Here is a 72,089-nt window from a genome sequence, read left to right as displayed (position 1 = left end):
ATGAATCAAAACTTTCCTAACCTGGTGAAGGAAATAGACATACAAGTCCAGGAAGCACAGAAAGTCCCAAACAAGATGAACCCAAACAGAACCATACCAAAACACATTATAATTAGAATGGCAAAGGTTAAAGACAAAGAGAGAATCCTAAAATCAGCAAGAGAAAGGCAACCAGTATCTTATAAGGGAGCTCCCATGAGATTGTCAGCTGATTTCTCAACAAAAACTTTGCAGTCCAGAAGGGATTGGAAGAAAATATTCAAAGTGATGAAAACCAAGGACCTAAAACCAAGATCACTCTTCCCAACAAAGCTGTCATTTAGAATCGAAGGACAGATAAAGAGCTTCCCAGACAAGAAAAAGCTAAAGCAGTTCATCACCATCAAACCAATATTACAAGAAATGTTAGAGGGACTTATTTAAGAAAAAGAAGAAAAAGACTAAAAATATGAATAATAAAATGGCAATAACTTCATATCTATCAACAATTAATATAAATGTAAATGGATTAAATATTCCAAGGTGACTGAATGGATAAGAAACAAAAACCCTTATATTACCGATGAAAGAATCACTTCAGATTGAAAGACACACACACAGACAGAAAGGGATGAAAAAAGATATTTCATGAAAACGGAAATGAAAAAAAAAAAAAACAAAAAAATCTGGGGTAGCAATACTTGTACCAGACAAAATAGACTTTAAAACAAAGGCAAAGCGACAAAGAAAGACCTAATAATGCCACTTCTGAGTATTTATCTGAAGAAACTCAAAACGCTACTTGAGGAGACATATGCATCCATATGTTCATTGCAGCATTATTTATAATGGCCAAGATATGAAGGCAGCTTAGGTGTCTTCCAAGGGAAGAATGGATAAGTAGAACGTGGTTTATATGTGTATATACAATGGAATATTGCTCGGCCATGAAAAGGAATGGGTTCTTGCCATGTGTGGCAGCATGGATGGACCTGGAGGGTATTGTGCTGAGTGGAGTATAAGACAGAGATAGACAGATGTAATGTGATTTAACTCATATGTGGAATCTAAAGAACAAAAGAAACAAACAAAACAGAAACAAACTCTTCTGTGCAGGTGAGGTGTTGCAGCCCCAGTAAGTTTGGGTCCTGGCTCTCCCTAACTGTTTTACTCTCTAAAGCAAGCACGCAGCCTACGTGAGTGAATCCATTGCTATTGTACCATATTTTCTTCAAGACCTGAGAAACAACTATTTGTGAGCAAGTGAGCCATGAATTAGCTGCCACGGTTTGAGGATGGGAGCCGTGGATGGAGCTGTTGAAAGGCAGTAACAGAGAAAGGCGGTAACAAGAGAATGGAGGGCTATTTCTCTCAGAATGACTCCTGAAACATTTCTACTCCAACTAGCTTCAGAGGCTCTTTATCACCTCTGGTCACCTGGTGTCATGATTGGAAGGACTAACAGGAAAAACAATTGTGAGAGAGGGGAGAGCCAGTAGTACTCTGATTAGGGAATTTATACTAAGTGCAAAAAAATCGGATCTTTCTAGGGTTATTTTCTTTTTAAAGAAAATATTTATGCATAAATGGATGTCTAATTGGGAGCCTATGTGAGGGATCGGTTTCTGAACAGGGGCTCCACTCCCTTGAGTATTTCTTGCTCAGAGTGTAGTTCTTCATCATAGTCACTATTTGACATGTCAAAACCTTGTAGGTGGGGAGACTTTTTTTTTTAAGAAGATACGAAAAGGGGCTTAAAAATTCAAAATGTGCAAAGAATGGGAAATGTAATTGTCATTAAGTATTTAAATGTAGTAGAATGTAGTGATTAAATGTTCATATTAATACAGAAATAGTACAAAAACAAATTGACATAAAAAGAAATTGACATAAAATAGAAAAGTAAACCTTTCTAATGTCAGGGCAAGGATTTCCAAAATTTTGAAACAATGTAGATTGATTGTCTTCACCGAACTGTTTTGATTCATAAACTACCTTCTCTGTAACCCTTCATTAGTGTGTGAATGACATACATGGTGACTGATAATAAGAGCATGTGATGTAATGTAGTTTCCAACTATGTACTTTATTAATTACATTCTTATGAGCAGAATCGATAGCAAATGGAACAGATCTGCTTTACCCCAGAATATTTTAAACACACATGCTCAGAATTACACGTTTATATCCAATCTAAGCCCCTTTTTTCTTGTTCCTGTTTTGCCTCAACAGGTTTCCACACCCAGACTGGGTCCCCAGTGCTGCTCTTCTGTACCTATCTCAGCCTTGCACATCTGGAAACGTGTCTTACCCATCATTTTGATATGGGGAGGTTGATCATATCTTAGGCTACCTTTTTCCGTCTCTATTCAGTTCTTTATTGCAGATAATTCTACAATAAATGCTTGCTGGTTTTCTTTCAAACGTGTAAAAATTGTATTATGCTTTGTGATAAAAATATCCAAATAGCCTGACTTTAATTTCCATGTATTTTATAGACCGCTGCTGCTATTTTACTATTCCTTTATATTTAGTTTTATGTTTTCTTTTTTTATGAAAGCCTGTTTTATGTCACTTGGTCTATTTATTTCAAAGGTATGTTTCGATCTGTTTTTATATTTTATTCTAGTCTCTATCAGATGCTATTACATAACTGATCACTTTTTGTAGGGAAGTACGTGTGCCAAAATATTACATTAAATAACTGTCCTTGTCAAAGTCAATGCCTGAATATCAAGAGACTATGAGGCTTATGAAAACTGCTTTGAAAAACTGCAAACACATGGTGTATCTCATGTTGTCAGGTAGGTCAAAGGCCAGAGAGTGTGGAATGGGAAACAGGAGAGATTAATACTACTTCTTTGTGCTTTGTGTCTCATAGTGTTTCCCCAAAAATAAGACCTAGCCAGATCATTAGCTCTAATGCGTCTTTTGGAGCAAAAATCAATATAAGACCCGGTATTATATCACATTATGTTATGTTATGTTATGTTATGTTATGTTACGTTACGTTACGTTACGTTACGTTATGTTATGTTATGTAAGACCCGGTCTTATGTTATAGTAAAATAAGTAAAATGTAGTAAAATAAGACTGGGTCTTATATTAATTTTTGCTCCAAAAGATGCATTAGAGCTTATGGTCCTACGAAGTCTTATTTTCAGGGAAACAAGGTAGAAGGCACAGTTAGATTCAACAGCAATCACAACTGGCAAACGTTCAGGTTCTCACTGAATCATTATTGAAGTAAGTGGGGACATCAAGCTTTAACAAGCATAGACTTTGAGAGTATAGACACACTACAAAAAGTCATCTGCAATTGTAAAATACAGAGGGGAGCTGGAGGATTTTAAAATACACTCAGGAAACAAATGTACAGTTGGTACCACTCAGAAATAATGCAAGAGAAGAATGAGGTTGATGTGAATGAGCATGAACATTATGAAAGCCCTTGAACAAAAATAAGAAAGCGTGTGTCAAATAGAGCATCACACTAGAAATTGCTGCCAAAACAAAAAGAGTTAAGAGCAAGGATAAACTTTAGAAAAACTATCATTATGATGGAGGACTCACTTATAAAGGACGCAAGCAAATACAGATGTAAGTATGTACAAGGGAAATAAACCACATTAAACAAGAATAGACTGTTTTCAGTTCCACTATATTAAAAGAACGTAGTACATAATATACCCTGAAGAAAATAATGTGCTTTGTTCCTGAATCCTGGTAGACTTTTTAAGTACCTTCACTTACCTTGTGAAAGTAGCTATTCTTCCTCATGCACAGTAACCACTGATGTCAAGAAGAGGTGTGGATCCTTTAGTTTAAGTTGAACTGAATTCAGTAGTGATGGTTGGGTTTTGTGACCTCTTGGTGAAATATTATGATACTTCTTCAAGGACAATATAATGTAGTTGAAAGATCATTAAATTAGAATCCAGGTTCAAGTTCAGTTTTGATCTATTCCAGCATCTGTGACTTTGACAACTAACCTAAACTCTCGTAACATCAGCTGCTTCATCTACAAAATACATGTACTAATTATGCATCCTGACAGATAACTTAAGAATGAAATATCAAGCACTTAAGACTGTTCCCAGGATTGATAAATACTATCTCTTTTTCCTCCAAATCCTGAAGGCTCTGGCAAACATGGAACTCAGCAATGTCATCACCAAGCTCCATAATGAAGAAAATTGTACCTATTAAGAGGCATGTTGAGTAAATCCATTCATGACGAAAAAACTTAGCTAAAGAGTGGTGGCGTCATGTTTTCATCAGATTCCTTCAGGAAACATCCACAGTGGAAAGCTTTCACTTTGGGTAGCTGACAACAGTGACCAGTATTGCTTGTAATCAGTGATAAGCTCAGTGGGAACAAAACATGTAACAATTCAGAAGTAGAAATAAGACAGTAAACATTATACACAGTACATGTTCCTGTGGGCACTCAAAACTATAGTCCGTCATGATTATGACAATGACAAACAGGACAAGACCCCGCAATCAGTGTCTAGAGCCATTAGCAAAAAGCCATGCACTTAGGAAGAAAGGCTGCTGCCTTGGTGACATTGACTGAGTCCATTTCCACACATTGGGTTATGGGGCAGTGATTTAAGACGTGTAGGGCTTTGAGACAGGAAATGGCCTGTTTTGTGACCCAAATAAAATGCTGACAATCTGTCATGAAACCATTTTCAATTCTTCCCTGAAACCTCATTTACATTTTTGTTGTTGTTGTTGTTGTTGTTAAAGGTTCTATCTTAGGTATACTAAGTTCACTCCAGAAAAAAAAAACCAAAAACAAAAACAATTTTCTACAAGTTATTTGTATCAGAAAGCTCCCAACTGAAGGACATAGGTTGGAAGTTTTAACTATCTGAGGTAAGGCCAAGAAAGTCTCTGTTTTCAAATAAGGTATTGATCAGGAGAAAGGGGGAGAAAAGCTAAACAAATGAAAAAATAACTGCAACAAAAACAATTGAGAAATGTTTCTCTGTTTTTTCTAATTTTTCTACCGTGCACATGTGACAGAAACTCCAAGCCACTATCTATTCTCCCCTTCTTTCTTGCTAAAAAAAAATCCAATTTTGTTGGAGATGATTATCAATATTCCTAGTTTATTATGTAAATATATCCACTTCCCCAAATAACTTTGCAGCTAGGGAAAGCTTTGTGACCCAGTTCCGGCCAGTAAGACATAGGCAGATGTATCTGGGGAAAGCATCCTTTCTCAAAACAGAAGTCTTATGGGAAAGGTTTCTGGACCTTTCCCCTTTTTTCCTGCCTGGAATAGGAATGTGATACGTGGAGGGGCAGTAGTCATCTTGCAAACATGAGTGTGAAGACCACACACTGAAGAAGGCAAAGTAGGGAACCAGGAGTTGGAATCCTTGAGGATCTTGCAGAACTTCAGCTACAGCAGCCCTGGACTACCCACCTCCATACCATCCTGTTCCTCAGAAAAATAATCTCCTTGTGAGTTTAAGTTACTGTTTTTCTGGATTTCTGTAGCTCAAAGCTAAACATGATGTTACGTATAGCATATGTTACTGGTGGAAATGTTTTTAAGTTTAAAACATACGCGCCTTGACTGGATTGAATAAGCTCTAATGCGAGTTTTTACTTTGTCAAGATTCTAGTAAAAGGACCCTGTCCATGAGGAAAAAGACAAGAGAAGCTCGTGGGCCCCAGGAATCAGCCCTTACCCATCCAACAGGTGACTCTATTTGGGTCTAAGATCCTCGTAAAGGATATAGTGTTGCCCTCTCTTGCAGATTGCTTCAAAAACCCTTGCTTTTTTTTTTTTAATTAAAGTTTATTGGGGTGACAAATTGTTAGTAAACTTACATAGATTTCAGGTGTACAATTCTGTAACACATCATCTGTATATCACATTGTGTGTTCCCCACCCAGAGTCAGTTCTCTTTCCATCACCATATCTTTGATTCCCTTTACCCTCTTCTACCGAAAACCCTTGTTTTTTAAAGCCAAAAAGAGTCTGCCTGATTTAACCGGAGAGAACCAATCTGAGACACCATGAGGAGCCATTTGTTTCAGATGCCAAGCAATGATAGAACTCAGTTCCTCCCTAAGGTGGGGGTACTGAAACCCAAGTGCTCCAAGAGACTATGTTATCTGCAGCTCCAATCCTATTTGATCAAGCTTCAATCCTGCCTTATCTACTCATCTTGCCTTGACTTTGTTCCTTGGAAAAGTCCACATAGACTGCTGCGATTCATCACTAGCCTCGATTTTCCTTGGCCTTTCTAAATATCTGCCTTCTTCACCACTTCAGCTTGGTTATGCCAACATGGCTTGTTCTTCTGTTCAAGCCCCCATTAAGTAGGTCCGCTGTTCTCTTACCCATTCCTTCATTTCTCTCTATCTTATTTAGGTGAATGACAAGAAAGCACAGAGGGACAAGGCAACACAAACCTCTTAGCTGATAAATATGGGAAAAGGGCAAATTAAGAGTTTTGTTTTGTTTTGTTTTGCTTTGTTTTTTAATTAGGCAGACTTTCTGCAAATTCTGTAAAATAATCACAATGCTTCATCCTGAAGAACCCAAAATAGAATTCCCAAAGTGTATTTCTGGGAGCTCTTTCAGATGGTCAAATAGATTTGGGAAACAGTGTTTTATATTTTCCCCTTGCAGGTCCACAATGAGCACTTAAGACCTTTAGAAATCCACACAAAAGAAATCACCTTTATCTTTATTTAACCCAATGTTTCCCAAAACTTCATTTTACTTGGAGTACTTTTTTTTTTCTTCAAATAACAGCCCATGGAACAGAATTTGGAAAATTCTAACCTAAAGACTGAAGTCAAATTTTAAAATCAGTGAGAAGGAGAATGCCTGTTGATTTCAGGCAAGAGTAGTCAGGATGACTTAACTCTATAGTATATTCAATAAATAATGTTTTAACTACTGGATCAAAGAAGTTCAAAACTAGTAAGGAAGATCCTGAATTAGATAATAGGCATTTGATTCCTTAAACTTTACTTAAAACTTAAAGTTTCAACACAGAGTATATATTTGATGCCATGTTATTCTAGGTAGTTAAACATCACCTTTTATTTTCAAAGTTTAGGAAATCCCATGGTTAAAAATCTGAATTTTAGAGGAAACACATACAGTGACTAGAAGTTTGGAGCATATGAGCAATGTTCTTTTGTAAAATGATGATACTATTCTAAAAGTAGCAAAAGTAGAAAATGGTAGCTTTTTAAGGACTATAGATACACCTGATGGTTATAAAAAATGTCACATTATTGTACTAGTATTATTGATCAACATGTACACATATCTATCTATCTATATACATACACATATATGTATATATATACACATACACACACATATATGTATATAATTATGTATTCATATATCTAGGTGTTTGATAGGCATTTGTGTGTGTGTGTATATATATATATATACACACCTATGTATATTTATTTGATTTGTTCTCACCACCAAGAGATATTTTTAAATGCAGGTGAAAAGAATACTATATTATGAGCAGTGTAAATCTAAAACCTTAAATAGAAATGTCAGGAAGTTGTAAACCCCTGGGTGATGTATGAATCATAGGGGGTGGGGACTGATATTTTTACAGGCCAAAACTTGACCAAAGGAGTTCATCAGGTCTTTAATTTCATGCTCTGAATTCCATTACATAAAATAATTTAAGTCTACATTTTTCAAACCTCTTTAATTCATAGACATAGACACTTAAAAACTATAGTGTTGGAAGGGACCTGAGACATCACCTGTCCTAATCCTCTGATTTTATGGACCATGAAGCTGAGATTCCAAAACACGAGTGATTCGTCCTGTGCTGGGACTATGTCCATAGCTGGGGTAAAACCAAAAATCATTTTTCCTGATTTTCAGTCAGGGCTCTATGTCACCAGACAGACATAAGTCAGTGGATTCTCCAGACTCAGACTCCCTCTTTTGTATCCAGTTCATTGTACATGTAGCATCCATTTGGGGGCCCTTTATGTCACTTTTCTGGGACTCAAGAATAAGGGGAACAGACACAATCAAGATGGTGTTAACGTTGCTTGCTGTCTGTCAGTAATAAAGTCATTTGTCTCTGATTCAAGAGTCTCATGTCTTCAGCCAGAATCTATGAAAAAGCAAGCAATAGGCTATCATATCAGCTTAAAAATGGGGTAAAATCAAAGGTGGGGCCTGATATAAGCCTCATAGAAAAAGTTGGCAATTATTACCTCCTCTTCTATTATGAGTGAAAATTTTTCAAGCATTTGCATTGTTTTTTTGGTAAACGTTTAATAGAATTCACCAATAAAGCCATTTGAGACTCAAGTTTTACTTGTAGGAAGATTTTGATGATAAATTCAACTCTATTATTATGGGACTACTCAGATTTTCTATCATGTCAATTTTGTGTTTTTCAAGGAATTTATCCATTTCCTCTAAATTGTCATTACATTGAAATAAAGTTGTTCATAATATTCCCTTATTATCCTTTTAATATATAATATATATATTTAATATATAATTTAAAAACCCCAAACTTTTCATTTTATTCATAAAAGTGGTAGTTTGGGTTTTTACTTTAATTTCAATCTAGTTTTAGTTTGATCAATATTAATATTGATCAATATTAATCTTTTCAGGGAACTTACTTTTGTTGACTTTCTCCATTGTTTGCTTTATATTTCTTGATTTCCACTCTTATGTTTATTATTTTTGTCCTTTTATATATTTGGCTTTCAATTCTTTGTATTTTTCTAGTTTTTTAAGGTAGAAATTTAGAGTGATCTTAATTTTTTCCTAATTTAAGAGCTTTCCTTTAAGTACTGCTTTAGCAACATACCATAAATTTTCATAGGCTATATTTTCATTATAATTTTGTTCAAATTAAGTTTTTGCTTTCTTTGTGATTTTGTTTTTCTTTGATCTCTTTGATATGCAGCAGGGAGTTTTTAAATTTTCAAGTGTTTGGGCTTGTCTAGATTTATCATTGATTTCTTATTTAAGCTATGCTTGAAAACATCAAGCTTTTTCAATTTATTAAATATGATTCATTTCCTAACATATGGTGTATCTTGGAAATTTTAGTACACACACTTGATAAAGAATATTAAAATCTCCACTGGATTTGTCTATTTCTCCTATTTGTTCTACCAGTGTTGGCTTTGGGCTTTTGGGTATTAGCATAGTTTATCTTTTAGGGCCACCATATGAAGAGTGATGCCAGAGTTGCTTTTGATTTTGTATCCAGTGTTGCCAACCTAAGATGCCTAAGCTTTCTGCATGCATGCATAGTTGGGTTGTGGTGGTTGTCATTGTTGTTTTGGAGCACTGTGCAGGAACGACCTCTTGAGCAATAAGTTCTCAGGATGTCATTATTCCATGAGAACATCATCTCTGTGCACCAAAGCTAGGTTGAACAAATCTATGTCTAATCAAGCAAAAGAAGGAGGACAAGAAGTCGTGATGTGCCAAATAAGGATCAGAATGTTATGGCACTGCCAAATCAGAATGGGACACTGGTAAGTACCTTGAAGTGATTTCTGGTGGAACATGCTTCTTGCCTACCCAATATCCATTCTCTGCTTTGATTTTACTAAAAGAACCCTCATTTAATTTTTACTGACAATGAACGAAAAAACAAAATACAACAAAAAAAACCCACCATTTCTCAGACTAGTGTCTATGACCAGGTGACATGGTTGGGTCAATGAGATTCTCTGAAAATTACCATGAATTCCTACATAGTTTTGCTTTCCTGACATAGATGCCAGCCGTTCCTCCTTGCTTTCTCATTCTTCCTGCCTGGAATACAAAAGAGCAGTTAAGAATACCATCTTATAACCACGAAATAACCCTGAGAATGAAGGAACAAAAAGACAAAAGAAGTCCAAGATGTTGATTACATCATGAGGCCACTATACCAACTTTGCCTACCTAGGTCCAAACTTAATATATGAGAAAAAGAAACCCCTATTTGATTAAGCCACCAATTATTGTGTTTCTGTTATATGTAGCTGAACGTAATCCCTACTTAATACCAAAAGAGACAGTCTTAAGAAATTCACAACTCTATCAAAAGCCAAATCCAAATTCTGCCTGAGAGTTACACTTTCACATTTTCTACACTTCTAGCATAGTTTCTATAAAGAATAAGCTTTAAAATGTTCTATGTTATCATGTAAAAAACTCAGTGTGGACTTTCCCCCATTATGCACCATTTTGGTAATCAGAAGTCCTCCAAGTAGTGTTTTTCTCTCTGAAATATCACTACTTTTACTAAAATGAAGCACTCAGCCCAGGCTTTACTGAGGAAAATTGTTGACTGCCTTTTTGTAAAACAATTCAACTTCCTACACAGTTTAAAAAACATTACAAGGAGGAATTTGTACAAAATTATTTTGTATGTAGCATCTCTGCCAATGTGTTTCTGTAACTGCCTTGGCTTTTTCTGTGTTGAAGTCATGCTTACCCCTTTTTTTGGGGGGGTGGTTTACATTCCCAATGTGCACTGCTAATCCCCTTCACATTAGCACTCCAACTCAGAAGCAAGTTCTAACATACATGTGCTGAAATCTTAATCAAAACCAATTATAATCAGGCTGTCACAGAAACATCTACTGAAGCAAACTTCCACATCTAAAATCGACAGCAATTCCAGTCGGCACCTAGGACATGGCTCTGGATGCCCTAGCTGAGTCAACATTTGAATAGGATACAGTGTTTCTCAGCTTCGCTAATCTAAATTAGAATCTTTTATAAAGGTGAGTGCTTGTCCCTGAAAGACTATCGAATGTGTCCATGTGCATATACATGTGAGTGTATGAGAGCATGGGTGTGCGCGCGCGCGTGCACGCACGCACACACACACACCTCCTCTTCGCATTTTCCAATTGCTTCACAAGTGGAAAAGAACAAAAAACAAAAAACAACCCAGGTTTCACTACTTAGCAAGTGAGCAAAAAGTCCAAAAATTTAAACTTTTAATAGCTTTGGGTCTGATAAACCTTTCAAGTCCAAGAGATTAATAACGGAAAATAGAGCGTATTGTGGCTTAATCACCAGTTCAAACTGAGTCTAAGCCAATAATAATTAGATCAGAAATACCAAAGAATCCTTCTTGTAACTTAAAAGATAAACTCTGAACCCTGTCCGCATAAAATGAACAATATCAAAATATTGTTCTTGTTTTTATTAATAGGTTTCAAGACATCTAAAAATTATGTAAGACTGAGATTTTCTGTTGACTTCAATAGCTGGTAAAATGTGCTAAAAGTTTACGCAAGAAATATCTTGTGTTTGGCTACTGAAACGGATCCTTCTGTTCTGTTAGTAAATCTGTTTTAGTGTATTATAACCATTGTGTTCTCTAAGACATTACATACAATAAATTGGACTCAATTATCTACCACATTTCTACTTGGTCTATTACATAGAGATGGATACACATAGAGATGACAAGTTATTTCCCAAGGATGTAAATGTGATTGAGAAGGCCAGAACGTGCCCAACTGTCTTAAACAAGCTCACTATATTTATTTCTGACTTTTAGTTAATGATATAACCTGCTCCTATATGGTCTGTCAAGCTCAGGATTGAGTATTTTTGCTTAAACTTTGTACACCTTTCATTGCTTCATGCTACCAAGATCCATCTGAGCTGTCATTTCACAGCTATCAATTTCAGTGTTTCCTTACTTCAAATCATGCCTGGACACAACCAAGCTGAGCTTGGAAATGTCCACAAAGTAGATAATATGGTATAATGACATAAGTCATATATTCTGTTTTAAACTCCAGGTCCATTCTCAGGCTCAAGGCCTGTCCTGGGAGCTCTTTTTCTCCTTTGTAGTGACCAGAAGGAATTGGCTTAGTCTCTGCTCTTCTTGTCACCTGCCACCTATCACTCTGTACCAGCTTCCTTTTCTCCAAATGCCTTGCTGCCCCTAAAAACAAGCATATAGCCTGTGAATGTCATAAGAATTTTCCAGTTACTCAATATGTGAAACTGGCAACCATTAAAAATAACAACAATGACACTGCCAGTAAAAAAATTTCAAACCTCTTATAGCCTTGGTCCTTGCTTGAAATTTACTAAGTCCCTGCCTGAGCTGATAGCTGACAGCTATTAAGATTTCTGTTCTTAGCTTTTATTTCTTAAAGGGGAGCTCCTCATGAAACCCTCCCCCCACATTTGGATCCAATCAAGGCAGTTAATAACTGCCTCAAGAGGGAATTCTGCATTTTTGAAGAATGATTACCTTGATGTATCTTCTCACTGGAAAAATAATGTGGTCCCTATCAGAAATTAATGTTTATAGTAATTGCCTTCTGAGACCTGATTCCTTTTTGTCTTTCAATTTGCCCAATAAAATATAGTTAATGTTGACATAGCTATTTTTTATTCATTGCATTAATCATCTGGCAGGAATTATGGGGGAAAGTGTCTTCAAAACCAGTTGGCAACCAAAATGACAACACCGTATGAAGTAAATATACAAAAATGCTAGTGTTCTTAATCCTTTCCAAAATTGCCAAATTTCAAAGTTCTGCTCTGAAGCTTTAAAGCTCACTTATCTTATGATTAATTACTGAAAAGATTTAACTGATTAATTCAGCTTCCTCTAGAAAATGCCACAACATAGCTTTGGTATCCCTCCTGTTCTTCCTCGCTAAATACTTCAGTTAGTCAAAATAGAAATTGATAAATGAAACTTTTAAAGGCAAATAATTTTACCTTTTAAAATCTTTTACAGAAAAAACAAAGACTGCACAAGTTATTTTATGAGCTTAATATCTTGACATTAAAATTGGATAAGGGCAATATAAAAGAAAAAAGGAATATAAATAGCCTTAGGCTACTTCTGAACACAGGTAAGAAAATACTATTAATAAATAAAATATTAGCCAAACAAATTCAAAATCTACTAAGAAAACAGTGTGAATTGGTAAAGATTATCTCAGGAATTCTACAATGGTTTACTGATCAAAATTTTATCAATGCAATTCATCATAATTCTGGACTAAAAAAAATAAATCTTAATAGATAGAGAAAAACATTTAATTCGTTTTATACTTATTTAAGGATAAAACAAAAGAAACACTAAGAAAACTGGGAACGAATATGGTGTCTTTAACTTAATAAAAAGTATTTACTTAAAAGAGACTGCTAGATAGTGCTTACTAAAGAAATTTTGGCTTCTTTGCCACAGGTTTGCCGCCAGCACACAAGTGTAGTGAAAAACACCACTAAATCTAAACCAAAATGGAAAAGGAAAAAACTCACATCAACATCGCCATCACTGGACATGTAGATCCCAGCAAGTCTACCACTGCTGGTCATCCGATTTACAAATGTGGGATTGACAAAAAACCCATCGAAAAATTTGAGGAGGAGGCTGCTGAGATGAGAAAGGGCTCCCTCAAGTCTGCCTGGGTCTTGGATAAACTGAAAGCTGAATGTGAGCGTGGGCTCACCGTTGATATCTCCCTGTGGAAATTCGAGACCAGTAAGTATTATGAGACCATCGTTGATGCCCCAGGACATAGAATTTATCAAAAACACGATTACAGGCATCACTCAGGCTGACTGTGCTGTCCTGATTGTTGCTGCTGGTGCTGGTGAATTTGAAGCAGGTGTCTCTAGGAATGGGCAGACCTGTGAGCATGCCCTTCTGGCTTGCACACTGGGTGTGAAACAACTGATTGCTGAGTTAACAAAATGGATCCACTGAGCTGCCTTACATCCAGAAGAGATACGAAGAAATTGTTAAGGAAATCAGCACATACACTAAAAATATTGGCTACAACCCTGACACAGTAACATTTGTGCCAAATTCTGGTTGGCATGGCGACAACATGCTGGAGCCAGGAGCTAACGTGCCTTGGTTCAAGGGATGGAAAGTCACCATAAAGATGGCAATGCTAGTGGAATCATATTCTGGATTGTACCCTGCCATTAGCTCATCCAACTGGCAAGCATAAAGATGGCAATGCTAGTGGAATCATATTCTGGATTGTACCCTGCCATTAGCTCATCCAACTGGCAAGCCTTTGCGTTCTCCCCTCCAGGATGTGTACAAAATAAGTGGTATTGGTTCTGTCCCTGTGGGCCCAGTGAAGACTGGTGTTCTCAAACCAAACAAGGTGGTCACCTTTGCTCCAGTCAATGTTACAACTGAAGTAAAGTCTGTTGAAATGCACCATGAATGTGGGGGCAGAGCCAGGAGTGCAGTTTCCAGGCTTTTGGGCTCACATGGAAAGGTGCTAGCTCAGGTAGTAAATGGCCATCAACTGTGATTTGATGGCCATCAGCTGTAACCAGTGAGCCATTGGCCACTAATATAACTGCGTGGCTACGCTAGCAGAAAAATGGGGGCTAGCAAGAAGATGGTAACTGAACTAGCAAGTGCAGATTGCAGTTAGCACGGTGGATTGCAGCTAGCAAATGAGGTTGGTTGGCAGAGAGAAGTGGACAGCAAGTTGCAGAGTGTGGATTGTGGATTCTGTGGCTCCTGCTTCTTGTGTCTCCAACCCAGCCGCCAGCAAGACTATAGTGGTCTGAGTCCCCTATCTATGGCTCTATTTATGGCTCCGTGGGTGTTCCTTTTTGGCCTCACCATATCCTGCGTTCTTATGTGGTGAGCGGGCGCTGAGACCCCGCCTGACGCCCTGCACAACAGTGAAGCTTTGAGTGAAGCTCTTCCTGGGGACAGTGTGGGGTTCAATGTCAAGAATGTGTGTGTCAGAGATGTTCGTCATGGCAGTGTGGCTGGTGACAGCAAAAGTGACCCACCAATGGAAGCATTTGACTTCACAGCTCAGGTGCTTATCTTGAATCATCCAGGCCAAAGCAGTGCCAGATAGGCACCTGTACTGGATGTCACACAGCTCACATGGCTTGCAAATTTGCTGAGCTGAAGAAGATTGATTGTCATTCTGGGAAAAAGCTAGAAGATGGCCCAAAGTTTTTGAAATCTGGTGATGCTGTCATTGTTAATATGGTTCCTGGCAAGCCCGTGTGTGTTGAGAGCTTCTCTATCCTCCTCTGGGCTGGTTTGCTTTGTGACATGAGACAGAGAGTTGCTGGGGATGTCATCAAAGCAGAGGACAAGAAGGCAGCTGGAGCTGGCAAGGTCACCAAGTCTGCCCAGAAAGCTCAGGAGGCTAAATAAATCCCCAAATACCTGCCATCCCAGTTTTAATCAGTGGTGGAAGAATGGTCTCAGAACTCTTTGTCTCAATTGGCCATGTAAGTTTAATAGTAAAAGACTGGTTAATGATTACAGTGCATCATAAAACCTTCAGAAGGAAAAGAGAATGTTTTGTGGACCATTTGGTTTTTTTGTGTGGCAGTTTTTAAGTTATTAGTTTTCAAAATCAGTACTTTTTAATGGAAACAACTTGACCAAAAATCTGTCACAGAATTTTGAGACTCATTGAAATGAAATTTAATGAGAAACCTGTGTGTTCTTTTGGTCAACACTGGAACTTCCCATAGTACCACTTAGAAGAGACTTCAATTGTTGCCCATAACCTATTTCTGGTGTTACATCTGTTGAAACTAGAATTTCATAATTTGCGGTTAACACTTTTTTCTGGGTAGGAACTTTGGTTTTTTTCACCTTGTCTTTAGGGGAGGAATTACCCATTTACATAGTAAAAAGCTATGGAAGGAAGTCTATTGGTGCAACACTTCCTAAGGTTAGGACAGATCAGCAGAGTAACTTTGTTGATGTGCAAGCTAGTTTACAAAGGCCAAATTCTGTAACAGTAAAGTCCACATGTTGCATATAAAATTTTGTATAGTTAGTTACATCAATATTGAGTAAATTTGTTTGTATGTCAAATTTTAGTTTTTCAGTTATTGGAATGTGAATTTTCACATTTACAAATAGTGAGGTAGCTCAAAGAACCTAAAATGAGGCTTAAATAGTACTGAGCACTGTCTTGCTACAGTTAATTGTATCCAGATTCTAGGAAAAATAAATGATCCTGGAAGTTGAAAACAAATTTTTTTTTAACTCAAGAAGACAAGGATATCTTTTTTTTTAAATTACCATTACTATTCAATACAGTACTGACTGCCCTAATGAACACAGTAAGAAAAGGAAAATAATTAGCAATGATAAGAATCGGGAAAGAAGAGATAAAACTATCATTATTTGTAAATGATAAGATTATCTACATAGAAAACCCAAGAGAATGAACAAATTAGTATAAATCAGTGTACCTAATAAAACCGTTACGTGAAATTGCCAGATACAAGATAAACTTTGAAGATTAATAGCATTTTTCTACACTACTAGTCTTAAAATATTGGTTCCTCTGAAAGTTGATACATAAAACTTTAAAACACATATAATCCCTATCATGAAAAAGCAGCCAGCTCATTTAACGAGCCTAGTATTACCTCAGTATTTATTTAAAAACTGCAATTATGTATGTTGCATGCAACATAGTGAAAGATTACCTGGGGTCCAAATCTTGGTTCTGTTACAGGCTCGTTACATAACCACTTTCTGCCTCATTGTTCTTATCTGTAAAATGAGGATGATGATGATGATACTTATCACTTAGGATATTGTGAGGTTTAAGTCAATTAATACTTGGACAGCACAAATTTGGTGTCTCATAAAAATTAGCTATTCGTCTTATTACAGAACTACTGAATTAATACACTAGATGCTATGTACTTAAAAATAAAAATGTTGAAATAAAATAAAAAGCATATGTGGAAGTGCTAATGTTTTCTTCTCTTCCCAAATCAGGTGTACACATTTCACATTGGAGCCAGCGTCTTACACAGTAAACAACTAAAAATATAATAGAAAATAAGATGCCACTCAAAATCTCAACCCAAACTAATAAAGTTAATAGACAAAAAATGTAGAGAGATATTTTTATGACATAGAGATGAACTTGGATTGGGGGGGTATAAATCATAATGTAAAATACTGATAAATTTGAATAAATCAAAAGTAAAACTTCTATTCAAGAGAAAAAGTTAGCGGACACTTATCTCATTAGGGAGACCACCTCAGGGATGATGTAGATGCCTGATCACTGCACTGTACACCTGAAGCTGAACAATAATCAATGTCAACTACAATTTGATATATATATATATATATATATATATATATACACACACATATATATATATATATATATATATATATAGTTACAAGAAGTGGAGTACAGCATTAGGAATAGAGACAGTGGAAATGTAATGTCTCTGTGCGATGTCAGAGGGGTAGTGGATGGGAGAGGGGGTTGTCACTGTGTGAGGGATATAAATGATAAATGTCTATTAAAAAATAAATAAATCATTAAAAAAGAGAAAAAGTTAGCTGAGGTATGATGGACTGGGAAAGGAAATTAGCATTATACACATAGGATTATGTTCTGGAACATAACAAGAACTCATACTAATCACTAGGTTATAAATTTCAAGAGAACAGGATTTTTTTATTTTTTTTTTCCTGTCTTGATCATTGTTGTATCTCCAACGATCAGATAAGTGCCTGGGAATACTGACAACCTTTACTGTTTATTTTGCCTCAAGATTTGCTTCCCATCTATCCCATCCTCCAAAACAGACATGTTAGTTTCCTATTGCTGCTGTAACAAATTACCACACATTTAGTGGCTTAAAATGACACAAATTTGTTCTCTAATCTTCTGGAGGTCAAAGTCCAAAATCAGGCTTACTGGCTCAAATCAAGGTGTGCGCAGGGCTGGCTCCTGAGAGCAGGAGCTCTAAGGGGTCAATCTGTTTCCTCATTCCCACTAGTTTCTGGGGGCCGCCGCCATTCCTTGGCTCATGGCCCCTTCTTCAGTCTTCCAAAGCATCAGCTTAGCTTCATTACACCTCTTTCCCTGACTCTGCTTCTGTCCTTGTACCACCCTCTCTGTTTCTAGCCCTCCTGCCTCTCTCTTTTCAGGACCTTTGTGACTACATTGGGCCCACCCAGATAGTCCAGGATAAAAATCCTTATCTAGCAATCCTCGACTTAATCACATCTGCAATGTCCCTTTTGCCATGTAAGGTAACATATTCACAAATTCCAGGGATAAGAGTGTGTGGGGACAGAGCCCCAGAGAGCAGTTTCCGGGCTCTCGGCCTCACGTGGAAAGGTGCTGGCCCAGGTAGTAAATGGCCATCGACTGATTGGATGGCCATCAGCTGTGGCTACTTGGCCGTCAGCTGTAACCAGTGAGCCATTGGCCACTAATATAACTGCTGTGGCTACGCTAGCAGAAATGGGGGCTGGCAAGAAGATGGTGGCTGGCAAGCATGGATTGCAGTTAGCATGACAGAGTGCAGTTAGCAAGGGGTCGGTTAGTTGGCAGAAAAAGTGGACAGCAGGTCGCACGTCATGTGAATCCAGCCTCCAGTGAGATTATAGTGGTATGACTCCCCTACCTATGGCTCCGTGGGTGATCCTTTTTGGCCTCACCATAGCCTGTGTTCTTGTGTGGGGAGCGGGAGCAGAGACCCCGCAGGCCACCCCGCACGACAGAATGTGATGGTGTTTTTTGGGGGAAGGGGTGCATTATTCAGCTGGGTTTTTCAACATTAGCACTATTGACACTTTCATCTGGACAGTTTTGTTGTGGTTGCATGTCCTGTACATGGTAAGATATTTAGTGGCCCATTAGATGCCAGGTACACCCACTTTCACCTACTTGTGTCAAAAATCACCCTGGTTGACAACAACTGCTTCACACTGTTTTGATGATCATCTAATAAAGCAATTTTAATCATGTGACTCTCCTGCACACAATTCTTTGTTCCCCCACTACTGTCAATATAATATCCACATTTCTTAGCATATCATCTTAGATTTTACATGACCTGGCTGTGCCTACTTCTCTTGGCCCCATCTGTCCTTACTTTCTAGCCTCTTGTTCTCCGGATATTCTTGTAGTTCCCCAGAATATGGAGTTCTCTCACACCTCCTCGCTTTGTAAGTATTTTTTTGGTCTGCCAGAAAGTCTCCTATTCTTTATGGGATGAACTTTTACTTACTTCTCAAAATTTAGCTGAGATGTCTGGTAACCCAGGTCCTCTCCCTAGGTCTGCTCAGAGCACAGTGAGACTTACCTCTATCAGAGTGCTGGTTTTATCTCCCCTTTTCACTGCACTAACCTGTGAGCTATTTTATTTCTTTTATCTGTATCGATGGATCTAGCACTCTTTCTGCAACTTATCAGTTACTTAAATTGTTTTTTGAATAGATGAATGAATGTCGGATTTTATGCCTAAACTTGAATGAGACTGATGAAAGAAATGTTGCTCCAAGATATTAACAAAAAATAACTTGCTAGAAAATAAACTAATTCTCCCGTGCTCTCATAGAGAGAACCCCTCACAAGGAGATTATTTTGGGTCATTTGTGAATGCCTAATAACTATTTAGTTCATTATTTTCCCCTGAATTAAGTTCATACTCAAAAGCTACCTTTACTTACTTAATATGCTTACATTAAAAATAAATTAGAAAACTTCCTTCCACAGAGGATTTGGCAACACACAGCTAAAATTAAAGCATCACAATCCTAGGTTTTACAGCACTCCGAAAAGGCTAGAAATGACAGAGCGATTGTGTATCACCTAGGAGGTTATGGTTTATGCTGCAATTTAAGATTTTGACATTGCAGGCAGAAAACTGTCACCTGGCACTTCCAGCCTTCACAATGGAACAAATTACACTGCTTTGCAAAGTCCCAACATTTGGTATATGCTTCAAACAATAAAAATGTCAAAACGGTTTCTGTTGCGGTGCATTTTATTATTCTTCTGGTAGTCTAGTGTTAAAAGTTTCTCTTAATGGGCAGAAATTGGAGACTCTTTAGTAAACACCACCGAAAACACCTGCACTTAACGTTCTCTAATGACTGTTTCCTCTACCCAGAGCTCAAATTAAGAGGACGTTCAGAGAGAATGGATGTTCTCTCTCTACTTGTTAAATATATTCAGGTAATTTATGTAAAACACAGAAATTGAAGAAATTCCCCCATGCTACATTTTTATCATTCCAGCTAAAAATCTGTCCACAGATCTTATAGGAAGGATAAAAACAAACTTTCATTATCCAAAATATGTCAAAACTTAATATGCTAAAATAAGGTTTTTAGATTAATTCCCACATATGTCTGACTGAAAGGTTGCTTTTCCTCTAAACCAACATTTCTTAAATCGTTGCTCAAAATATTTGGTTGAGGGCCAGTATAATTGATGTTGCTGAAAATATTTGGCTAAGACCATAGCATGCCTGATTAAATCCCAACTCTGTGACCTTGAGCAAATTACCTAACCTCTCTGTGCCCCAGTTCTTCCCTCATTTGTAAACTGAAGCTAAGAATAGTACTAATGTCAGAGAATTATTGTGAGGATTGAAGAGATTGTATTTGCAAACCTTTGAACACTGGCTGGCACACAGAAACACTAAATTAACACTAGAAAAAGCAGAGAAATTTTGAACTAGAGACTCTTCAAAGTGTAAGTTTTAAATTTTTTTAACATCTTTTATTAGTTCCAGGTGTACAAAACAATGTAAGACATTTATCATTTATATCCCTCACACAGTGATAACCCCCTTCCCCTCATCTGCTACCCCTGACATCGCACACAGCCGTTACATTTCCAGTCTCTATTCCTAATGCTGTACTCCGCTTCTTGTAAATATATATATATATATATGTGTGTATATATATATATATATAATTGTAGTTGACATTCATTATTGTTCCGCTTCACGTGCACAGTGCAGTGATCAGGCATCTACATCATCCCTGAGGTGGTCTCCCTAATGAGACGTGTCCATCGGATTCCCTACAAAATCTTTACAACATTATTGATTACGTTCCCCAAACTGTCTTTCATATCCCCGTGGCAATCCTGTGGTTACCGATTGTGTTTTTTAATCCTCTCACCTTCCCCCTTATCCTCACCCCCCACCCCATTTAGCAACCCTCAGCTTTTCCTCTGTCTCTGAGACTGTTTCTGATTATTTCATTCATTTATCCTTTTCTTTAGATTCCAAAACTCTAATTCGAAAAAATTTATGCACCCCTATGTTTCTTCAAAGTGTTATGAACTCAGCCTTGTGTAAGAAACTCTACCTACCTACTATGAGCAACTGTGATACATCTATTTCTGCAGGGATCCAAACTACAGAGGGAGACTCCTCTCCGTAGTTTTGAATGAAGTTCTGCATTTCAGTTTTAGTAAATAAGTATCATGAATTGTGGGAATTGAGGTCCCTACACCTGCTCAAAAGTTTCACTGGCTGCCTATTGTCCCAGGAAAATGAAATCTACTCTTCCTTAGGAATTCCCCAAGGAATCTTTTCAATGTTATCCACCACTACTCCCCTGCCTGACACTTCTGCTTAAATCACCGTGCTCAAATACATCACATATTTTCCTGTATTTCTCTTGCTTAGTATTCCCTTAATTGACCTTTCTACTTGTCTAGGGCCTTCATTTAGAGGATCTGCTCAGATCCCACGTTTTCTCTGAGCATGTCCCAGACTACATGGCTTCTGAGTGAGGTGTGCCTTCAACCAATTCTTATAGTATCTATATCTTTTTTGTGTGTGCACAGCATGAGATCTCTTTTCCTTTCATTACATTTTTAAGTGTCAGTATCTCTAACAATGTTGGGATTTTGTATGTGCAAAGGCTCCTCTCTGTCCCTTTGTACCCCAGAGCTTGGCTGTGTGCCTCACACAGAGCAAAAATTAAGTATGTTTTTATTAATGAAAACCTTTGGTAGTAAAATTAATGTTTAGTTTCAGCTCCTACCCATCTCCTTTTGGCAATTTCTTACTCCTTTCAACACTTTTCCCACTAGTGTTATATACCTATATGCTATATATATTGGCTAGTTGAGGGCCTGAAGATAGCCATCTTTTCCAATGATTTAGACATTTTTATTTCATCTACAGTCACCTGTGTTGTCAGTGAAAAGAATATTGATCTAGAAGTCAGAAAATTTCAATTGCAAATTCTGTGTGTCTTTGTTGATCCCTACATGTAATCATGGAAAATAACTAGTCTGAATTTCAATGTCTTCATCTGTAAAATACTAATGATATTATCTATTCTGACTACAGGGTTATTGTAAAGACAAATACATATAGATTAATATACACAAATGACTGCACATATAGTTGCTCTGATGTCCTCAGGAATACATCAAAATTACTGGCTTATTGATCTAATACAGAAAGTATGGCACAGGGTAATTTAATGTATTACCTATTTTTGTTAACATTTATTTTTATTTTAGAAGGGACTTCTGAAAACATAAGATCTCAATTCATAAAAATTATAATAAAGATATGAGAAGTGACAGAAAGGTCCAATTTTTTAAATCTTAAGTTAATAATCATAATTCAACAAATATTTGTTGAATATCTATTATGTGCAAAGCCATGGAAGTATAAAGATAAGCAGAACACTCACTTTTCTGTCTTCAAAAAATGAGAGTCTAGTCTAGTAGGAGACCAGGATGAATCAATTAATTCTAATGCAAGATAGGTTTGGTAAGTTCTATGAAAGAACCAACTTCAGAAGATAAGATTATGATTGTATCTGGAAGGTTTCCTAGAGGATTCAATTAGGACATAAAGGTTGGGAGCATTTCAGGGAACTGGAATGAAGAGGAGGTTAAAAAAAAAGTGCAATTTTTGTTTTTTGGTCTAAGCATAGTTCAAAAGTACCAAGAGTCTGCCTGCCCCAAAGTAGGTTTGTTGCTTTGTATGTGAGGCAACTCTTTTAATAGATACTGCAGAGACAATACATGTGATTTTGCTCTTAGTTGGATGCAAGGAAGGATAACAAAGAAAAGTATCAAAAGTCTCAGAGGCTAGTACCATATAAACAAAATCTGGCTTGGCCTGGCAGGCACATCAGTGAAGTCTCTTAATGTCTTTGGTGTCACTCTTCAACTCTTACTCAGATCTCTGGGGAATGATAAACCTTATTCTACTTAAAGATTATACAGAGGGTGCCAAAAAAATGTATACACATTTAAGAATGGAAAACTATATTAAAATTGTGATACTCAATATATACCGCTAACAAAAGATGACTACAAGTCATGTTTGACTTCTGCAATCACAAGAGATGCTCAAAGTCGTGACCACCAGCGTCCAGATACTTCTGATTACGGCGCACTACTGCTTGGAATGAAATGAGAAGTCCATGATAAGTCAATCAGACTAATGGAAGATTGTGATAGTTTTAAAATACGTTCACAAATTATATGACATTCCTCCCTTCAAGAGATAAAGCTTAATTTCCCACCCCTACCCCTTTTTGGGTTATACTGAATGACTGAATTCTAGTGAATGGAAATAGTGAAGATGAGGGTATGGCACTACAGAAACCAAGTAATAAAGGGTATTACAGCTTTCTCCTTGTCTTCTCTCTTGGATCACACGTTGTGGAAAAAGTCAGCAGCCATGTCGTGACAACGGCCAAGCAACTTATGGAGAGACTCACCGAGGAGAAACCCAGGTCTCCTGCCAACAGCTATGCAAGTGAACCATCTCAGAAGTGGATCTTCTTGCTACAATCAAGCCTTTAGATGACTGCATCCCTGGCCAACATCTTGACTACAATTGTCTGTGAAACGCTGAGCCAGAACCACCCAGTCAGACCAAGATCCTGACCTGCAGAAACTTTGAAATAACAAATAAGATAATTCATCAGGTAGCAAAAAATAATGAATAAAAAGGTAGAAGTGAATAAGGCGTAGAAAGCTTTCTTCCATCAAAGGGCAGAGATTATGACTGAATTTGGGTTGTTGGAAGGATTCTTTCTTGATTATTTAGTAACTTGATCTAAAAGAGTAAATAACAATTAAATAAGGGAGTAAAATACAAAGAATCCTGAACCTGATTCAGCTAACTTTTTTTTTTTAATTTATTGGGGTGACAATTTTTAATAAAATTACATAGATTGTACAGGTGTACAATTCTGTATTACATCATCTATAAATCCCATTGTGTGTTCACCACCCAGAGTCAGTTCTCCTTCCATCACCATATATTTGATCCCCCTTACCATCATCTCCCACCCCCCACCTCCCTTAGCTAACTTTTAACCACTAATCTCTCACTACAAAGAGAAAGATTTAGTAGTTTTCACATTTTTGAATTTAAGTCTTTAGTATATTGTAATTAAAATCCCTAGTGTGTGTGTGTGTGTGTGTGTGTGTGTGTGTATAGTCTTCTGGTTTACAGCGCTATGATATACTTAATCACTTATAAATTGGCATTCTGTTTAATGTGCTATATTTTAATTTTCAAAAAGGAATAGATTTTTCATTATTTACAAACTTTTATGGAGTCATTAGCTTCATGTATTTATATGTAAACATCTTGGTGAAAATCTGAAAAGCTATGCATTTCCCTCATATTTATACAGAGCCCTGACTTTTACAAAGCTATTTCAAATACCTTTCATCTTGAGTCATCTCATAACAGAATGGTTGCTTGAATTGGGGTAGGACTCACTTAACTATTTAAAAATAAAGGGGTTTTTAATATGGACACTAAACAATATTTGGCATATAAAGCCACATTTTCTAAGGCATGCTAAACCTACAGGAGAAAAAAATAAAAGCTGCTTGTTCTAAAAATCCTCCTGAGTCCCTCTCTTCCCACCAAACAGGGCACACAAAAACCAGAGGCCTGCCAGCCGTCTGCGACAACCTTGGATTTTAAGACAGAAAAAGAAAGAGGACAAGGTCACAAAACGTGTGTGCACTGAGTAGCATAGCTCAAGGACCAGGGTAAAACCTCAAAGCAAAGGAAATAAAGCTGGAGTTTCTGAGGCCCCAATCTGACCTTACACTTTAGCCAGGTTGCGCGGGCTCCACTCACCCGGCTCCGGCACGTCGGGCCAAGGCAATCCCCAAATCCCGAGCCTGAGGCGTGAGGCACTGCGCTTGCGCAGCAGGGCCCTGGTCCACCCCCGCGAAGGGGCTGACAGAGAGGGGAGCGGGGGCGGGGCCCGGGGCGGGGCCAGGGGGCCGGGGCGGGGCCAGGGCGGGGCCGGAGGCGCGGGAGATTTGAACTTCCTTTCTGCGGAGTCAAGTTCCCGCGCAGAGGTTTAATCGCACAGCAATTTTCTCCTTAGAGCCCGAAACTAGTGGGCTCCAGGGCTGGGAGATGGTGGAAGGACCAGGTTGTACTCTAAATGGAGAGAAAATTCGAGCGCAGGTGTGCCCCGGCCAGGCGGTGATGGAGGTGCGGGGAAGCGCTCTGCAGAGCCTGGAGGACCCCCGGTTGCCCCACGCAGCCTCGGCGGCTGCGGTTTCTTCCCAGGTGAGCCGCTCCTATAACTTGGCTTTGGGGCAGCAGGAGAAAGTGTAATAAAGACTCCATCAGGTTTCCAGGGTCCAAAGTGTCATCTCTTTGCCCTGGTCCTGACTCCCTGGGGCCCTGCTTTACCCGAAGTTTATGTTTACAGGAGAGATAAATCTGTGTTAGTGCGCCTGCGTAATAGGGAACTGCTGAAGGCTAAGACTGCCAGAGATGCCCAGGCAGGAATTGATCGAGGGTGTTTTATTCCATGTCACCTTGCTTAACTTCTTTACAACCCAGCAAAAGATGGTGTCCTTATGTCTATAGCTGCATTTTCTGCTGTTAATATTAATCAGGTCTCTGCAACCTCTTTACGTTTTTTTTTTCACATTTTAAGACACTGAGCTTTTAGCACGAAATTCTAGCTTCTCGCTTCCTAACCATGCTTGCAATTAATAAGTGTATCACAACTAATTTATAATTCTAAACTTGTACGTAGAAAATGTATCACTGACCTTCCCATTCAACTTAATATTGCCATCTAATGAAGGGGCAGTGAAACCCAGTTCTGGTTCCCTTAAGTGAATTTATTTCTTTTTAAAGGAAATTGTAACACAGCTGCTTGCCACTCAGGCATTCATTGCAGATAGTGTGACATTCATTTGATAAGAGTTTAGAACTTGTGCTAAAAATATTCTGATTAAGCTTTAAAAGCTCTATAGATACGTAAATGGTTGTATTTCATGGATGCATGCAGTATTATGCTGTACTTCAATTTTTCCTGCAAAGCTTCCTCATAGCAAGAAAAGGTTGCCTGCTATGAAATTAGCATTTGCTTACTACATGAAAGACATGAGGTTCTAAGTCTGAGAAAATACATTTTTCAAATTTGGAAGAATAGTAAGTTTTGCATCTCTTTCCAATTGCCCTTGCATTTTCTTTATTTTGTCTTTATACGTCAGTAAGTACTCTGCACTGTATTCTCTTACTATACAGTGCCTGTCAAAATCTTTTCAGGATATCACAGAGATAGATCTTGAATGGTCTCTCAAGACTATTAATGTTTATAATAATCACTCATTCAACAAAATTTTAAATACTCAAGGCACCAGGGGAACAAAAACAAATACTTCCCCTTGTGGAGCCTATACTTTGTTTTGGAAGATACACAGATATTCAATTAATAAGAACAGCAAGAAATTTAAATTGATGGGTCTGTAGGGAATTATAGTCAGGTCAGGGTAGGCTCTGCTGGGAACATAACAAACTGAGGTGTGAAGGGTGAGGAGGGATACGCAGCATCTGGGCGAAGGTTGGCTGGCAACATGATAGCAAAAGAAGAGAGCTTCAAATACAGAGCGTGCCAAAAAAACGTATACACATTTTAAGAAAGGAAAACTATATTAAAATTGTAATACTCAATATATACCAATAATGAAAGATGCATACAAGTCATGTTTGACTTCTACCATTATAAGAGGTGCTCAAAGTGGTTACCATCAGCGTCCAGACACTTCTGATTACGGCGAACTACTGCTTGAGCAACATTGACCAAAGTGTCCACTTGTATACATTTTTTTGGCACCCCCGGTATATGAGGGATTGAAAGAAAACCAGTGTGACTGGAAAAGGGAGAATGAGTTGGAAGGAATGTCGTTTGAAATAAGACAGAATTGGGATTAGTGGGTTTGAGCCAGACCACAGAGATCTTTGCAGACCTGGTTAGGGACTTAGTATTTTTCTTAGGAGTAGTGGAAGTCTTTGAAGTGTCCTAAGATCCATTTACACTTGAAGTGATCACTCTACCTTGAAAATAAAAAAATAAAGACTGGAGGAAAGCCAGAGTAGACACTGTTTCCTCAGTTAGGAGAGGACTGCAGTAAGCTTTGGACGAGAGTGCGGGTGGTAGAGAAGAGAAGGGAACAGAATCCCTATTTTGGAAGTAAAGGCAATAGATTTGGCAATGGATATGACGTGCCCCATCATTAAATACTAATGCATTTTGTGTTAGGTTTTATGCTAGTTCCTGGGGATACAAAGACGAAGAGGATAAAGTGAGATTCCAACTTCATGTATTCGATAGATATCACCTCATTGGTATTCAATTAATAACGTGAACCACCAAAATAACATGAACATTTTCTTGAAGTTTGTTGTGATTATCTCTAGTGGCAAGGCATAAAGTGCTTTTGAAGAACTTTTACATTTTATTTGGTTAATGAAAAATAACCCCGTGATAAAGAATTAACCTGATTCTACAGATCAGGAATGTGAGGCCTTGAGTGAGTTTAAGTAAGTTACCGAGATCACATGACTAGTAAGGAGTTGGCCAGGGTTTGATCTTCCTTCTTTTATACTCCAAAGTCTGCATTCTTAACCATCACTCCCTCTCAGTTATAAAAGATTCAGAAGGAAAGTGGCTAATTCAATGGCAGGAAAACCATATCGCTCAGTATGTTGTAGTGATTATTTTTTAACTAGTGAAATGAGACCTTGGGTTTTTGGCTGTTTGCCACCATTTTTAGTTTTGTTTAGTTTAGTCAGTTCTCTTACCTACTCTGATAATTCTCTTCTAATGGCTTCCATCCCCATGTTCAGATTGCACAAAAGAGTGCAGCTTGGATAATACAAATGCTTCATTAATGCCTGGGCCGTTATTAACATCACTTGGAAGCAATACTAAATAAGCTATACCCCTTAAATAAAAAGCTCTGCACTTAAAGCTATTATATTTAAAAACTTGACATAAAGAGGTATTAAACATTGGAATAAATCTATTAGAACCATAGACCTATTCCATACCAGTTACATGGGAACTGAATTTGAAAATCAATATGGAATTAATAATCTCTTTGTGATTATTGGGAAAGTTCTAAATATTTGCCATGGCTTCACTTTCTGGGCCTTTGGTCTAAAGAAATAGTTATCATTATAAAATAATTATCTTTGTATTGTAGAAGGTTGTTGGATTCATAAATTTCATTAAAACATGGTAGGTTGTCACAAACCTCTGCCATGATCATCACTGTAACAGATGATCCTCTGTCTCCTAAACATTTATGCCAGGAGTTAAAGCTGTTTAAATGTTTCTGCTACTGCCTTGAAATCACTAGTTTTCACAAGGCATCATTTAAAAATAAGTTAATAACTGCACACTATATTCTTTACATTGCAGTAAACGTAAAATATTAATTGGGCATTAAAAAAATTATTGAAACTTCAGATAATCATTGTTCTGAAAAATCAACTGGTAAAAGCTCACCTAAATAGCTACTGCCATAATGAACCCATTCCTTGATCTCTTTGCTTTGTCCTCTTCGCTCCTATTTGAAGTTCATAGAGCACACACTTGAATGCATGTCTACTTGTGACAACTGGTCCTCATTTTAAAGAAGGAAGCCTGGTTATAGAAGACCCTAGCATCTGTTAGTCATGTATGCACTATATTATGTCTCTGAAATATGATCCACTGTCTTGTCAGCATAAAATGATGCAACTGTATAAGCACATTGCATAAAACTCTGTTGGAGTTTGTGGACCTTGTGATAAGAAGCGATATTACAATATTAATGAACATGTCTGGTTAATAAGCTGTAAAGAGTCAACCTCCCATTATAACTGTTGGATGGATACAATATTTTAGTGAAATCAGTTGTGTAATCTGCATATATTTTCAATCTCATTTCACAAAACAGGATGTAAAACTGTTTCTGTATAATATAAGCATTCATTTCATTTGAAACATGACCACTGGCTATTCTGTCATTCCTTAAGATATGATACATATTTAATATGCTAGCTACTCTTACTCATCTTTGCATGTCCTTCACAGTGTCACGAACAGAGTGAGCATGTAATAAACATTTGAAAGGGTGGAGAAGAGCAAAGTTTTGAATAGGGCAAAACGATTAAGGATTTAAAAATAAATTCAGTTCAGAATCTGTCATTATTAGTATCTGTATTTTGTTACATATGTTTTATGAAAATTCCTACAACAAGGAAATAAGGAAGCCACATAGTAAACATTTTCTTCCTTTCTTTTCCTTCTTCATAGCAGAAAAAATAAAATAAAATCATAGCTCATGTTATTGCCATTATATGAAGGAAGGAGCTAATCCACACAGATTCATTTTCTAACTAAATGAAGCCTATTCCTTTAAATCCAAAGGTATTTCCAAATTTTGTAGAACACGCATGATACCTGCATACTTTCTTACCTTCTTATATGGGTACTAATAATGATTTCCCCTTAATGACTCAGATCATTATTACCAGTATTTAGTATTATATGAAATATTGGACCAATAGGTAACCGACAACAGGTAAGTCTTACAGATGAGAAAACTAAAGGAGGTGATTTTCCTCGTTCATTATAGCTTTCAATCTAACACTGCCATATTCAGTATAGTGTAGAGATAAAAACATCTGATCAAATGAGTTGGATTTTTGAATTCCAACTCATTTGTTTTTTCCTTATCTATAGATGCTTATACTCAAATCTTTGCTTCTTTGCTCAGGATTAGATTAGAGGACATCTGAAACTCTTAGTTTAGTGCCTAACAAAGGACACATTCTGGTAATTGTTCCTTTTTCTCTGAGATTAGGGCTTTCTTACCAGTCTCAATCTGAGGAACGCCCTGCCCTATTCCCTCATGAGGGGTTTGTAATCATTTGTGCCCTCAAATTATGTACAAAGCATTTAGCCCCTGGGTTAGTGCCTAAAGGTTCGGGTCTTACAAAATTATAGACTGTTTTGATGAATGGACCTAAAAGACCTCTATTTTGGTGCTTAGAGACCATTTTAAAATTAGGCTCTTTGATGGTTTAAATTGGTAGATAAGTGACCTCTGATTAAGAAAAGTGTTGCATTAGGAAATAAAATTTAAAAATGTAGGGGAAAAAAAGGGACGAGACTATGAAAGTAAATATGGCATGTTTTTCTCTATGGGGAATATAAGTGACTACACTAGAGTTGAAATATTTATCTACGGAAAAGTCTTATTTTGTTCTGAAGAGTTCATCTTCCTTTTCACCCATGGATAGGCAGGATAAATGGTTATCAGCACAGTAAGTCATGTGCTGTCTCTGAAGATCCATGTTGTTTTGACAATTTCATATTATTAAGCCACTTGAAAATGGGAAGGTGAACCCTTCTCAATCATACTTAAAATTGTGGCAAAGGAGATTTTCATCTCTATTTCAGGGAAAAAAAAGGGATGAAATGTTCAAATAATATAGTAACAGGATTATAAGGATCAAGATGAAAAAGTCAAGTATATATCAAGCAATTTCGTATGGTTATAGCAAAGACAATAGGCTTGTGGAAATTAATTTTTAAATTTGGGCAGCTGAAGCTTATACAAAAAGAAATGATTCTCCAGCAGGGCCAGTGAATAGCTTGTAAACCTAAGGTTTATTGCAAAGCCTTGCCCAGTTTGTTCGTACACAATAGCTCTCAAAATAAATGGAACAGACCATCGCTGGTATACCAGAATTTGCCCCTAAAATAGAGTTTTTAAAAAAGCAGTTAAAAATCTATGCAGATGCTTGAAAGGTTCGATTGTAAGTTAAAATTTTATTTTGTCCTAAGTATATTATCCAGAGCTGATTAGTTTGGAAATGAAAGGGTACTGGCAGTCAGGCCTGGGGTCAAGTGCCTGCATGATAAACAACTGAATAAAAAGATCTTTATCAAAGCACAAATGAAGTATTAGAATAGATGTTTTTAAAGCAACCATTAAATGCTAAGTAAACATCTCAAATAAAAACCAAGGCATGCTAGGACTGGTTGCTTAAAGTACATTAGTTCCTTCCTAAATCCCTTCTGAAACCTTCCCATAAAGTTCTTTTTACTTTATGGGGGATTCTGGTAAATACAGTATTTTACTTCCATCTATTACAGCTTTTGGTAGTAATGATAGTGTGGTCCTCTTATATTTAAACCTCACTCCATTGCAGATAATTAGAAAATAAGAGACTGAGGTGTTAGAGACAGTGAACCTGTATTTTAAAGCCACGCCGTTTTAGCAGGGAAAGGCGGAGGGATCTGATTAATTTCAAAAATGTTCACTGACCTCCAGGCGTTGTGTGGGGTTCTCAGGGATTTTAGTTTAACACCATAAGTTCCTGTCCCCAAGGAGCTTATAGACACATCAGGGAGAAACAAGCCCCAGACAAAGCATTATTCAGTATCGTAGGAACTATGAGAGTGGTTGTGGCAAACCCCGTGCTCGGTAGAAAGCTTCAAGATCATTCTAATTCCCAGGTGGGGATATTCTAGTACCAAGAGAATTACAAGCTCTATATGTGAGCAAGGAAGAGATTATACTAACATTTCATTTTAATTCCCAAACACCTCGTCAAGTATTAAAAAACTCATTCTGAAACATAGAGAAGCCAAGGTCACGCAGCAGCTGGAACTGGAACAGCTTCTTCTGAGCTGAAGTTATTGATAGTGGCAGGTCTGTAGGTGTCCAGTGGCTATTTCTCTACCGGTGACGGTTCCTCCTCTTGCCCTTCGGCCGACATCGATGTTGTAATGGTCACCTTCAGCAGGCCATAAATGTCTTTTTTCAATATTTGTAGAGCCTTTAATTCCGTGGCTGTTTCAACATTCCTTTTTTTTTTTTTTAATGTTGTATTGTGTTTTGTTTTTAATTATGGAGAACAGGGCAAAACACCAGTAAAGTAACACATACATTATACCTTAAAGGGCTTGGCTTGCGGTTCCTTTTGAGGCTCTGTCAGCCAGGACATGTTACACTTTGCACTGACAGCTGTGTGAAGAGATTTAACGGCCTCGTGCATTTTAAGTATATTGGCCTTTGTGTGTTTGGATTCCTCGTCTTATGCCCAACAGAATTTATTTACACAGGCATGTACCTACTCCTCTGTGTCTTGTTCATAAGCGGTCCAGTAACTGTGAAGTGTTGGAGGGCCGGCCACTGAGACTTTCTCTTGCTAAGGGGCCCAGTTTCCCATGGTGAGATCTACTTGGCTTTGTAAGATCTCTGGTAGTCGGCAGTCATTTGGAGAGTATACAGATGTCTGCTTCAGGACAATTGGGATGGCTGAGTGAGTAATCCTGGATATAAAAACATTTTTTTTTTTTTTAACCTACCCGCAGCATTGGTTATGGAAGATGATGTTTCAGCTGTGCTCGCCCAAGTCTCCTTTTCTTTTCTCTGGATTGTGGCAGTAATGCTCCAAATTCTTTCCCTGCTTCCACCCTTAATCCCCTTAGCCAGAATTTTACTCAGCAGCCAGAGACAGCATGTAGATCATATCTTTTCCTCTCCTTCATTTCTGTCAGACAAAAAGCCAGTCCTTAGAGTGGACCTTGGGGGCTACATGATCTGATCTTTATTATGTCAGAGTCCATCTGTCTGCCGTCGTCCCTGCGCACTGCGCTCTGGCCAACCTGGCCTGTTGACTTTCCCTCCATACACAGGAAACGCTCCACGCTCGGGCTGTGCGTTGCCCTTGCTCTTACCTAGATATGGTTCTCTCACAACTCCTTTCAGACGTGGTCAAATATCATTTTCCCAATGAGATTATGACCGCCACATTTAAAATTGCAACCTGCTACACTCTCCCCTAATCTTGCTCTCTCTTTCTCATCTCAATTTCTTTTCAAAATGTCGTAATGTACTGTTATTCTGTTCGTTACTTACTCTCCCCCACCCCTGTAGAATATAAACTCCATGAAGGCAGGAGTTTTTTTCATTGATTTTTTTTTTTCATTGATACATCCCTAGCATCTAGAAAAAGGCCTCATACTTAGTGGAAGGTCAATAAACTTTTCTAAATGAGTGAATCCAATTAGGTAGCCACGAATGGTGCATTTTTAATGAGCATGGATGTCTTTCCAGATGGCATATAGCACCTCTGTTGTCAGAAAATGTCAAAGTTGTAGACACAGCCAAGTGAATGACATGAACAATGATGGCTGTTGATTGTGAGAGTTTTAAACTAAATGGTGTAAGTTCTTGTCAGAGGTGTTAATTTAGCAATGTGAGCAGAGTTCACATAAGACATTTGGGACTCATTTACTGTTTTGTTAGGTGTTGTGACAGCACTGTCTCTTTCAAGGTTACCTTGTCTGTCTCTTTGCCAGGGGCCATTTATAAAACATAGTAAAGTCAGAATTCAGTAGAGGAAAAGACATCTGAGCAGGGAACAGAGAAGTAATGGAGTGAGAGAAACTCAGTCATGTGGTTTCCCATTTTGGGAAGTAGCGAAATGGGGCAATTAGATATAGGGCAGCAGTGATGTGACTGACAGAAGTTTTCAATCGGCCTGTCAGATATTGTGGGAGGTCGAGGGGAGGTCAGGCTGTGCCAAAGAATATAGAATAGAATGTGAGTGTAGCCAAGGTCAAAAGGCAGGGAAGAGCCTCTGGGAGACACCAGTGCCCGATTCCAAGTTGCTGAGAAGAGACAACATGCACACCAAGTTCAAGGGGGTACAGTGTTTACTTACAGCAAGAGGAGAGAGAGTGCACAAGATCCAGGCCCTCACAATGTGTCTGTCCCCAGTGGCCGGTGCGTCTGATCCACAGTGGACATGGGCAGTGTGACTGTATGCACCCCACTTTGTGCTGCAGTGGAAGGACCCCGAGCCTTCCCCCTGGAGTCTGAAATACAGAAAGTGGGGGCATGCCTGAGGGCCATTGATATGCAGGTGCTTAAACAGAACAGGAATATACATCAAACTTGGAGCAGGAAAAGATATCCCATCACAAGGCAATAAACCCAGCACTGGCTGTGAGGGCTCTTTATCTCTCAGAAAGGGAATGTTCCGGGTGTAACAGGGGTGAACGGCTGGGACAGACTGCACCTGATGACCTTTTTCAACATCTTGGGAAGATGCTGAGTTTTAGATTCAACTTGGGAGCTTGTAGCACTAGGATGACAGTGATAGCAAAGATCCTCCCAAACAAGAAGTAGGGAAAGCTGTTGTAACAGGGGCTGTGAGTAGGAAATGGGATTAGATTCTCTACCCAGCCTCTGCTGGCAACCCTAACAGAAGCCAGAGGACATCAGAGGGCATGTTGCTGGTGAAGAATATTGGGAGAGGACAAGAGATTGTTGACACATTGGAGTGGTAGGGAAACAAGGCTCTGACCCATTAATTCAGAAATGAATGTTTTAAATGTCCCAAGATGTTAAATTCAAGGTCCTAAAAACATAAAACCAAACTTATGTTGAGGCAAAGTTTACTCATAACAGATCTATATCTGATCTGTATATCATCATCTTAAAAGTGTCTTGGCTAATTTATAAGAACTTTTTGCCCGCTGATTGGTTGTCATGGAAACCTACCTTGAAACCTACTATCTTAATCTATACTTGGCGTGAAGTGTATGTAATTGGCGGCGTAAAGTCTTTTGTTAGACAGAAAAACATCAAGAGTCTTGGTGCTTCTCAATTCAGGGTCAAACATATTCATTTATAAAACAAGCAAGTGTAAACGTATTTCTTCCTCAGAGTACTCAAGCCTGCCACGCCAGTGCTTGATAATCACTGTTGGGCCCTACAAGTCATCCAAGGAAGAGAAAAGAAGCCAGAGGCAGATGTTCTGAGGACATGGTGACATGTGTATCCACAGTTCTTGATGCTAGACTCTCCCACAGATTCTCTGTGGTTTGTGCAAAACAGGAAGGCTGGCACTTTTATTCATTGGACACTGAGCCTGTGATGAATTCCCCAGTTCTTATTATGCAAAGAAGGGATATAAAGCCATTTCCCTGAAATCGGGGAAATTCTGGCATTGACTGTAGCCATTATAATTGTGAATGGATTTAGTGGACAAATAGTGTCTGTTCTTAGTCCATTCAAGCTGCCATAACAAAATACCATACATAGACTGGGTGGCTTAAACATAGAAATTTGTTGTCTAAAAGTTCTGGAGGCTAGAAGTCCAAGATTGAGGTTCTGAGCCATTTGGTGTTCTGGTGGTGCTCTCTTCCTGGCTTGCAGAAGTCCATTTTCTTCTTACATGGTCTTTCCTCTGAGCACAGAGGAGGGAGAGTGAGCCCTCTGGTGTCTCTTCTGATAAGGATACTAATCCTGTTCCATCAGGGCTCCATCCTATGACCCCATTAAACCTTAGTGACCTGTTAAAGGCTCTAGTTCAAATATACATTGGGGGTTAGGGCTTCCACATATGAATGTTTGAGGGGACACAATTTAGTCCCTGGCAGGTCTCAAGAAAATTTTTAATACCTGTTATCCCTTTGATCTAAATACAACAGTTGTGTCTTTTTAAACAAGGGCCAATTTAATAAAATAAAGAATAGAGCAGACATGTCATCTTAAATATTTAGAATGACATGTCTGTAAACCAAAAGTTTTGAGAATTGCTGAACAATATCATCCTAAGTGGAGGGAAAGTTGTCATTTGCTCCTGGCCTATATCTAAAGCTGTTTTCTAATTATCTCCCTGACCACCCTCTGCACCAGCCACACCACCAGCAAGCACTACCACCAAGACTTCATCCTGGATCTTCTGAGAATCCTTTGGTCCACTTGAGAAAAATAAAAGAAGTATGTATAGATGTTACCTTAGATTAAGAATTAATGCATAAACTACAAGACCTATAGTATCTTCTGTAATAGTTACGCATTTATAATAGTTTTAAATTTTTCATTACATTTTGAGTGCAAACTAAATAACATTTAAAAATATATCTCAAGAATAAAAAAAACAATATAAAGAACACCATTGTACCTACTGCCTAGCTTAAGAAAAAGGGCATTACCAGTGTCTAAACCCAACCCATTCCTCTCCCTCGCCCACGGAAGGGCTGATACTTGATGTTTATCATTTCCTTGGTCTTCTTTGTAGTGGTCAGTACATTGACTGTAATCCTAACAGTGCTGTTTTGTTTTGCATGTTGATGCGGGGAAGGGATAGTGAGTTTCATTTTCCTTTATTCTTAACATTGTGTCGGGATGGGATAGAGCAGGCCCCATACTAGCTTTGTCTACATAGGGAAGCCCCAGGCTATATATCATTCCCTGTGCCCCACAAGACCATTAAAACTGGAGCGCTCATTCCGTAGGCCCTGTAAATGCCTCTCTGATGACAGCTGGCTACAGGGCGCTGCTTACCCGTGGGGTTCTCTTCCACTTTTACTTGGTTTTCAGCTTCTTATTGTTCCTTACTGGTTTACGAGTTCATCATTGCAGGTCACAATATTTTATTTTCCTATTTTATGTACTTTTTTTTTTAAATTAAACTTTATTGCAGTGACAATAGTTAGTAAAGCTACATGTGTTTCAGGTGTACAATTCTGTAATACATCATCTACATATCACATTGTGTGTTCATCATCCAGAGTAAGTTCTCCTTCCATCACCATATATTTGACCCCTTTATCCTCATCTATTTTTAGCTCTTCTCATCTGAATGCTCTTTTGGGGACCTTGGCTATACTTCTAGAAATGGAAGACAGTATCCTAGTTGCTAGTTTTAAAACATTCACATCATTCTTCTGTGCTTTCTTTTCATATGTGCAAAGCTTTATGTTCCTGGAAGAAACTCATTTTGATTGGGTGCCAATTGCATTTTTTTTTTTTTTTACTTAAATTTTTTGGACCGCTCTCTCTCTCTCTCTCTCTCTCTCTCTCTCTCTCTCTCTCTTTAATTGGGGAACTGTGTTTTTTCAGGACCTATCAGCTCCAAGTCATTTTCAATCTAGTTGTGGAGGGCGCAGCTCACTGACGCATGAGGGAATTGAACCGGCGATCTTAGTATTATGAGCATTGTCCTCTAACCAACTGAGCCAACCGGCTACCCTGGACCTCTCTCTTTTTAAATGAGTGCATATTATTAATTTGACAAAATGTATGTAAACATCTGATAACATTATTTGATTGTCGAAGATGATTCTTCTCAATGGGATGCACCTGGACAGGAAGTAATATAAATATATTTAAGAATTAAATTATAATTTTGTTTACAGTATATTTACATGTGTATATGTATTTTCTACTAGGCTAATAATAAAGATTCCAGCCAGAATATCTTGAGGCTGTTTAAAGGACACATTTATAGTGGCGTGGAAACTTTGGGGAAGGAGCTCTTTATGTACTTTGGGCCAAAAGCTTTACGGTAAGATAAACCTATATATACAATACATCCTCTGTGTTTAAAGATGGGTAGAAGGCTTTTTCTGCAGTTTGCTGGGTGTCACATTTAATCATGTAGAAAGTACTCCATTTTTAAGAGAGCTCTAACATAAGAGGTTGAGATTCTATTGTGGAAAGCAGTAAGCAGTAGAAGAATAAATTGTGATGTCATCGTTACTCGGAGGGCCAGTCAATTTATTTCTTTGAAAAATATATATGATAGGCTCACAGGGCTTCTCAAAAGATATTAGAGCAACACAGCCCTGCTTTGCTCTTCTCCAAACTCCCTACACAGCTATTCTCCCCTTTTATTTTCCTCAGATGTTTATTGCATTAGAAACATCAGTTTCTTTATATTCATGACATTTATATCATGAATCATTCATCCTACCATGATTTAAATCATTCATCCTACCATGATTTAAATGTATGTCTAGATTTTTATATTTTTCTATCTTCTTTCTCTGAAGCTTTGAACGGAATTTGGAAACTTATTTATAGAATCCAAAAACTTTCCACAGAAGTAACAGGTTCTCCACTGTTTCACATTGCTTATGGGAATTCACTGCTAATATGTTGGCAGAGAAGGTCACTCAATCTACTTCCTTGGTTGACTTAATGATGAAAATGTCAAAATGTACGTAATTGCCAGAGTATGATCACCTATTTAATTTTTGCAGGAAAATGAAAAAGGCCTATGGGTTAATATGTTTATCAAATCTCAGTTTATCAAACTTCTCTGAGTTTAACCTAAGCTATTGCAAGCTGTAAAGATTGGCACTGCTTCCTTGAATCTTTTTAATGGTTCTTTAACATATTGAACAGTTTTATCTTCTTAAAAGTCCTGTGACTGGAAGCCATGCTTCTAACTAAAGGTAAATAATGGTCACAAAGAGATAATCTGTGACTGTATTATGGGATAATCTGAGATGATATGATTGTTACTTATTGCATCTTAATCTATTGCAAGGTTAGAGGACTTCTGAGCTTATGTTATTGCTTTCCTTGGAGGTGTTCTCTCTTCATCATCAGCAGCTACTGTCCTTGGAAACCACTGTCACTTCATGGCTGTAGTTGATAATATCAGCTTACGAGGTCAAACAATTAAGTTTGCAAACTCATTCTAGAAAAAGTGCTACATATCTCATTGCTGAATATCACTATGGTCACCTTCAAAGCACTCCCCTTGGGAAGCTATGCACTGATGCCAGTGCCTAGTTCACCCTTCAAAGCAATTTTGGAACTCTTTTTCTGGAATGGCCATCAGAGCTGTAGTCATATTACCCTTGATGTCCTGAATGTCATCAAAATGTTTTCCTTTCAATATTTCCTTTATCTTTGGGTAAAGAAAGAAGTCATTGGTGGCCAGATCAGGTGAGTAGGGAGGATGTTCCAATACAGTTATTTGTTTACTGACTAAAAACTCCCTCACAGACAGTGCCGTGTGAGCTGGTGCGTTGTTGTGAGGCAAGAGCCATGAATTGTTGGTGAAAAGTTCAGGCCGTTTTCTTTTAATTTTTTCATGTAGCTTTTTCAGCACTTCCAAATAGTAAACTTGGTTAACTGCTTGTCCGATTGGTACAAATTCATACTGAATAATCCCTCTGATATCAAAAAAGTTTAGCAACATTGTCGCAACAAACTCACAGATTTAATTGTCAGATCTCGTATGCCTCTGGTTCACGCAGTTGTGATCTACGGCAGGTTGCATTATTGTAGTAGATTGATGTGATTGAAAAAAAATCTTTGCTCTGAACAGAGTGGGACACAATGGTCTCTGTGTAAGAATAGTTGAAAACATTGATATCTTATTGATTCTCTGGTATCAGGTACAGATTTATTTCTGTAGGATGAGAGGCAGGTTTTCATTAAGTGTTCCCAGCAAGATTGATAAAGGGGAATCATTTCTCAGTGCAGGGCTGTCAGGAAGTGAAGTTCTAAACAAGGGCAATTGCCTCTTCAAACTAAGCGAACTAGTGTCTTCCCCAGAGAGCGCATATCTCAGTTTATGGATGGGGAGTAGTGCAGTGGTTGCTTCCTTTCCATTTCCTATAGCCTTAATGACTATTTGATAAAACAATTCAAGGTCAATGGGAGATCAGCTGTTTGAATATCAGCTGAGCAACCTAAAATCAACTGTAGCCCCTTTCACAATGTAACATAAGTTAAAAAAAAAAAAAAATGCACTCCCAACCTCTGCTTCTTAGGAGAATGGATGACTCTGTCAAAGAAATGTGATTGTTGTGTGAGGCTGCAGGTCTGTGAGCATGAGATAGAAATGTGGTCTTCGCTTTTGACTTGTGTTTTCTACCCACGAGGCTGGCCTGCAATTTAGAAAGCACAGAACAGGAAACGTGCTTAATGATCACTTATAGTTTTCCCTTAAGACGAAGCTTTTCGCAATTAAAATTGCCCATGGCTTTGAGTGCTTCTTACAGGGCTGGCCATGAATCTTCCTGGGGTTCATTTCTTATGAAAGGAGAATACAGGCATAGCCCTCTGTAACAGACTCTGCCGCCTAAAAATTCACACTGCAGAACGACACCAATGAGAGAGTGATTATTTCTATTATTAAAAGATGTTTCATAGTACTAAAGTGATCACTAGTGCCATAGAATGCTGCGAATTATTTGATAGACATTTATTTTAGGAGCGCAGTTGTGGTGTTATGTGTGATTAATACCTATATTACTTCTGAGCACTTTACAGAAGCTCTTCATCTATAACAAAACAAAAACCATTTCTAATTTTTTTTTGCTATATACATAATAAATACTCATCAGAGCAAACTGAGAAATAAAGAACAAGAATTAATTTATACAATCCTACTACCAAATCTCTATGAATTGTGGGTGCGTATATTGTGAGTGCTATGTGTGCATTCGTCTGCAGGTCTGTTCATCCAGACACACCTACCCTACAAGCTGCCATTTTCAATCAAATGAACACAGCTGTTACATCTTGGACTAATTTTTAAAAGATATATATTTTTTAATGAATTTCTCTTTCTGAAACACTTTGCCGTTTCCAGTTTGTGATTTATGTGACTCTGATTGTTTGCGATTATCATACATCCTCAGAAACTATATCTGAAATATTTTAGAGGCTTTGCCATTTTAGAGAAGCTTTATACATTATCGATTTTGTAATTTATTGCAGTTTCAGTGATATAATCCTCTAAACAGATATGCAAGAGATAATGCAACAGTTCTTTTTAATTTGCTCAGAAGTCTTTATGGAATCCATCAGATTCTACTTACAAGAAGGTTTACAGTTTAGACATAGTTTTTGTAATCTGTCACATAACAATGTTAGACAAAAATTAAGTGTGATAAAGATTCTAAACTAAATTTCTGTACCTCAGAGTAGTAAATACCTACTGGTTGTCTGCCCGGCATGCCCACTTGTCTTTTGGGGACATCATTCCTTCAGGACACTTTTTTTCCAGCCACAATAACCACAGAGTTCAAGTTGAATTTAATCTCATCCTACTATCTTTCTCTCTCCTACACAGTCCATTGGGTCAGGCTGAGCTCTTCTGTGAGCCTTTCTGATCGGGAGCTGAGGAGGGTTGTTAGGCTCAGTGATGTAGGGAAGTTGGGGTGGTGAGGCCTGGGAGCCGGCAGACGGCCATGTCACTGGGCTTGTCAGGAAAGACAGTGTGAGGTGCTAGAAAGTCAAAGCAGCCTGCACACAGCAGAGAGAAAAACCCAGAGGCGTTCTAGTCGCTTTTTCCATCTATTCCTGAGTTCCAGCTGCATTCCTGCCTGTCTTTAGATTCCTCAACACTTCCTATGATTCTGTAAGTTACTAAATATTCCTTAATGCCTAAGCCTTTTTCAGTTGGGTCTCTGTCACTTGCAACTGAAGAAAGCTAACCATTATTAAAAAAGTAAACTTCCAGTTATAAAATAAATAAGTCATGGGGTATACAGCATGGTGAGTGTAATTAATAAATCTGTATTGCTTATTTGAAAGTTGGTAAGAGAGTAGATCTTAAAAGTTTTCATCACAAGAAAAAAAATTTTTGGTAACTGGAAGGTGATGGATGTGAATTAGACTTATTGTGCTGATCATTTCATAATGTATACAAATATCAAATTATTATGTTGTACGCCTGAAACTAATATAATGTTATATGTCAGTTATACCTCAACTTTAAATAAATAAATCTGACCGTGAAAGTAATCTACAGGCAGTAAATTAAACATTTTTATTTTTTGAAATAATAACTTGTATTTTCTGTTTCAATTACCATATGCTTTCATGTGTAACTGGAGAAAATATGAAAATCTTTACCTCATTTATTAATTTGCCTTCTGCACCTGACAGCCTACAGAATCACTCGTTCTGCCGCTTTCCGTTTCTTTTCATAATACACATCATTTTATTGCAATTTTTCTTTACAAGTACTATATAAACAAATTGTAAAACATTAAGATAGTCCCAAAACATCTAAAGGAAAAAGTAAGTACCACCCATAATTGCTACACTAAAAAAAGCACTTTTAATAGTTTTTGTAAATATCATAGATAAAATATAAATTGTTTATATACCATACATTCATACATATGTTTATATTACACGTACATGGATTATATGATATTGTATATTATACTTATATAAATGGGAATTTTAATTTATATTTGGCTTTTTATATAATATGCATATTGTATTGATCAATGTCAAAATATATACTACTATATTTAATGTATGCAGGGTTTGCTAATATATGGGTCTATCATCATTTTTTTAATCATCCACTACTGATTAGCATTTTTCCGTATTATTCACTCTAATAAATAACTGCAGATTACATCCTTGGGCACTTTTTTTTTTTTTTTTTTTACTGTTTTGATGTTTTCTTAGTATAAATTCCTAGATGTTGATTTGCTAGGTCTTGGTTACTGTTGCTTTTTTAAATCTGTTTTGAAGGCCTATAGAAATCTGTCATGAATGGAAAGCAAAGGCATCTGAACTGTTTTCACAATAGAGAATGACCCGTCCATCGATTTGGCTCTGACCATGTAGTATTTATTCATACCTCTATGAAAGGTTATAAAAGCCCAGAAACACATTAACATAAAATCCATGTGCAGCAATATAATACTTATGGAAGGTTGAAGACTTTATCACAGCAGACTCACCTGGCATGGTTTTCTCAATTAATAATTTTAATTTTAATTTTTAAATTGATTTTAAGTTACCTGCCTCAGAGTTCCAACATCTGGGACATCTATGGGTCTGGCTCTGTTGACTGCTTTATCTCTTGACATTTTTTTTTTTTAATCATTGTCCTATTTGTGTGTGTGTCATAATGTTTTTGAATTCCATATATCACATTTACAAGAATAATAGAGACCAAGGTAAATAGTACTTAAGCCTAGAAATAGTAATACCTCTTCTATAAGGTCATTAGTGTGTGCAGTTGAGTGAGTCTAGTAAGTAGTTGAGTTTGGTTTGGGATTTGTTGTGTTGAGTTACCTTTGATACATCAGTGGCATCAAAAACTCCAACTGCTACTGCTGCTTTATGGCTTGAGTGTGGCCTGGTGTGGCTGGGGGTGGTTTCCCTGTGTTTCTGCTCCGCTCAGCTTTCAGCAGGCCCTGCACATTCATGTCATAAGGGAGTCTTTCCACACTCTTGTCACCGCCACTCCCTACAGTGGTAGACTGCTATTGTCTATTACTCAGTGAGAGGTTCATGATGGGGAAAATGGAGTTTCCTGACTCTCCTAGAGCAGCCTGACTCTCAGGCAGGCCCTGTGCACGTGGACTTCAGGTGGCAGTTTTCTCAGGGCGACTGTCCCTCTTCACCCCTAGGCAGCCAAATTCTTCCTTCTATATGTGGGGAGTCTCAGGTCAGAGAGTTTCCTTCGTGTCTCCCAGTGGGAACAGACATCTCCTCGTATCATTGCAGGACTCTGTGCCAAAGCTGATTCCTTGCTTCATCCCTGGGGACAGATGGCTTTTGCTTCTGCTTGTCCTCAGCAGCAGTGCACTTAGCTTGGAACTGGTGGCAAAGGGTTTCCTGCCCTTCCCAGTGGCAGATGCTGCTTATGCTGGTTGCTTGTGCAAGACCTACTGTATGGGAAGGAGGTTTCCTGTTACTCCTTCAGGGACAGATGACTTTTTGTTTGTACCTCTCCCTCCTCTACAGCAGCTTAAGACTTTCTAAGACTTTTGCTTCACATGAGAGAAGTATTTGAGAAGTAGACAGTTTCATGCTGACCGGTGCCATGCCACCAAGGGTGGCTCTTTCAGGTCCCCTGCTGTGACGCACGTCTTTCTGGAGTACAACTAAATGTGGACACCCAGGGAAAAGTGCATACTCTCCTTGTTTAGGGGCGCCAAGAATTCTAAACTGTCATACCAGCCAACATACCAGTTAAAAGTTTATTGAACGTTTTAGCTGTTTTCTTCCTATCCTTTTTTATGGTAGCTGTCTCCTCTTCCTGTACTCTGCCACACATGTCACAATTTGTGTGTCTGTCTTTCCATGGCGGACTTGTCACTCATTGGAATTTAGCTCACCTGGCTGCCTGCAATTTCATGTCTCTGATGGGCTCAAGAAAATTTGTGATTTTTAGAAGTAATGTGAATTCTCCTTGTTAGGGTGGGAGCTATATTCACCATTAGCTTCTATATCCTAAGTACAAGCAGAACTCCCTTTTTCCTTTTTAACTTAACGTCGTATCTTTTTATAGCTCTGTCTTTGAATTCCTAGCATAAGTGTCGCACTCATTACATTCAACTCTTTTACACTCTTTATTGTCCCTAGGACACTTTTGACTGCTTGATAATTTTTTTTAAGCAATTGCCTTATGGGTAGTTGTCATTAATATGAACCTGTGACAATACCATTGTTCATGCTGTTTGTGCCTGCTTAAGGATGTTCAGATTATTCTGATAGCAGGAGCCTGGAAGAATGTGACTGATGTTTCAAGTAGTATCAGCTCTTATTTGCTGATTTGGTTTAGGAAGTTATTTCCAACTATAGGGAATTTCTTAATATCACTTCAATTTTTAATTTGGACATAATTTTTATATTAGATCTTAGGTTGCAAGTGACAGAAGCTCAACTCAAAGAAGTTCAATAATTATTATAAGAATGTGGGGTGTGTTATGATCCCTGAAAACGATGCGGTCAGTTTGCAGGAAGAAATGGAAGCAAAGACTAAACACCATGCGGACTCTGCATTTCTTGACTCTGTTCCTCACTGAAATCTGCCATGGTCTTCCTCTGTGCAGATAAGCCTCTCATGGCTTCTCTGGTGTTCATGTCAGGAAACATTTCCATAGACAGCTCCCATATTAACTCTCCCCAAACTAACAACAGACAGATTTCTCTGTATCCAAAATCCATAAATTCATCAAGAGAACTCGAATGAATCCAGCTTGGATACTGATGGGTCCAGTGTGATCAGGTGTCCATTCCTGAATCACCTGTGTCTGAGGAAGGGACAGAGACCACTCTAGGCTGGGCTTAATGCCTGCCATTGGCAGGCAGAGTTGTATATGCAGAATGAATTATCTCAATAGCCAATTGCATTGGAGGGTGTGCAGGGAGCTTGAGAGCATTGAGAGAGAAACAAGGATTGAATTAAAATTTTCCTAAACTAAGTTATTATAATGAGGAATCTTGAAAAGCAAATCTAACTCTTGAATGTAAATGTAATATGAGCCTATAAAAGGTCAGTATGGCAATTGTTACAACAGTACAGGTGTTTACTATGCCTGAAAAATGTTCATGATATTGACAGATCTGTCTGAGTTTACATTAACGGATACTTAACAATAAACACAGAAAGTTTGTTGGTTTATTGGGGCTCTGTTATCATAGCATGTAGTTATTTAATAAAAATAAAGTAAAAAAGTAGTTATTTTATGTGCATTTTCGCCTACATTGGATAGATTTATTTATAAGACCAAAAAAGGCATACTTATTGATTCAGGATTCTTACTGGGGCTACTCCTGCATTTGAATTGGGTCTTAACCTCTGATATTTTTTATGTGGATGCAGTTTCATTATAGGAAGTGATTTAGAAGCCACTTTATGAGCCATGCAGCTGAAAAGATTTTAGATATGATGGCTTCTGGGCATGACAGTTGTACACCTTTCACTGGGTTTGAACCTCCATAAACTAAATTATGGAGTACTTACAGGCACACATTTTTCCTGTCAAGAACTATGAGCATGTAAAATGCACTTATGATTGATAGTAGGGCACACAGAGTTTAAAACCCACATTTTTAAAGTTAGACTGGTTAACCTTGTACAATACTGTAACATAGTGCTTTGGAATTAGAAGCACAGAGAAGTAACATTTGCTGCCAAAAGAGCCATATTTATTAACTCAACGAAGCTATAAGGAGAAGGATTTGAAAGGCAGAACACAGTATTTCATCTTGAGAATCATTTTTGATCTTCATCATCAGAGATCTCACAGAACCACTTTCTTGCCTTTTTTTTTTTTTTACTGGACATGCTAATCAATCCTATAAAAACTGAAAGGTTATGAATTTTTCATCATTGCATTGTGGCTTTCATGTTAACCGTAAATATTTATAAATCCCCTCTTCCCAATACAGATAAAGGTAGAAGAAAACTAAAAGTATTGAAGACAATATCATTTTGACTTGTTGTCTTTTTTTTTGTTTTTGTTTTTTGATATAGAAGATTTTGCAAAACATCATTTCACTGCATATACCGAAGCAAGGGGGAATAAAAGAGTAAATGTTTTAAACTGTAGATATCATTTTGGACTGGGTAAACATTTCCAACCCATTGTGGCTAGAAATAAGGACTTTAAATGTTAGTGACTTTGTAAAATTTATAAAAACACAAACTACAGGCAATTTAAATTTAACCTCATCATATCCCAAGCCTTTGAATCTGAGAAAAAGCCAAGAGACACTACTGTTCTGTGAATAAAAGCTATTTCATCTGACAAGAAAAGAACAGGGGTATGTTTTCTTGGGCTTATTTTGGGGGCCTTATTATTTCTCTGAGAATTTATTTGTGGGTTGAAAAACTGATTGTCATGTCTTCTAGTTTTATAAAGATACAAAGCCATAATAGAAATAATAATAATAATAATAATAATAATAATAATAATAATAATAATATTAGCTACCATTGTTTGCCCTTTAAAAGTGTCTATCCTGACTAACATTGGCTTATAATCCAAAAAGTGAAGTGAAGAAACAAAAATTTGATACATGATATACTACTTTCTGCCACTCAAAAACATATTTGATTTTGTTACAGGATTCATTTTGGAATGAAAGGGTCCATCATGGTTAATCCATCTGAGCATACAAATAAAAATGGAGTTTCTCCTGTGTTGGAAGTGCAGCTCACCAAAGATTTGATTTGTTTCTTTGATTCATCAGTAGAACTCAGGTAAACAATGAAATAAGATAATAAAATAAAATAAAAAGTCCTTCAGCTATAAAACTCTAAGAGTTGGATCTGCATTTGGGTTTGGATGTCACATGGAAATCAATAAATGAAATTTTTTAAAACATGGTTTATAATTGATAAAGCCTATTTTAAAAGAGACTTCAAATAATATAGTTTGTTCGGGTCTTCTTTGTTTGGCTATATAACTCTTATACCCTGATTAGCATGAAGTGTTTATCGTTTCTATCAAAACTCATTGTAAATGACCCTTGGGAAGTTGTAACCAGACTTACGATTTATGTGTTTTATATTCCTTTCTGTAGAAACTCAACAGAAAGCCAACAGAGAATAAGAATGATGGAAGAATTAGATGTCTGTTCACCTAAATTTAGTTTCTCACGTGCGGAAAGGGAAGTGAAAAGGCAGACAAGGCGGATGCTCTGTGATGTGTTAATGGATCAAAGAGTGTTGCCCGGGGTAGGCAACATTATCAAAAACGAAGCTCTTTTTGACAGTGGTCTCCACCCAGCGGTTAAAGTAAGTTATATGTATTTTTCAAATGACTATTTTTAAATACTGTTAAGGGGCCAACATGGAACACTTAAAGCTGTATTGTAGTAACACATTCCCCCAAAAAGTCCTCAGGGGTCTTTCCTTATGCCAGCTTCTCAATGAGGCCAAGCCTGACCAAACTTTTTAAAACTGTGTGCACCCCCTTCATACTCCCAATCGTCCATAACTTGCTTTGCTGTCTATTTTCTCCTACCACTGATCACTTTCAAATATCATCTAATCTTGTTATATTTATTGTATAAAATCTGTCTCCTCTGCTAGAATGCAATCTCTTAAGAGGTAGGTGTCTTGTTTTGTTCATTGAAGATTCAAACAACTAGCATACAGTGTCTGGCACATGGCAGCATTAAATAAATATTTGTTGAATGTGTGAATGAACTAAGCTCAACTTTCTTTTTGTATCTGGCACATTAAATTCACACTCAACACACACTCATATGATTCCTGTTTATAGCTTTCAGGACATTAGGAAATGCAGTTTCACTGGAATGATTAGAATGGAAGTCAGGTAGCAGGGATTAAGGAATAAGGAATTAATGAGGAACTGGAAACAAATTTTGAAGTACTCATTAGAGTAGCTTAGATTGGCATGAGTGGAAAATACTAGACTTCTAGAGGAAGATGTCAGGTCAAGGACTGGGTTTTGTTGTTTTTTTCTTGTTCTTCAACTGAAGAGACATGAACTTTTATGTTGACAAAAAAAAAATACTGGTAGAGAGAAAAAGGTAAAATTGTAGAAAAGAGAGTGGTGATTAACAGGACAAAGTTGTGAGAAGGTCAAAGAAGTTAAAATTTAAACCAGGTAGACAAATACATATATTTTAGTTTCCAGGAAAGAAATCTACATTAGGGCTTTTATCTAGACCCAAATAGTATCTATTAACTAAGTCAATTTTACATGAGTCCAAAGTTACCTTTTTATTTTGTGTAATTATTCCTAGATAGTGTTTGTAAAATCCAAATCAGTAGGAAATAAGTTTTAAAAGGAATAGTTAATGATAGTTCTAGATCAGGTTCTGCTTTTTGACACTTTGGAACAAGTTAATCCAATTTCTATAATGTGGGAATAATGAAACAGAATTTTAACAATAAGCTTTTAAAAATCACCTAGACATCTATGGAAAATATTTTCAAAAAAGAAAAAGAACCCAGAGAATTGTTACCTAGAGTGTCATTATTATCTATGATAAACTGATAATTTACTTTTTATCTGTACATTCAGCCATCTATTCATCTAGTAAAAGACCCTTTGCCCATAATGTCTCAGGGTTTAAAAAATTAATGACATTTCTGAAGCTTAGTTATTAGCCCCCTAAAAACACATGCACAATTATTCAAAAAGTAGTTTAACATTTCAAGATGTGATTGAATATAATATATAAGATATAGTAAGAAATAAATGAGTTTTAGAAATACGTATGTTTTAAATTTTAAATAATTGAAAAATATCTAATAATACTTTTAGAATGATTCTGTTGATTAGATGACTTTAGATTTTATAGTCATTGATAAATTAGTTTCCATTTATATAGACATAGATATATTTATATATATACCACAAGTGTAAGTCATCAAACAGAATTTCTTCTGAAATTACTATTGAAACCACGTGTGTCAAATGATCACTAATTCTGCAAGGGTAACACTTAAATTTATGCCAGGCTGTGACACAAAATAATATTCTTCAGTAAATTCTGTTTAAGAGTTCTTCCATGTGCTAACAAGTACTTTGATATTAATGCATGTATTTTATATCTTTTTAAAGCTTGGTAATGACCTTGGTCATCTATTCCTGTGCCTGCCTATTATTCCCTCCTTTTCTTCTTCTTTTTTTTTTTTTTTTTTTTTTTTTTTTACAAAGCAAGATTTTTCAAGGTGGCTGACGGTGCCAGATTTTGAAGATATCTGATACAGGAGAGATATTCAATAAATATTTGAATTCAGAATTAAAATTTATAAATAAGAATTTTTTATCTGTAGTACTATCACTTAAAAATAAAACCACTGTTAATGACACTAAATAGATATATGATAAATAGTGTTCCAGAATATATGCATATATTTTAAATCTATTTACAGTTCTATTAGAACTGGCAAGTGGTATTCTTTTTCTGCAGTAATGAACGAATTATGAAACTATCCTCAGTTGTTTTTCTGTTTTAAGGTTTGTCAGTTAACAGATGAACAGACCCATCACCTCGTGAAAATGATACGTGATTTCAGCATTCTTTTTTACAGAGTAAGAAAAAATTTTCAATTATGTAAAATTTCAATTCTTTCTCTTTTGATTATACCGAAAATGTTAAAGCTGCTTATAGCCATCTAGTGGTAAGAGTATAGAGGTACGATAAGGGAGAGTGATATGTTATGGGCCTAATTAAAATCTTAAAGTGTTAGGTCATAGGTCAGTCCAATCTTGTCTAACTATAATTATATTAAGTTATCTTTATAATCAGTTGAGGAACAACTATGTTAGCATTTGACTTAGACTCTTCTTCCATTTTTGGACATATACAAGTAAAATATAGGAAGCATCTAGAGATAGACTCAATTCTTTAAATAGACTTGTGTTCAATCAGATTTTTCTACCATCCTTGTGATTTAGATTATTTAGATAATTTTAGGTTTAGTTTCTTCATCTGTAAAATGGGATAACAATATTTCTCTACCACAAAGACTGTTCTGAGAATGAAATAAGTACTTACTAAACGGTCAATTTTGAAAGTTATATATATGCATGTATAGAGTTCAATAAACACGTTTTATCTTTTAAACAAAGTATCACAAGTATTTTTTTTCTCTACAGCACATTTTCTGTATTCAAAATTTTTATGTTTGCTATGTTCAGAAAGGCAGGTATTGTAGAATTCTTTACTCACTGGCGTAAAGTGTTAATGACCCTCTTGCTTTACGTACCTCCCTTGAGTTACTATGGATACTTTAATATTATATATGCTCATTTAATCTCCCAGGGAAACATGATTATAGTCAACTAAGCATTTTCCATCCAGATTAAGTTGTGTATTACAATACTTTGCTTAAATTAATGTAAGCTGTTTGTGTAATTTTTAGCTTATATATGGTGAGCCATATTTAAAATTTTCACACTGCTGATATAAACTCAAAATATCCACTTTCTAGGAGATTTAAATGTATGTGAGTAAAATAAAGCTGTGACAGAGAATATCAAATGTCTCTTAAACAGAACTTATACCAAAATGGAACATGTTATTTGCTAGGAGGGCATTTGAATTTCTATTTTCTCTTTTAGTGAATTTGTAAGATTAAAAACTGAAAGCTCTCCTTTGTCAGGTCAACAAAGAAGATGATCTTTTGAAATTTTCTTCCTAGACACAAATTTTTTGGCTGTTGAAACAAAGTGAACAGCCTCAGTGTTCTAAAAACAATCAGATTTAAAGCCAATCTAGTCTTTTTGTTTTAACTACATAACTATGTTTAATTTAAAGAAACTTAAAAGCATGAAAGATATTTTAAATTATGAAACTCTTATATCCCACTTAGATAAGAGGGTAAAGCTATATAAAGAACAATTTTGAATACCAACAAATTATAAAATAATGGCTTATTTCACACACACCATATTTGACAAATATTGCTGAGTCTTGTCAATAACTTTTTATCAGATGAAAAGAACCATTATATGGACATGTCCAAATGTATGTATGTTTTTTACGTTTTTCTTAACTTTGTTGGGGTGACATTGGTTAGTAAAATGATATAGGTTTCAAGTGTACATTTCTATAATACATTACCTATATATTGCATTGTGTGTTCACCACCCAGAGTAAATTTTTAAAAAATTATTTTCAGAAATGACTTTCAAGAATTTATCTTTGTCTCCTTAGCCACACTGTTTTGGAGATCACGTTATAATGTTGCTTGTTTGTTTTTTAGTGCCGTAAAGCAGGATCTGCTGTCTCTAAACTCTATAAGGTTTACAAGCGTCCTAATTGTGGTCAGTGCTACTGCAAAATAACTGTGTGTCGCTTAGGGGAGAATAACAGAATGACATACTTCTGTCCTCACTGTCAAAAAGAAAATCCTCAACATGTTGACATAAGGTGAGATATCTAATTTTAAGGTATACTATTTGCCTAAATTCTCTAACTAAAAGGCTATTAATAAGAGAACATAACTGAATAACTATCAGGCTATTAATAAGAGGACATAACTCAAAAGTATTTGAACCCTTGGAAGGAAATAGTAAATAACATCATCAAAGAACCAGAATGACCAAGGATGATTTTGAACCACTTCTGAATTCAATAGAACATCTTTAGCTCAGATATTAATATCCAGCCTTTGGCTTTAATCTCATTTATAAAGTGATTATAAGGAGAGGTAGATATGTCAAATAATTGGAAAAATGCAACTATCTTCAAAACTTTTATTTCTTACTTTATTTAGAAATAATATTATAATACATGAGCAAGATGTCTTTATAGAATTATGTATTATTGGTGAAATAACCGACTACTTATTAAACACATATTGGAGATTCTGCCAGTAGCTGAATATGTCTTCAAATGATGGTTTCCAGAACTGGGGAAATAACCACAGGCTAGGTTCAGGGACTCACTGGACCCACTGTGAGATGAACATGAGCTAAAACTCCATTGATCACCCCACCTCCATAAGCCCCTCCTCTGACTGGTGGACAACAGTGACATTTTGGGTCTCCTGGAATTAGTGTCAGTTCAGAACCAGTTTATAGTCTCCGAAACACTTGATTATTTCTTTTTTCCCCAGTGCACTGTTACCCTGGTAAAAGGCTGTAAGTCCCTTTAGGGAGGGCTGGGAGAAGTATTAACAATGTAAAGTAGCTGCATGGCAGTATATGTGATTATAAGCCAAAATAACCAAGACAGACCTGAAGCACGTTAAATACTACCAGAGTTCAGGGATGTTAGAGGTAGGTGTGACAATTAAGTTCGCGAACTCATCCTAGAAAAAGTGCTACATACTTCATTGCTGAATATCACTATGGTCACCTTCAAAGCACTCCCCTTGGGAAGCTATGCACCAATGCCAGCACCTAGTCCACCTTTCAAAGCAATTTTGGAACTCTTTTTCTGGAATGACCATCAGAGCTATTGTTGTATTACCCTCAATATCCTGAATGTCATCAAAATGTCTTCCTTTCAATATTTTCTTTACCTTTGGGTAAAGAAAGAAGTCATTGGGGGCCAGATCAGGTGAGTAGGGAGGGTGTTCCAATGCAGTTATTTGTTTACTGGCTAAAAACTCCCTCACAGACAGTGCCATGTGAGCTGGTGCATTGTCGTGATGCAAGAGCCATGAATTGTTGGCAAAAAGTTCAGGTTGTCTAATTTTTTCACACAGCCTTTTCAGCACTTCCAAATAGTAAACTTGGTTAACTATTTGTCCAGTTGGTACAAATTCATAATGAATAATCTCTCTGATATCAAAAAAGGTTGGCAACATTGTTGCAGCAAGTTTGAGAACTTAATTGTCAAACTCTGTGTGTGTGTGTGTGTGTGTGTGTGTGTGTGTGTGTGTTTACACACACAGAAAAGGTTGGGAAGAACTCATACAAAAAGTGTAATTTGAAGTTTACTTTAAAAAGATAGTTAGAATTTGGGTTAAATAGATGAGAAAACAGAAATTTAATTGGAAAGAAGGAGCCTGGGCACAAACCTTGAGTCATGAATAAGCATGGCATGTTGGAGGCATGAAGATAACGTTGGTCAGGCTAAATGAAGACTTAAGCTGTTCAATAGTAAAAGCTAGTTTTATAAGTAGGAAGAGATCAAATAGTAGGAATCATTAGTAGTGCTGGAATTAGTAGTGCTGGAAATGGTTTAGGCCACCGAGTTCTGGCCTAAATCAGTGGATTAAGGAGTTTTCATTGATTATAGCGTAAAGAGAGAAAATGAAGAGATTTAATCCCATGTGAAGAAGCTAGTGCAGTTTAGTGGGTGAGAGATGGTTACCAGGCCCGAGGTTAAGATATTGGAAATGGAGAAGAAAATAAGTACTTTAAAAAGTTAAAAAGTCAACAAGAATTGTGACAGATTCAATATCTAAGGTAATGCAAAAAGTTTTGGACCCAAATAATAATAGCGAGACATTTTAACTTTATGGGTCTGAGAAAGTCAGGACGGAGTGGAAAAGACAGGCTGAGTTTTGGAGCTGTGAAGTAGCAGTGCATCTCTGTAAGAGATATCTCAGGGGCCACAGTACAGGGTGGGAGATAATGGCTCGAGGGGAATCGGCATGGTGTTGTTAGTAGAAGTATTAAAATGGGATCAGTTCACTGAGAAGGTATAGACAATAACCAGGGTTTGAACTTCAGAGAATATCCATTTCTACAGAGTAGGAGGAAAAAAGTAACCAAAGGAAACTAAATGATATAGTTGGAAATAGGAGGACAAGCAGTGAAATACTTGGCTGTGTGGAAGCCTGGGAGAAGGGAGCATTAAATGCTACTTTATTTTGCATAACTTTCTTTTAGGTTTATAAACATTTACGTTGGTAGTTTTTCAAAATAATTTGTTTTGTTTAGACAAAAAAAAAAGAGAAGAAAGAAAAGAAAGAAATCAATTGCTTCCCATACAGTAACTAGTCTCCACTAAGAAGGGCAGAGATTCCTTAGAGACACTGTCATCCCCCACCTGTTTTTTATGCCTCAGTTTCTGAGAATCAAGCCCCTCACTATTACCCCCTTTGGGGTTACTGAGATTATAGATGAATTTGGTAGTATTTGCAATCACTGAGAGCATGTATGGAGAGAAGCAAGGAAGGTTTCAGGGGTCCTTGAGATTACCTTCCCTTTAGAGGTCAAAAGAAGGAAAGGAGGTCGTGAAAGAGAGGTGAGAAGTGACTGAGAGTTAAATCTGAGGGAGTTAGAGAGGTGAATACTCGAGAACATGGCCACTGTATATGACAACTGAGAAGAAATCATGGTCACCTCCCAGAAAGCAGTTTTAATAGATATGGAGGGATGACGTTTATTCATTACATCTATATTTATAGAATATTCACATAATTCTATATTCCAGTGAGAGGAGATCTTTTTAAGAGAAACCTGTGTTGCGTCCAGCACAACAAGAGCAGTGGGAAGCGAGAAGGGCGGCACAAGGTTAAGAAAGACAGTAGACAAGAGTAGAGTGCAAGCGGAGCCAAGGGACTCAGGTTTCAAGGACTGAGCCCCGAATTGGGCCAACACATGGCTTTTATTAGGTGTGGAAGTAAAAGAAGTAGAGCTTGTCAATCTCAAGATCTGTGAATCCCATACATTACAATAGGAAACTGATTTAAAACTTATTTAAGCCAATCACCCTTGCCTGCAGGCAGTGGCAAGTCTCAGGATGAGTGCTTCCCCTTTATGCATATGAATAGATGGAGAGCACATCATTGAGTCACTTCCCCTGCAGGTTGTGGGAAGGAATGCAGCCACAGAGGCAGAGGCTCTCCTTAGCCGGGGGAAGGTGGGGGGCTGTGCCCACCTCTGTCAATCCCACGAGTTCCCCAGATGGTCCCCATGCGGCTGTGTCTGGCTTGGGTTGTCCGCCTCCACATGGGGAATCTTACCCGTCATTGACTAGCCAGGCGTCTTTTGGAGCCAAACAGGGAGACATAAGGTGTAAGCACAAAGGTGAAGCAAAGTCCCTGAAAGGATCCGGCTCACAGACTCTCCTTTCTTTAGGGGTAGGTACGAGGAGACAGACAGGTAGGCTGCAGCATGGCAACAAACATATATGTACATGTACGTATAAGGTACTAGTTGATAAGCAGTGCGCTAAACATCAACCACAGTGAGGGGACAGATAGTGACAGGGAAGTTCCTTTTCCACAGGGTGGTCAGATAAAGTCCCCAAGGAGATTTGTGAAAAGATCTGCTGACTTATAAAGGTCTGAGGGCGAGGAAGGCGGCAGCCTGGGAAGCATGAAGCTTCTGACTTGGTCCTTGAAGAGAAAGCAGGCGAGTGTGACTGACCAGAGCGGCAGGAATGAGTGCAGAGGGGTCTGCTCTGTTTGGCAGGCATCAGAGCAGGCAGAGCCTGGCTGGCCATGGTAACACGTTTTGATATTCTTCTGAATATGATGTGATGCCTTGGGATGGTTTGAGCGAGAGGGAAATAATGGATTTATATATGAAAAGATCACTCTAGAGAGCGTGGGGAGTTCTGAAGTTGAGTGAGCTAGGAAGCCAGGGTATGTTTTTGAGCAGAGGGGTGACAGAAAGTGACCTGTGTCTGAGGATCGTTTGGGCTGCTGTGTGGAAAAGTGACTGCAGTGTAACCAACGTGATGCTGTGACATAAGGGTCCTCTCAACAGGAGTGCTCGTGGTAAATGATGGAGACTTGAAAGAGAGTGGGGTGGTAAAAGAAAAAAAAAAGGTTGAATTTAGGATATTTTTAGCAGTTGATGTAGGGTTAAGCACTGAGACTTATACAATTTAGGGGACCTTCTTTATGAAGACAAATGAACATGAATACAAAGTCTGATCCTACTGTGACTATTTTAGAATGAGAAATCACAAAAAAATTACAATTTTTCACTATCGCAAACACCAGAAACATTAGGTTATTCATTAAGTATGTGATGCACCTATCTAATGGCTTCTTTCATGTTATGACCGCATCCTCCTTGCCTTTGTCATATGACCACCACCCATGTTATTATATTTTGTATTAGGGATAAACAAGAAAACTGTCTTTTAGCTTCACAGTTGGATATTGATAATGAATATTTTTCTCAAGCACTACTTCTTGTCTGTGAGGGAGCTCCTAGAGCAGTGGTTCTTAAACTTCCGTGTAAACCAGAGTCTCCTGGGGGGCTTGGGAAAACACAGCCTACTGGGCCATACCCCAGAGTTTCTGATTCAAAGGTCTGCGGAGAGGCCTGAGAATCTGTCTGTCTAACAAGTTACCATATGGTTCTGCTGCTGCTGGCCCGAGGACCTTACTCTGAGAACCGCCACCTTAGAGAACCCCAACCCTTAGGTCTCCCTCAGCTGCCCTGATTTCCAGCCTCTACCAGGCCGGTCCTGGGTGGGTAGTGGGGTGATGCACGTGTTGAGTGGCCTTGCAGCCTGGGTTAGAATGGCTCCTGGTAAGCAAGGAACAAGACAGCATCTAGTTCAGATCCTTCTCCTGGAAGTTAAAGTCCTGCTGCTCCTTGATGTCACCAGGGCACATTGTCCCTGGGCACTGAGCAGATGTGAGATTGTGCTGGCAGCCCATGCGCCTTGCTGAGACAGAGCCCGGGACTGACTGACCACAGAGAGTGCTCTCCGCCTCTAGCATGCAGCTAGAGTACTGCTTCCATTCTCCATGCTCCCCGCCCCTGGGAGTTGCCTCAGCTGCCGGTGAATTTGCCTCTGTAGCAGAGCCTCCAGGATTTGCTGACTGGGTGAGAGGGTAAGAAGTGTTAGGATGACTCAGGTTTTGGGCCCAATCAATGGCGTGCATGGTGATGCCATTTACTGAGTTGAGACAAACTAATAGGGTTGCCTACTGGGGGAATGGGGATCATGAATTTCATTTGCACTGATTTCCTGTGACTGCCGTAACAAAGCACCACAAACCTGATAGCTTAAAACAACAGAAATTTATTTTCTCACTGCTCTGGGTGTCAGGAGTTCACCGTCAGTTTCACTGGGCCAAAATCAAGGTGAAGCAAGCCTGTGCTCCCTCCGGCCCATCTCAGGGAGAATTCATCCCTTGCCTTTCCTGGCTTCTGGTGGCCACCAATGTTCCTTCATTTGTGGCCACATCACTCTAATTTCTACCTCTCGTGGTTACACTTCTCTTCTGTGTGTGTATCAAATCTGCCTCTGCTTCTCTCTTATAAGGATACTTGTGTTTGGATTAAGGGTCCACCCAGATAAGCCAGGATAATCTCCTCATGTCAAGACCCTGGATTACATCTGCAAAGATCCTCTTTATAAAGTAACATTTATGGGTTCCTGGTATTATGCCCTGTTATCTTTGGGAGGCCATTATTCAGCCTACAGCAGACATGTTAAGTTTGAAATTCCTGCTACACGTCCAAATGGAAATAAGAAAGAATTAATTTGTAGGTAATTAAGAAATAGCACAGTAAGGAAAAAATGCTTTCAAAGCTTCTATGTGTAACAATACATATCCTCTTATAGTTAGTGAAATCTAAAGGATAGAAGATGAACATGGGGAAAAGTTAGAGCACATTGAAAATCTGAAGGTTGTTCAGATTGTGTTTACTTCATTATGAATAAAATGCATAATGTTGTCTTTTGGAGTAAGTAAGGAAAGGGCAGGGATTAGGTCAAGTAAATCAGTTCTACAGAAGCCCTGGTGTTCCTCAGGAATAAGAGTTATTGAGCACCATTAAAGTCAAGATAAGTAAAGATAAAGAACCATAACAAGGTGTGTCTTCCTTTCAGATTTCCCTAGGCTATTTATTATTTTACCAGACAGATCTGAATTTTAAAACTGGTGTTATTACATGTAAGGAGCAAAATGTTACAGAAGGCAAGACTATCTCTGAAAGTCAAAGAACCCATATTCTGAAATGTAAGGTACTTGGCCTTTCTCAGAGGAGCTTTTTTCAATATTAATATTTGGAACCATGAAAGGAATCCATGACACTGTCATGGCTGCTTAACCACGTGATGTGCTCTGTAGACCTCGGGCTGCGTATTAACGGGCAGGATGACATCAGAGCTTTGTAAAGGCATTTTGTATAACAATAAACAGTTAAGAATTCCAAGTGGAGAATCATGATTTACATTTGTGGCCAAAAGTCAGGTTTGGTTTTATTGTTTCCTTACTGATCCATTAATTAGCTATTCAACATAAAACAGTTGTACCTTGAAGAGAAATAACACACGGATACATATCCTTGTCATCATTATAGATCAACTAATTGATAGGGAACTTAGTAGATGCTGTTGAGAAATTCTGGAGGCACATGAAGTTTTCAGGGCACATGAAGGAAACGTTAAAACTTTTCTCATTTTACTTTCAATACTCTAATTTCTGCCTAATTAACTCTTTCTCCCCCCTAATTTGGTTAAATAAAGATACTTCTGTTTTGCTTTGGGAAGAGTACCACTTAGCTAAAACCTTTTTTGAGACATGCTTTCTAGTGGTTATGTCCAATAATTTTAGTTGGTTAAACAAACAAGCAAAGAAACACAACTCTTTGAATAAAATATTTTATTTGACATTTGTCTTTGACAGCAATCACTGGGACCCAAGTGAAAACATTTTATTCTGAGACAGTTAGAACTTGTAAGCAATCATAAACCGGTAGCTTTTGGGTATATGAATGGTTCTGTGAGTTTCTAACATAACAGGATGTGTAAGAACAAGGCACTTACAACAGCGTTAATTATTAACTTTAAACATTCGTTTATAGGAAGTTGCCAACTAGAAACAGCACCGTCAGCTGGACATCTAGCAGCAGGGATCGTCTTAGCGGCGACGTAGCACGGAAATGTGAAGAGCAGTGGACATGTGTGAGCTGCACGCTGATCAACATGCCTTCTTCTATGGCGTGCGATGCTTGCCTGACTGCAAGGCCTATTGGTAAGACGGAATTTGGATTTTGAGTTCATTCCCTTTTAAAGAGGTTTGATTGTACCCACTCAGGTGTATATTTTCTTCTATCCCGATATTTCATAACTGAAGAAAATGCTTTCTTTCTGAAAGGTTTAGAAGAATTGCCAGCCTTTGCATGTAAACCAAGCTAATAATCTGTTGAGAGGGAGGGAAAACATGCTGGTGCTAAAAGAGTCTGTGCCTTTGTATCTCAAAAAACTGAGATGATCACATCTGTTCTCTACTGTTTCTGATGAATTATTCAATAAAGCTTTGTTTTATGCAGATTTCAGCAACTTTTGAGTTTGTAATTCAGTCCAAGTGTCTCATCAATTGAAAGGGAGGATTTCTGTAAGAATATCTTCGCAGGTGGAATAGAAAACTGCTGAATTTTTTTTTCCTCTTCTTTATCCTTCCTACCCTTGTTATTAAAATCTTTACCCAGACAATTGTACTGATTTCATTGAAATCCTTCAAAATAACTCTTCATAGCTCACAATGTCGTGCGTTCAGAGAATGTAAAACCTCAGAGGAAACCTGTGATTATGAGCCATCGCATTGATGCGGCTTCTATTGTGTTCTCAGAGTGTTCTTTCTTTCTTCAATTAGAGATGAGAAAGTTCATTCTTGACTTAGGGACCCCCACATCGTGTTGGCTGTCATGTCGTGTTTTGTTCTCCGGGCCAGAAGGGCCGACCTCGCCCCTTGTACAGCTTTGTTGGGAGCGAAAGGGACCGCATCTCGTATTTCTATCCCTCCCTCTTCAGTATCATTCAATAAGAGCCTTCGGAAAACTACGGTCTTAGGTTTCCACTTTTATTTCAACATTCTGAAATGCCTTGACACATCTCACTATTTTCTAGTTCTTTTTTCCTGAGTATAATGGATCTGTAGCTTAACTACCGTTTAGAATATATTACAGTACAGATTCCAAAATCCTAGGATGCTTTGTTGAAACATTTTTAATAAATGTTAAGTCTTTGTAATTCATCTTTTCTTAATTTTAATAAGCCCTTCACTTTGTCTTGTCATTCACAGAAATATTCCTGACAGTTCAGATGTAGGCCGCTAACTGCTGATCTAAAGCTTTTTGAGATATCACCTCTCAATTACTACTGCTTTAACTCTGTGGCTAATAGTAACAAAAGTGATAGCTGAATAACCTTTAAATACTTACACATAATATGAAGCAAATCTAAATCTTTGTTAAACCCCAACTCTGAGCCCCTACAGATTGTTGAAATTTTGTACGTTTTATAATACTTCATTCCCTAACCAGAACGTTGTTAATTGTGACCTGCCCAGGCTAACTTTGTGTTATTAGTTCCATATATTAGTTCACTGTAATAAGTGAACTAAATGCTTTAGTCAAATAAAAAGAAAATGTTTCAAATAGTCAATATTATATTTATAGGAACATTGCAGAATTCTTTATTTCTCCTTCCAGATTCAATACTCAAGAATGAAGAAAATTCTATTGCCTTTAACAACTTGGTGAAATACCCTTGTAATAACTTTGGAAAACTAAGTACAGAAGTAAAGATCAACAGGAAAACTGCATTTGGAGCTACAACCCTCGTCTTGACCGACTTTAGCAATAAATCTGGTACTTCGGAAAGAAAAAAAAGCCCAAACCAGATACTAGATGGGGATTTTCAAAACGCTCCTCCCACCGTCTGTTTTAATGATACACCACACCCCTCCAAGGAGAGAGCCCACAATGTAACTCACCTGTCTAACACAGCATCACCCACAGTTTGCTCTCAGTCTAAATTATTTAGTCCAGCATATAAAAAACAGAAAACAACTCGTTACTCATCGCCAGGTCTTGAAAGTTGCAATGGTGGACTCTCTAACAGGTACGATGCTTCTAACCTGGATCTTTAAGGTATTTGCATTAAGTTTTTTGTTTTTTTTAAATTCATGTTTATTGGGGTAACAATTGTTAGTAAATTTACATAGGTTTCAGGTGTACAATTCTGTAATACTCATCTATATATCACATTGTGTGTTTACCATCCAGAGTCGGTTCTCCTATCACCATATACTTGATCCCTTTTATCCTCATCTACCACCCCGCTCACCCCCTACCCTCTGCTAACTACTAAACTATTGTCTGTGTCTATGAGCTTTGGTTTCTTCATTTGTTTGTCTTGTTCCTTTGTTGTTTTCAGTTTTATTTACCACGTATCAGCGAAATCATAGGTTCTTGACTTTACACTCTTGGTGGGAATGCAGACTGGTGCAGCTGCTATGGAAGGCAGTGTGGAGGTTCCTCAAAAAATTAAAAATAGAATTACCATATGACCCATCAATCCCTCTCTTGGGTATCTACCCAAAAAAATCTGAAAACATTTATCCGTAAAGGTATATGTGCTCTGATGTTCATTGCAGCTTTATTTATGGTGGCCAAGACATGGAAACAACCAAAGTGTCCTTTGATAGATGACTGGATAAAGAAGTTGTGGTACACACAATGTAATACTATTCTGCCATGAGAAAAGATGAAATAGTGCCATTTGTGACAACATGAATGGATCTTGAGATTATAATGCTAAGCAAAATAAGTCAGGCAGAAAAAGTGGAGAACCATATGATTTCAATGCATTAAGTTTTAAGAAGGCAGAAAAATCATCCATGGTAGGGAAGTTGAGTTCGTTGTGGTTCAATAAGTCAAACCCTGAGAGACAATTACAGTCATGATCTTCCCTTGCCTTCTCCAGTGTATAATGTAAGAGAGGGCAAGACAATGAAAAGCATAATCTCCTACATCTGGAAAAAGTTATTTATTTATTTATTTATTTATTTTTTTCCTGACTGTAACCATATACATGCTCAATACAGAATTTTGGAAAGTATAAAGAAAAATGTTTAAGTCCCCCATAATCTTACCGGTTATCAATCACCACTGTTAGCATTTCTATTTAATTTCCTTCCAACAAAAGATCTTCTGAAAGGGAGACTATCATTTATAACAGTTTAGCAAGTGTCTTCTATTCTAAAGAGAGGGATCTGAGGTTCTTTTAGTGACATTTCTGCTAAAGAAAAGTGGCTATATCTCAAACAACTATCTGGGGTAGTATTTTTTGTTTCAACCAAAATGGCCCAAAGAGCATGTGTGCTACTTTTGTATCTGAAATTAAAGAGATGTACTTCCAATTAATAAATACTGCCCAACCAGATATGTTTTATGAGATTGCCAACGGCACATCCTGGAGAGGACCGCAACTGCTCTCATCAGAGATACAGAAAACTTAATAACAATGTTATTCCAGGATCCTTAATGATTATTGGCAGCCCCTAAAACTGTCCACACTCCTTCCCCACCTTGTTTAGTCCCTTTATCTGGACTTCCCAGCTATCCTAACAGGACACTTCCATCAGAGAGAGACATCTCTCCACAATTTTCTTTTCCAAGCTGTTTGTTTTTGTTTTTGCCTTTTTTTTGTCCTTCAGAAAGGAGGTTCTGTATCCCCAGCATTTTAAAATGCAATAAAGAGTGTTTTAAATGGAATGAAGGTGAGGAATCTTCTTCCCCTGTGTCTTGTCTTGCCAGTGGAAGACAAGCAGAGAGTTTCTGTGGAGGCGATCTAAAGGAATCTCAAAGGGATTCTGATTGCTAGCTTCTTCTCTGATTATCTCTGCCTCTGTGGATGCAAAGATTCTTCTTTCTGGAGTGAGACGAGGCACCACTTGGTGTACACTTTCAGACCAACCTCTGGGAATCCTTAGAGCTTATGTCACAAGAGAATTCTGAGAGGTTTGGTCAATAGATGCTTTTATCTCAAGTTTCCTATCCCAACCCCAAATTTACCATTAGTTAATATATTTTTTTAAATTAGTTTCAGGTGTACCATTAGTTAATCTTGATAATTTTTCCTTGACCGATTTCTTAAAAAAATTTTTTTATAATCATTTATAATAACTGGTTTAACTTTTGTCCATAATACTCCCAAATGTTACACATTTGAATTAAAGTCTGAGGGCCAAATTTTGAGTGGCTCAGTACACCACTTTTCACTCTAACCCTAATTAATGTCCCATGATAAAAGTTCATGAAAGAGCTAGTTAAGAGTGTCTGAGTTGGGCAGCTATCCTGTAAGAAAATCATTTTTGAGCAGCCTCTTCTGTTCTGTAGCTTAAGTGGAAAAAAGTAGATGCGATAATCTTAAAATATTGTGGCATTTGCTGTATCCTGATGAAATATCTTGACATATTTTTATTTCCTTAGCGCTTTGTAGAAAGTCCCAGACAATTTAATTAATGAATTAGGGATTTAAGAAAAACATTAATGTAACCTTAAATTTAAGTGATTTCTTCATAAGCCATTAGTAATAGGGTCATGTGATTAATCACAGCATACAACATTACTTAGAAATACTGCAGCATGTGTATGTGTGGAATATAAGAACCCCAGGACTAAGACTCTAAAATCAATCAAGATCATCTAGCAAAATAAATGTCAAGTGATGAAATACACTTACCCAGCAGCCCTTCTGCACCCAGCTACTTTACAAGGAATAAATTGCAAATTACTGTCATTTATTTCATTTTTTCCTCGTCTTGCAGCTATAGTGTTCATCTTGTGGACGAGATCCCTTTCAGAAGCTCACAACGTAATACGATTAAAGCAGGTGGCCCACTCAGAATTTATAGCCACTTTATTTTTCCTTTAATAATTATTTGGTAATTAATTTGCTTTTCGTTCTCTTAATTACTGATCTCATCACTACATGTTGATAAGGCCTATTTTTGGATTGGTCTTTAGATATACTTGAAGTTTATCCAGCTACTGGATTATAAATTAGATGATTGAACCAATTTTCAAGAAGCTAAGAATAACTGCTAGATACAGTTTTTAGTCTTTGTTACACTTCTGGTAAACACAGTGATACCTTTTTCAAAGAATGCATGTGTTTCAGGTTAAACTTTTTCCTGAGCTGATACAAAGACTCACCACGTAGACCAGTGAAACCAAACTAGCAGAATCAGTAACATTTTCTCATGTCTGCTGCCATCAGGGTTGCCATAGTTATACCTCTAATCAGCAGGGAAGCACTGACACATTACACATGTTTCCAGGTCACCTTGTATAGCGTTCAGTCCCCAAGGATTTCAGAACTACCTGGGACCATTCAGGATGATTCATTGGACCTCTGTTTATTTTAATCTTGAAATACCACTGAACTACAAAATCTACATTTAATGAGACTGATTCATTAAAAAGAAAATTAGAAGTGTAAAATAAGTTAAACAGTGATAGATTGATCACTGAAAAAATAATATCCATTTTAAAATTACATACCTGTGCTTGGTAATTGATCATTGTTTTTATCTGATCTCTATTCAATGTTATTGGTTTATTTATTAATAACTATTTATTGAGAACCTATTATGCATCAAGCATTGCTCTGGGTTCTAATGACCTCTACCTCAGCAAACTACAGCCACCAGGGCCAAATCCAGCCTGCACCTGCTTTTGTAAATAAAGTTTTATTGGAACACATCCCAATCCCATTGGTTTGCATATTTTCTATGGCTGCTTTTCATGCTGCAACAGTAGAGTTGAGTAGTTGCAACAGAGAACATAAGACCAGAAAATATGTGTTATCTGAAAAGATTTGCCAACCCCTGATCTATTATTATATTACAGATCATATATCATCCAGTCTTAATATCAAAATGATAGTCCTAATTATTAAAATAAGTTAAACTATTCCCTATGCTAAGTTTATCTAAGGAAATGCTCTGCTATAGTTTAGAAAAATTTTAAATATTGATGGAAACAAAGAGGGACCACGATGTCCTCAATTAATCAGAACATCAATTGTCTTGGATAATATTGTCTATCATAAAATTAAGATTAGCTGTGCATATTTAGAGCCGATGTGATGAAGGTGGCATCCGTATCTTGGTTATGTTAACTCAGTGCTTCACAGCATCCTGTGCACACGAATTACCTGGGAATCTTGTTAACATGCAGATTCTAATTCTGCCCAGGACCTGGGGCAGGAGCTGGTGATTCTGTATTTCTAAGGCGTTCCCACATGATGCTGGTGGACCACACTGAGTACAGGACTCAGATGGCATATGTCTGTTTTTAACTTTATTCCAAGGAAGAAATGGAACGGAAGACCGAAGTAGGAGACATTGGGGCCTTTGCTTTCCCCCTTAAGCCCAACTTCCACCTTGGCCCCTTCCCTAAAGAGCTTTACTAGTAAGAGAATCTAAACCTCTTCCTGGATGTGTGCAACCCTGGATGTTTCTAGGTAGAAGCCAATGGATTAGAAAATGTTTAACTAATTGCTATCTCACACAGCCACTTTCAAAATAATGTATAAAACTGTCCTTGCGTGTGTCCCTTTTTTTAATGAGAGCATCATTTCATTCCTTTCTGTTAATATTCTTAACCTCTTTTCTCCTTTAAAAAAAATGTAAAAGCACTGTTTATGACCCACTTGCTCCAATTTTGAAATCTCTTGACTTCCCTACAACCATGTGTATATTTAGCTTCTCTTAAAGCTCAAGTTTTAATATTGCCTCTTGGGGGCGGGGTAATATGTGGAGGTTTGGTGGAAAAGAATAGCCTGTAGCCTCTCAGCTTCCCTATTTCAAGTTGGTATTACCCGTGATTCTAAAATATAAGCCACCACCTTCCACCCTGAAAAACTTAACCAACAAAATAGTTGCCGGCATAATATTTCACAGTAATGACTTATTCAGCGATGCCTGTAGCTGCTTTCATCTTATAAATGCCTGCTGCACGGACAGTTTCAGAAACTCCCTTCAGAATGGTTGCGTCCATCCCAAGCATTAGAATGTGTGAGTCCATCGAAAGTAATATAGTTAAGCATCTGTTTTATAAATGAGTTTAAACCAATTTCATCACAAATAAAAGATCGCTTATATGTCAATTACATTTCAAAAAAAATGAGAGAAAAATTCCTCTGAACAATTAAATTAGACGTGATGTCTTGAGGCATCGTTACAGGACCAAGTATGTGAAAAATGTACAGACAACCCCCCACCGAACGATGGTTCCATGTACGATTTTTCAACTTTACGATGGTGTGAAAGAGATACGCACAATTACATGAGATATTCAACACTTGACTATAAAATAGGCTTTGTGTCAGATGATTTTGCCCACCTGTAGGCTAATGTAAGTGTTCTGAGCATGTTTAAGGTAGGCTAGGCTACGCTGTGCAGTCCGGTAGGTGAGGTGTGTTACAGGCCTTTTTGACTTAGAATGTTTTCAATTTGTGATAGGTTTATCGGGACATAACCCCATCGTAAATAGAGGAGCATCTAATTTAGGATGCAAGGAAAAAGGAACTACCTTTGATTTATAAGGATTTTTGATTTAAGAATGATATTTTTTCCTTAGAAATTAATTAAGCAATGAGAAAGGATGAACCTTTTTATCATTAAAAAGTTACAAAGTAGGGACATTAAGGGGAAGGACTTATGGTTTTAATTAATGTGAGCTATTTTTCGCTTCAACTAGTTTATTAAAAAGACTAATAATGCCTTATAACAGCATTATTAAAAATATTAAATGCCTTATAAAAGCATTATTAAAAACATTAAAAGTATAAAAAATTAAAAATAACCATGAAGCTCCTTTTCAAAGAAAATTCCGCTCACGCAACTGCATTAGAAGGCTGGCTTCTGGCCTTTGTACACTGTGTGCAGGAATAACCTGAGATACTTTTGATCCTAATCATGGGGGAGAGAAAAGCTTCCTAACTAGCTTTACAAAATACACATTTCTGCTCAGCCAGGCAGCCTGTTCTGGCTGAAATATGATTGCAATTGTTATAGTAGCCTTGATCAAAGAAAAGCATAGAAAATTGTTTTTAAAGTGGACAGTAGAAAGAGTGATCTCTTTGTCCTAGTCAGAGCCATTGATGAGAGTTTACTACCAAATGAGAAACTAATTAGAGAAGACTGGGGCTCTAGTTACTTTGCGGTGTGAGGGCGCAGCTCAACTTGAAAATATTTTTAGAGGAAATAAAAGTGGCCACACTGTAATTTTGGGTAAGAGACGAACTGAGTATCACAAATGAAAACTAAGGAAACTGGACATATTGGATGCACAATCCCTCTGTTCATTCTTTAGAAACTTAAATGATGTGCTTTAGGTACATAGGTCACTTTGAAAGTAAGTTAGAATTACCTGGGAAAAACCAAGAATGAAAAAGACTTAGCAGTTTGTGTAATTACCTAAAGTTGACCGTGGTCTCCTTTTTGATACAGTTTCTTTGTACAAGCGGGATACTAGCCTGGGGTTGAGGAGCTGTGAATGGTCCCTTTAGCACTATTATGCTATAGTTACTTTGTAACCTGTCATTACAGTGAACTTCAATTTAATATGACAGATGGCACTTGTACATTAACTGCTTGCAGACCTCACTGCAGTAAACACAACCGCCTCTGCGTTCTCCGAGTTGTGAGGAAGGATGGCGAAAACAAGGGCCGGCAGTTTTATGCTTGTCCTCTACCTAGAGAAGCACAATGTGGATTTTTTGAAGTAAGTGTAAGATTTATTAAGCTTGCTATAGTGTAATTGAATATTTCAGTTATTAAAACCTGACAAATACCAATCCTTTTCTGGTTTTACCTTTAAGTTTTAAATAGCCATATTGACATTCGGTCGAAAGCCTGAATGTTGAATAAATTAAAATTCAAGGAGGTTCATCAAAAAAATAGAAATTAATCAAATAATAGCTATTAGATTGGTAGAGTGTATCGTATTTGTAACCACAGTGTAGCAGTGTTGCCCTTAGTTTATAAACATGGAAAGGAATTGAGTGATATTTTTCCCAGGTGGCCAAACAACTCAAGATACAAATTTGCTTCTCTTAACTTAAATGCTACATCAAAACCTTCTGCTTATGCATTGGATAGAGGTATACAAGAAAAAATAATTTACATGCTTTGGATGTGCAATATAAACTTAGCGAATCCTACTACATGAGCTTGACCCAAGAAAAGTAATGGCACCATAACAATGTAGATATAGGTGATTCCCCAGGCCTTTTTGATCTGTGAATGTGCCCCTGAAAATGAATGTGCGATAGCAGCCAAGAATTGGGTCCTTCTAGTCACACTTTCTGCATTTCTCAGTGTGAGCAGCTCACTCTGCTGAGTGTGATTCTAACGTTAAAGATACGTATTCTTCCAACTGCTTCATCTGAAAAAACAAAATATTGATCTGCTTCAGTGCCGGAGCAAAAATTCTCTGAGTGGGCTTCTTGAGAGAGAAAAAAGCTATCTTCAACATATCTCCCAAAGGAATTTCCCTGGGAAAATTTGGTAATGATTGTAGATGTTAACCCCTGCACAAGGTGTGACTCTATTCCACTAAACTTACAGATTGGCTCCTCAAGAAGCTTTTATAGATGTAATGGAGACAATGTGACTAGCAATATTCAAAATAGCACAACCCGCTTCTTAGACCTCTCTTGAGGAAAAAATAAATAAGAATAAGAGTAATACAGTGGAATCTGTCTAAATTAGTTCAAGTAATTCTGTATTGGATTCTTAAGAGACTAAGGAAGTTTAGTAATGGAATCATGACAAATCTTTGATCTGAATAGTTTTAACAAAGTTTTTATAGCAGAAACACTGGTTTTTGTTTTATAGCAAGACAAGGGGAAGTTCAGAATTAAGTCAATTTTCTGTGTGATTCAAGCAAAATTGCAAGAGGTGCTTCTTATAGGATATAAGCTTTTTTGAGGGCAACGAGTAATGACATGTCTGTTTTACAATGTCAAATTAATAGTAAGAGTGATGAAGACAGTATGGCATTAATCAAATGCACCCAAGCTTAGCCTGCACATCCTTCTAACTTTCATCTATACTTTACAATCTTTGTGTTTTTCCCCATAGTGGGCAGATCTGTCCTTTCCATTCTGCAACCATGGCAAACGCTCCATCATGAGAACTGTGTTGAAGATTGGACCTAATAATGGAAAGAATTTTTTTGTGTGTCCTCTTAGTAAGGAAAAACAGTGCAATTTTTTCCAGTGGGCAGAAAATGGACCAGGAGTAAACATTCCAGGATGCTAATATTTTCTCCTGTAGAATATCTGGCATTTAATCTCTTCACCCTATGTATGTTGAGTCCCCTTTTGTTTAAGAGAAAGGTTGTAGAATATCTATGGTACATTGTAAAGTTATTGTAACATTTGAAAATTGTTCTTTTTTTTTTTTTATGTGTACCATCTTTTCATTCTATGGCTATGTGTTTGTTTTTTTTACCTTGATGAATGCTATATATGTGTTTCATCAAATATACAGTATATTCCATTTAGTATGTATATTTAATGCATTTAGTAATGACAATAAAGTATTTTTAGCATGCTCTTGGTCTCGTAACTTCTTTGGGGAAGCAGCGATTTTTTTTTTGTTTTTTTTAGGAGAGGATTATGCAGTGTAATGAATTAATAAGGTATCCTGTCTGAAATGACTATTTCTCTCTAGCATCGCCACTACTCATGTGATTAAAGGTGCTTTATGTTTTCATTAAATTAAATTTAAGAAATGAGATCTCCTTTATGGAAAAGAATATTTCTTTATTTTTAAAATTTTATTTAGCAAACTTGAAGTTCCTGTTAGATGCTAGTGATATGTCAAACACTTCTAATACTTCAAATGTAGTCTTGTGGAAAGCTATGGGGATTCAGAATATAAAAGTAACATTTAAGAACAGAAGCTGTCTGTATATCTTTAAAAGAGAAGTTGATTTAAATTTTTCTGATCTTGATTTTAATATGTTAATTTAAATAAGTCTGCTTCAAAAACTTAATAATGTGTTATTTTTTTAATTTGTACTTTTATCTTAACTCCCTTTTGTTTTGTTTTAATAGTTTAGTTCAGGTAACTATGATTATTTCCCAAAAGAACAGAACAACTTCAGTCGTAAGGTATTTCTGCATAGTTTTGGAAAATTCCATTCAGAGTTTGTTCAATCTACTAAAGAAAAATGGACAGCACAGAAGACGGCTTGAACCCCTTTCCCACTCTACCACGAAATATTCCATGCACATCTCTAGAAGTTAACAGCATATGAAGTTACCAGCAAGGATAGAGCATATTCCGTAGTCTTATATGTGTTTGAGCTCTACACTGAGAGACAGAATTAGAACCAATGTAAGATCAGTGATCTTAACCCAAAGAGTTCAACAGGGCAGTGACTGTACAGGGCAAATGAGAAACGATTGGACCGTTGACGATATTAGTGACCTGATGGGAAGTTCACTGTGTGCATTCAGAAGGAAACTGAAAATTAATTGTTCAACAAGGAGAGGAGAGGTCTGTTGCAAATCAGGCTTCTATAAATTCCAGCCTCCAAAAATTAGCAAATTAATTACACGAAAATATAGGGGAATGTAACACAAGCAATTTCAATATGATAAACTTAGATACTTATAAGAAATATACAGGATTTCTATGAAATAAATTTTACTGAGAAGCATCAAAGAGCCAGATGGATAGACAAAACAGGGTCTCGTTTAGAAAGGATGGGTGTTTTAAAAATGACATTCTTCCAAACTTAACTTTGAGTTTTAGCAAAATTTCTTATTAAGATCTCAAGGAGGTTTCTGTATTCATTGTGCATTACGCTCCAGCTGAACCCAACTCTAGATTCCGGACAAACACAAACAATACTGGAGAGTGAAGAAAAGCAGGCAGATTCTGGAGGGATGTAAGATTTGGGAGATGGCAGCAGCTGGAGATGATTTCCCCTTTTTTTACAGCTTTTATCCTGAGGGCAGAACACAGTCAGTATCCAGCATGATGACCACGCCTCCCACAGAAAACCCGCAGTCTTTCTGGCCTAAAGAGCCAGCAGGCAGTTTGGGCTACCACAGACAATGGAAAGAGGGAAATTTCAGAAAACAGTCCAAGAGGGGGAGCCCCAAGTTCTGTGTTTAAACACTGCCCATGTCTTTACTGACCCCTGAACCACACACACATGGGTGGGACAGACTGAACACAGAGAGGCTGAAGATAAAAGAACCAAACCCAGATTTGATCTGCTGCCCAAGGAAACTTGCAGTTTGAATCCAACCAAATTAATTGCCTGCTGAGACAAAAACATCAACACTCGATAGAGGAATATACCAAATCCAGTCTGCAATGTGTAATATCCACAATATTCAGGAGTCACTCTGAATGCAACATAAGAAGAAAACAAAAGGCCAAATTTCAGAGAAAAGACAATAAACCAAACCCGACTCCAAGATGACCGAGATATTGTAATGAGCAAATAAGGATTTTAAGCAGCTATTATAGCTGTGCTCTTTGAAGTGAATGCTAAAGGAAAATGGTACCAGATAGAAATTCAAATCTTTCAATACAGAAAATTGGAAATGGGAAATATATAAATCAGGGGTGTCCAAACTTTTTTCAACGTTTTTCACCAAGGGCATGCGGTAAAATACACAAACAGCCGGGCCACTCACTCGAGGTGAAGTACGTATTGCCTCACCTGGTTTATTTAAATAAACTAAATATATTTTTGGAATTTGCTGTGGGCCAATTAACAATGGATTGCAGGCCGCAGTTGGCCCGCAGGCCACAGTTTGGACACCCCTGATCTAAATAAATACAAGTGTTATATTTGCCTCTTAGTTTCTTTTAAATGCAGAGGACTATTTAAAGCAAAAAATTAGCCCATTGTCTTGTGAGATTTATAATGTATGTAGATATAATACATATGACAATTGTAGCAAAAGGACAGAGCGGTCCAAGGACCTATACAATTGCAAGTTTTCCACATTTTATGGGAAGTGGTACCATATTAATACTAATTGTAAAAAGGTAAGTATATAGATGTAATATCTATTACCGGATTTGGGAAATTTTCAAACACTGTTTCTTCAAACACTTTCTTAGTCCCCTTCCTTTCCTGAGATTCCAGTGAAACAATATCAAATTGTTAGGTTGTTATTGTCCCACAGATCTCTGGGCTCTATTCATTTTTCTCAGTCCGTTTCTCCCTCTTTTTTTCTCTCTCTCATTTAAATTGAGTAAATTTTATTGATCTGGCTTTACATTCACTGAATCTGTTCTGTCATTTTCACCC

The 72,089-nt window shown here is 37.4% G+C and overlaps 1 protein-coding gene and 1 pseudogene across 1 annotated transcript; both read left to right on the top strand.

Annotated features, from left to right (window-relative positions):
* Positions 1-13,249: 13,249 nt before the first annotated feature.
* Positions 13,250-15,158, top strand: LOC117021423 (elongation factor 1-alpha 1-like; annotated as a pseudogene).
* A 9,944-nt stretch (positions 15,159-25,102) lies between these two features.
* On the top strand, positions 25,103-69,120 carry NEIL3 (nei like DNA glycosylase 3). Its single transcript, XM_033104796.1, has 10 exons — positions 25,103-25,330; positions 37,311-37,426; positions 46,715-46,849; positions 47,173-47,386; positions 49,587-49,661; positions 51,338-51,504; positions 58,812-58,981; positions 60,441-60,852; positions 67,352-67,526; positions 68,888-69,120. The coding sequence occupies exons 1-10, from the start codon at positions 25,175-25,177 to the stop codon at positions 69,065-69,067; spliced, it is 1,800 nt and encodes a 599-aa protein (XP_032960687.1). The 5' UTR covers positions 25,103-25,174; the 3' UTR covers positions 69,068-69,120.
* The last annotated feature ends 2,969 nt before the right edge of the window (positions 69,121-72,089 follow it).

The sequence above is a fragment of the Rhinolophus ferrumequinum genome, chromosome 4 (genome assembly GCF_004115265.2).
Source record: "Rhinolophus ferrumequinum isolate MPI-CBG mRhiFer1 chromosome 4, mRhiFer1_v1.p, whole genome shotgun sequence".
Taxonomy (NCBI): Eukaryota; Metazoa; Chordata; class Mammalia; order Chiroptera; family Rhinolophidae; genus Rhinolophus; species Rhinolophus ferrumequinum.
This window is presented reverse-complemented; position numbering and strand designations above follow the sequence as displayed.

Excerpts from the sequence above, each read along its gene's own strand:
- NEIL3 (XM_033104796.1), top strand. The coding sequence starts at position 25,175 with ATGGTGGAAGGACCAGGTTGTACTCTAAATGGAGAGAAAATTCGAGCG. Across the intron at positions 37,427-46,714 it reads TTTGGGCCAAAAGCTTTACG|GATTCATTTTGGAATGAAAG; the intron begins GTAAGATAAACC and ends ATTTTGTTACAG. Across the intron at positions 51,505-58,811 it reads CCTCAACATGTTGACATAAG|GAAGTTGCCAACTAGAAACA; the intron begins GTGAGATATCTA and ends ATTCGTTTATAG.